Consider the following 66,355-nt stretch of genomic DNA (forward strand, 5'->3'; position numbering starts at 1 on the left):
TTGAAAAGTGATTCTATTGATTTAAGTGATGTTTCCTCCTGTTAATGAGCAGCTGGTAAAAAAAAAAAAACTCAATGTTTGAATGTAGAAACATCCTGGCAACATTAACTCAGAGAAATTACCTGATTTGTTTAAAATGTTAATTTAAAAAAATGAAATTAAACTTTTCCATGTGACTTTTAAAGACAGAGGCCAATGTGACCCCCAGATTAACTGAGTGTTACCCTGTCTCTATGTATGTATGAGGATCATGTGTATATATAATTCACCACATTATGGGGATATTTCATTCCTTCTGTATACAGGCGTGCTTGATGGCCCTGTCCAGGGCCTTATAGGACTCACCATATTAACTGGCTCGCAGCCTGCAGGGCTTACTACTGTTTGAAGGACAATAAATGTGAAGTTACACCAGATTTTTGTTCTTCCTTTTATTCTCAGTCAGTTTGTTTTAATACTGAGTGGTAAGGAGTGTTTTTTTTAGGTTGATAACATTTGAAGAAATATCATGGCAAGAGTACTTGACTTAATGGTTTTAAGATTTGGAATCACACTTTTGCTCATTTTTGTGCCTTATGCATCTCATCTAATGTTGTAGACCCAAATGGCACCTGCTTCACAGAATGACTCAGCTATCATCTATATGGGGATATAGTGGTATAGCTTTATTGCAGATCAACTTCTGTAAGTGCATGTACGTGTGTATACATGTCTTGCTATGGTTGGGACAAATTTGTGTTTGAAACCATCAGTGTGAGGTTATTGTGGCCAGTCGTGACAGCTTCAAAAGGTTTTTTGATGGACAGCTGCAGTGACTTAGGTCAGTGTCAGGATAAGTCTCTGCGACATGAATGAAACTAAAAGTAACGTCTTTTGTTCAGATTGAAACGTGAGGAATGAAGTACACGCATCGAGCGGCGGGCACATTCAAAAGTTCTCCAGGAATGTCCAAGTACTTTTAATATTATCCTCTACCGGCGCAATATTCCGTAATTGTGTCATCAGTTCTGCTCTTGTTTAACTTTCTGCATGATATAAATGTGGCGAGGGTCTGGGTGGATGCTCACACTAACAGATGTAAAATATGGTTTAGAAATTTACACAGTGCACAACAACGCCACCCTGGGAATTTCACCCAGGGAATTTTGGTTCCAACTACTGGACACACAGGTTCGCTCTATTCAGTTAGCATAAGACGTGGTTCGTGGTATAAAAATATATATTTTATTACAATTGGTTAAAATAAATAACAATCAAAGTCATTCACACAAAAGAAGGGGACTAGTCAGGAGCAGAGGCTTACCGGGTGGACAGATATTAGTGAACGGGGAGTGGTTCACCCAAAATAAATATAAATAAATCACCCACGCACACACACGTTGAAGTAACCAACACCAGGGAGCACAACACATCAAAGGAGGGGACACCACCAGTCACCGACACCGCCGCCACCACCACCGGCCTCCAACAACTGAAACAAGAATAAAATATTAGGGGAGTTGCAACTCAAAACAAAAAAAGAAATAAACCAGTAATGGGCAAGTTAAACCTAGGAAACAGATGTATAGCCAACAAAAGGAAACCTAAATGCCCAAATGATAACTGCCCAACAGAAATCAAAGCAAAACAATTCAAAGAAAATACACAATTCCAAATATTATTTAACACAAGAGAAACAAAGGAAATCTAATTAACTGATCAAAAGAAACCCAAAGAAATGAAACAAATTAATAACCTAAGTAATTAACCCAAATTCAACTTATACAACCCACACCTCACTCATACAATTAAATCGACTAAAAAAGGGAAATCCAGCTCAGTACAAGCAAGCCATGCAGAGGTACTGTGAGTAACCTGAAGGCTCCAGGTAGCCTGCGGCAAACAGTCTTATTTTGAAAAGCGACGGCTTTAAAGGTCCGTCGAAAGCTGCACACCGCCGAAACGCCACCCAAGCAACAAGTAAAACAGCAGCAAAGCAGGCAAGAACAGGAAGCAAGCTGGAAGTAGAGCCGAGACAAAGCAGCAGCCGTCCGATCTGTGGTTTCACCTAACCAGAATATATTATTAGCACTGTACAATTTAGACTGAAAATGATGCAGTTGCAACAGAGACAGGACATACCTTCAGCAGAAGTGGATGCGAGCACACACTCATACAGGAGGGAGGACGAGAGAGACAAATCCGGACATCAGCATTTCCTATGACCACACTAGCATTAGCTGTCGGCATACAAATACCATGATGCAGAGAGAGGACACTTACCACGCCAAACAGGAGCATGCAGGAGCATGCAGGAGCGACAGAGCAGCACACACAGCGGGACGCACGCAGTGGCAAAGAGGGAGCCGGCCTTTTACCGGAAGCAATGTGGAAAGCGGAAGAGCAGGGGAGAAGGCCGTCTTAAATACGAGCCCCTGCTCACTGATAGGCTATTAGGCAATCGAGGTGCGTTCAAGGTATATTACCTGCAAAGCGTAGACTATACTGCCACATAAATGTAGCCCTAGGTTGTTTTAATACACCCTTGCCTTATTGCAATAATAGTTTGAGATGGTAAAAGTACATATTGTGTTTCAAAATTAGTGTATTTTGATTGACATGTTGAGTTTAATATGAAGAATGAGTTTATCACTTTAAATAGATAGGTTGCAGAGTAACTACATGTGCTTCTGTGTTTACCTTGTGTGGAAGAGAGCACAACTTACCTTGTTTATTTTATTTTAAAGGTGATTGGCTGTTTGTTAAGTCATGTCATTTTGCTGTGTTGTGATTGGTCAAGGGGCGGGACAAATAGACAGAGGGGGCAGAGAGCGCGAAATGCTGGAGAGGAGAGATATGGCGGCGGGAAAAGAAGAGACGGGATGAAAACAGAGTTGTAAAAGTATAATAAGTTTTGGAGTTGTCGTAACAGTTGAGGCTGTAGAAAACAGAGTCTAAGACTGAGAGACATTATTTTATGTGAAGCGCCGGAGGAGAAAAGGTATTTCTCCTGCTAGCTGCAAGAGCTCGTCTTCAGGAAGAGCAGTAGGAGTCCACCCGCTGCTGTGTCGGTTTCCCGAGGGAGAAAGGACATTTTCTTCATGTCAGCGAAGGAGCGAGACGGTTTGATCTGCCTGGTTGGTGGATCCGGAGCCGGCAACATGCTAGCCTTCTGCTCGGCTACTGCCTCTGCTCATCATTCTCTTCCCGCCACCCCACAGATATTGTGACTCGAACTCCGCCATAAACTGTGAGTATTCGCCATTGTTTTTGTTCGGCTAGACTGAAGCGGCTCCCTGTTTTGGCCTCCACGATCCCGAGTTCATCCAGGCCTGCAACGTGGGGTTATTTTCTTTATTTGACATTTTTGCCGGCTTGTGTGAATGTGAGTGTGTGGGTCCATTAGTCTAGCATATTATATCTCACTGGTAAACAAAAGGTATTTCATTCAATTCATGTGTGTTATAGGTTGAATTAAAAGCAAAGGAAATATTTCATAATAGAGGTAGAAAAAGAGATAAAAAAGTCTTAAAAGAGTAAGTTCATTTAAACGTTGTGAGAGTATCTCCTCTGATAAGGTCTTTATTTTCCTTTTAGTTAATAAATGTATCTAATTTGTGAGAAGTTGTTTGTGATATTTGGTAGTTACAATTCATAATTTACTTTAAGAAGTCAAGATTAAAAAAGAGTTAGAGCGTTGAACATTGATAGTGTAACACACTGAAAGAACGGTTTAATTTAGAGTCACTGATTTTAAAGGGCTTAATTAATCAACACAAGGGGGGAATAAAAGTAATGAACACAGGGCCCTGCCTATGGGAAAGGTACAGAAAGGGTTACATAAAAATATGTTCAACTAAGCTTCAGTGCAGTCATCTGGATTTTAAAGTGTGTTTTGTCTGTATGCTAATAAGGCTGAGCTGCCTCTGTGACGGGATTAGTCGGAGCAGAGAGGAGGAGCCTCCAACTCCACAGCTTCTGCTATTGGTGCAGCGATGACCCTGTCAGTCCTCACCACAGCTGTTGACGTTTCAGCATCAGAGGAAGAGAGTTTAAGAGCCGGGCCGGCACATCATTAGTGGCGGCTGACATGATAGGCAACTCGCCTCTGTACCGTCTTTGTGAACATTTGTGTGTAATTTGTGATTTGGTCTTAGATGCTGTTGTTGATTGTTGGGGACTGGGCTAGGTTTAAAATTCTGATTGTGTGTCACACCCTTAGAAAAAGACTGTTGGACACATTAGGAACAGGGGCGCTGATTCTAGTGTTTTTGGGTTTGTTAGAATCGCATAGTTAGGCTCTGTGTTGGCTCCTCTTCCCCTACTTCAGTTATCCTCTTGCCTTGTTTGTATTTTTGTTTACTTATTTACCCTCCTGGTTACACAATAAATTAAATCAGTAAATTTGATTTACCAATAACCTGGTTTTATGTTGCTTCCCTTTTCCCCTAGCTGGGTCGTAACACAAAGCCTGCCAACATATGGTGACTGGGAAGATGGATGCCAGAAGCCAATGTGGTTGTTGTGAACTGACACCTGGCTCTATGAGCAGTCCGCGGTCAGTAAGTGAAATACTGTAAAATACTTCCTGGGCTGTTGTATCTTCTTTGCTTGCAAAAATCATCTGCCTGGTACTGGATGCGAGTCCCACAGCGTCTGAGGTTTTACTTTCTCAGCAAAGTGGTTCCACAAAGGGTTTATATCTTGATGCTTCATGTGAACAGTGCAACATCTACTGGCCTGAATGCAATATGGGCAAATACAAACGTTTGTACATCACAAATTGAATGTAAGTATAAGGGAAAGCATGATTGTATTTTATTTTCCAAGCATAGATGAGTGTAGTGAAGTTGTGTACTCTGTCCACCTCTGCTGTTTATACAGAGGTGTTTCTGTTATTTAACCTATTTTTGTTGATATAAATGGGTTGAACAAAATAATAGAAAATAATAGAAACTTTAAAGCCATGGCGAATGTCTTTATGTAGCAGTAGTTTTGTGTTGGCATCGGTTCTGAATGTTTCTGTCTCTTTGATTACTAATAATCAAATCAGCCTTGAAAAATCTGTTGATCCCTATTGCTGTTAGTCAATTTAGGCTAATTCTGTCCTTGATTAATTAATGTGTTATTCGGTTAATACAAAGCAATACACCATGAATGAATGAATCCAAGTTTATGTTAAGCTCTATGTGGTTCTATACAGTACATAATATATACAGTTCATCATACTATTTGCCTTTTTTTAAATCCTAAAAGGATTTTAGGTGCTATCTTCATCTCTAATGTGGCGTTCCTTAAATAGTTATGAAATAAGTACAATAAAGTAATTTGATAAACATGACCCACTCTGTCTCTTTCCAGTCTGCTGAGATCAACAACTGCCGGGCGAGATGCTGTGATGCATTGTGGGGTTTTTAGTATCAACAACCTCAGGCCGTCCTTCAGCCTTGCAGGTAGCACTCTTCCAAACACACATATTTACACCTGATGTAAACTGATTGATTTCCTCACTGGTGTTAAATATCTTTGGTTTGATCTGAAGTGAATGTGAACATTGATGTGTGGCCGTCACTGTACTAGAACCCTCCCCAAGAAGTATGGTGTGCAGTTACTGATCTCAACAGCATGGAAGTTATTAGTAAGAAGCATGTCTTAGGTGCATGATGCTAAAAGCATCTCACTCACATTTTTGGTTGGACCACAGCAACACTGACACTGACTGACTGACTGACTGACTGACTGACTGACTGACTGACTGATAGAGTTGAGTTTTACTGTTAAACCTGTGGTCAGCTGAAGACCATGTGACGTGAGTAATGAAGTTACACCATTGGTCTGTTGGCTTGTTTTTTGACTCCAGGTATTCACAGATCAGCGGTCTCTGTTTTCTCCTGTTCAGCTGAATGAAGTTTCATGTCGTCTAGTGCTTCATTTTTTCCAAGCAGCTGACTAGGGACTGAATGAGACTCTTTCACCTGGTGTAAAGCTCAAGTGTCTTTGCTAGTTTTGGACTGATGCAGTTGTTCATTTTTCCATCCAGTGCACACATTGTTTAAATAGCCAGTTATTTAATTGACCAACAGAAACCTGGTCTTCAGTATTATTGATAGTGTTTGATCATAATAAATTAGGAAAGATCTGTAAAATAACCGTTTTTCTCTGCAGAAATATTAAGGAAACTTTCCGTTAATTTATTGTTTTTACACTTTATTTGAATTAGGATATTTTACTTTAATTTCATGGTTTTTGTTTGGCAGCCGCTGCTTTCAGTCATTTGACTGTTTTTTTTACGATTGTTTTTAACAGTGTAGGTAAAAACATATGGTGTTTTAATGATATATTTTTATCATATATACAGTATATGACATATATAGTATGATATACTCATAATCCAAACACCCACTCTCCTCAGAGTGGGTGTGAGTGTCTGGGAGGCTGAATGAGGTCAAACTTCAGATTGCTTTATTGACATGACTGTATTAAATCACAGTGTCTTCAAATCAAGATGCTGAATGAAAGTATGATTCAGAACATAACAAAACAAATGGTTTACGTTTTACTATAAAATGAACACTAAATAAATATGCACAATGATGCACTATACATCTACAGTACACTGCAATACCACAAAGTATATAGCCTGCTATAATTCAAGAAAAACATATGTGCCACCAAACCATGAGTAAAATAAAATATTTATAAATAATAAGCTTGAACAATGTAATACAACAGTGATGGTGAAAATAAAATAAAAAATAAAAACGGATCTACTGTAACGATCAGTGAAAAAGTGGAAATATGAGACGTTGAAAGAAAATTCAAATGTTCATTCATAAAATGTAATGCAATGTAATCGTTGTTTTGGTCGCACTAATGAATGATCGTAATGATGTCATGATTTAATTTATTGGGGGGGGGGGTCTGCTTGGCCTCTATCATACTGTAGTTGACCCTCTTGGATATTGTAGGAATCTTTAAAAATGTGACCAGTGAACCTTCAGGTGTTAACATAACACAGGTGTGTAAACACAATGCTGAGTTTGCTGGAACATACAAATACATTTTGACCGTGCAGTTTCAAACACAGTCACTTAACTGGACAGAAGGAGTCAAGGTACAAGAGTCAGGATATACTGATGCTGGGGGGCAAATATAACAAAATAATAACTTAATTAAATTGATTTGGGGAACAGAAAGTATATAACAAAATGAAAGACGGCCAACATCATTAATGGGTGTAGTCAAAAGTGAATCACACATAATAATTATAATTGGCACAATCCTTCCACTGAACAAACCAGTCTCTATTTTTGGACACTCAGGAGAGACTGTCACTGTCGGTGCAGTGTTGAAGCTGTGCAGGAGAGGTAGCTGCGTTTGCTCGGCCAGTTTGGTTTTAGCGCATCAGGTAACGTCTATATAATATATACATATATATATATTATATATATATATATATATATACAGCAATTATGACAAAATTTCACACAAATGTTGAATATTATATATGACTGGATAAACCAGGATGTAACCTGAAACTATTCTGAATGGCGGAGGCACAAAGGCTGTAATTCTAGTTTTATAGTTACGTTTCATTGCTAATTACATAATAATTACATAATTACTACGACTAGTGGTCGTAGTAATTATGACAGGAGTGAAGGGAAAAGTGTCGGTGACGCAGTATAAAGAGAGTGGTGTATGGACTAACATGACACAGGAGAGCGTTGTTCGATTCCCACGCGAAACCAGCAGTTTATATTGTTCCTATTATCCATGACTGTACGTTGTTATTATTGTAACCATGACAACAAAGATTGTCTAATGTTGAGGAAGTACTTATTTTAACCTGAATCACCATGTTTTCCTAAACCTAACCGAGCCGTGACCGTTATTATTGTAACCATGGCGATGGTCAGTGCGCTGCTCTCTGTACAGTAACCGTGACAACCAAGGTCCAATCAAAATGACCCATACGGTTGTTAAGGTTGGAGGAGTTGTTGACTGAACCCATGTTTCCTCCTGTGATGTACCAATGGTGTGAGAGTCTGTGAGAGTCTCAAATAACAGAATCAGATCTGATCGGCGAGGCTGACCGGGGAAATGATCAGAGGGGCAGCGTTCAGGCCGCCGTGATGAAGACCGGGGCTGAAGAAAGGGCTGAGTTCCCCCGTGAAGCAGCAGCCAGTGAAGGAGTAGAGATGAACTGCAGCATCCACGTCATAAAAGGAGACCAGACCCTCTTCGTAACTCACAAACACCCCCACCCTCTGAGGTCCTGCCGTCAGACTGAGGCTGACAACGGGGCTGGCTAGAGTAAGGTACTCGTTTCTATTCCTCAAACCCAGAGCCCAGTAGCCATTCACAGGACTCAGTGGGATTATTCCCTTTCTGTTGACCGACCTTTTGGTCACTCCCAGAGTCCAGTCCGTCTTCCCTGCAACCTGAACCTCGTAGTAGAATCTTCCAGAGGAGAAACTCTGCCGTGCCAAGACATTTGCATAAAGAGAAAACCTCTCCTGGTTGTCGGGCAGGTCCCTCCTCACCTCGCCACACCTCACTTGTTTCCCATCGTCAGACAGGATGAGCCAGGGATTCGCCGTATGAGGTTCAAGAGTCACATCCGTTGCGTAATGCCGAACCCTATTCAGCCTGGCATTGTGAAGCAGCTTCTGCTTTCCCCTGCTGAGCATCTCCTCCAGCTCATCCACAGCTTTCACCACTGTCCCCTCGTACGACGGCGGGCGGACTCTGACCTCGGTCCAGTTCTTGGTGCAGGGAGCAGCGTTCATGGATGTGAAGCTCTGCAGGAGGAGGAGATGGTCTTGAGTGCGTGAGAGCTGCTGGACCTCAGCGGTTCTCGTCGTCAGCGCAGAGATTTCTTGTTCCAGTTCAGTGATGAGGCGGTCGGCCTGTTCCTCTGTTGACTTCTGCCTCTCCTCGATCCCTTCGATGAGCTGGTTCAGACGTCTCTCGGCAGTCTGCATCAGAGCGGTGAAGATCTGAACGCCGTCCACTATCTCTCGCTCTGCGTCTTCCTTGCTGTACGTTTTTAAGCGCTCAATCTGCCGGATCTTCAGCCGTCTCTCTTGGATCATGTGCTGGATCTCAGCCTCCGCCCGCTCCAGCTCAGCACTCTTTGCTTCATATTCGTCTTTCAGAGACACAATGTTGTGCGCCACGTGCTCTGAAACAGTGCAGAGGGAGCACACGCACGTCTGGTCCGTCTTGCAGAACAGCTCCAGTGGTTTTTTGTGCTTTGAACACACCCTGTCCTCTATGTTCACTATAGGATCCACCAGCGAGTGTCTCTTCAGCGGTCCAGCCGTCAGATGAGGATCCACGTGGACACCACAGTACGAGGCGAAACACGTCAAGCACGACTTCAGAGCCTTGAGTTTCGTTCCGCTGCAGATGTCACAGGGCACATCTCCCGGTTTGGCCACTTGTATCTCTGAGCCCCGGCTGCCTTTGTTTCCCGCCGACTGTCTGAACTCAGTGGCCATCTCAGATATGAAGGTGTTGACGGTCAGTTCGGGTCGCGTTTTAAAATGTTTTTTACACATGGGACACTGGCAGTGGATGCTGTTGACATTCCAGTGCTGTGTGATGCAGCTCTTGCAGAAGTTGTGTCCACATGGGATAGTGACCGGGAGAGTGAAAACATCCAGACAGATGCAGCAGAGAAATTGCTCCTCAGTTAGCAGACAGCTGGTGGCTGACATGGTGACACACTGAGGACAAAAATGAAAGTGAAACTCAAATCACTACATATCTTCAGCAGATACTCGATCCTTTCTACAATCATTAAAACAAGTAAACAGGAAGATCATGGGTGTACTTGATGAGCTAATGTGATCTTTATACTGCACTTCATGTAAATGTTATGTATACAGTCAATTAGTGTTTTTTAATGGTGGGTTTTTAAACAGGATAAATAGAAGTGACTGTACCTGTGTGAGCTGAAGAGAGGAGAAACTGACCCTGATGATGATCCTGAAAAAGTTTTATTAATCCTCAGACACAGAGACTCATGTCGGCTCCAGCACAGCTGTTGCTCTGAGCTGCTTTGAGTTATAAACAAGGAAATGAGTTTCTGAAGCGCTCCCTCTCCTCCCTCCAGAGCTGCCCGCCTCCTTCCAGTAAAGTGTGTGTGTGTGTGTGTGTGTGTGTGTGTGTCATTCAAAGTAGGTCTACCTGCTTTGTGATTACATAACATGGTTCTTGACGGGATAGTCCCGTCAACACAGGGCTGTCGATGGGCAGAAATACAGTTTCTCATATTCTAAGACACTTTTAGAAAACGTGACACATCCACAAAAAACTTTGTTGCCGTGGGCAAAACAAGCAAACGCATGCTTCAGATGATGATAAGAAAACCAGAAAGGACTGAACGTGCGTGCATTTGAAGTTTTGATCTATGCAGTTGCGATATGAGAACACAAGTCAGGTCTGGATTGAACTACTACGGAGCAGAAATGAGCCGTGGTCCCCTAAAGACTTCCTGTTTGAGGTGTCACTTCATTAAACTCAGATTTATTTGAGTTGTATGTAAGTTTTGCTATTGCTACATAGCTGATGTTAGCATTAGCAGCTGTTTACTCATCAGTCTAGAAGAAGAAACGTTGTGAGCTCAGCATCAAACTTCATCCCTTTACTTGCCAACATCTGTCTCCAGAGGTGGAAACAAACACCACTGTTCACTCTTGTCTCTTATCACTATTATTCTTTTCTTCTGCTGAAGTTAGCATGCTAACCAGCTAGCTCTGGCCAGACAATGGTTAAAGCTCTTGCAAAGCCTGGTAAGTAAACAGCTTTTAATGCTAAAGATCCTGGTTTAATACAGAAACAGTTCACAACCTAAACCACCATCTTTCCACTGAGCTGAAACAAAGAGCTGCTGTTGTCGAAAGTGAACCACAGGTGGAAATACAAACCCCAGCCTCTGATGTGAGAAGTCACAGTTCAGCCCAACGCAGAAGAAGAAACATAACTTCTAGAGACAGGACTGGACTTGATTATTTAATGTCGTGCTGTAGTAGGGCCCCCTCAGGGTTTGTGGCCACTGAGCAGTTGCCAGCCAATTATAAGATTTGTTACTGGTTATCTTTATAACTCACTTAAGAAAATGTTTTGGTTTGTAGTGTGAAATCTTACCTCGTCAAATCCAGATACAAGACTGAAAGAGAAAGTAAAGTGTTCACTACAGCTGTGAGTAATGGGGGAACTCAGGAAAGTACCTAATGGCCCAGACACAAGGAAGTAAAGAGCCCAGATCACTACATCAATGTGCCTGTCAGCCATGCTTCGCTTAGTCAGACATAACCTGACAGTTTTATATTATTTCACCTATATAAAAACATATGCACCAATAATGTGAGAACGCTAAGAGTGTCATAGATGGATTTTCTCTTTAAATCAACTGTAAACTTTTCAAAAAGCTATTTTCAGAGGTGGTTGAGCTCTGACACTTGTAAACAAATATGTCGGCCACATGGATGTGATAAAGACATTCAGAAATCTCACCTGGTTTGACTAAAGTGTGAGACTCCAGGTTGTGAACACTTTTCAGTTTGGAAAGTCAAAGACACGATGGATAAAATGTTGTGTAATATAAAGTGTATAAAGTGCAATCACGTTAAAATACTGGAATAATACAAAGTCATCTGTTTTTCACTTCAGGCCTGGATTGTGTTGAATAAAGAGGTCTTCGATTGTTTATTGAATTTATTATCTATGCCGTATTTCGGAACTTCTTCAAGTTTGGCAAAAACATTAACTAGGACTCAAGGATGAACTGATTAGATTTTGGTGTTCAGAGTTCAAAGGTCATGGTCGTGGTGACTGCAAAATGTGGATTTGGCCTTGTGAACACATTATCTCTGTAACGTTATGAAGTAACTTCTTTAACTTTGGTAAAAATGTTCACATGGACTCTTGGACACAGTGATTAGATTTTGGTGACCAAAGGTCAAAGGTGAATGTCATGGTGACCTCACAAAACATGATTGTGAAAACATGCCAGAACTCTTCAAGGGAATCCCTTCAAATTTGGCACACACGTTCACTTAAAGGATGAACTGATTAGATTTTAGTGTCTAAAGGTCAAAGGCCAAAGGTCAAGGTTGCGGTGATCTCAAAAAACCCTTTTTAGCCATTACCCAAGACACAGCGCACAGCAATTATGACAAAATTTCCCACAAATGGTTTATATTTTCTATGATTCTGATAAACAGGGATGTGACCTGGGGGTCAGCTGTAGGTGGATGACGGCTGTGGCTCATATCGTGACCCGTTTCAGAAAGACAAGAACAGCAAATCTAACGGTTTCTAAATGTGAATCCTCACGTTAACTTGAAAGGTTCAAATGGAAGAAAAAAGGATCATCTCCTCATCTGTAACTGTGTCAGAGCACGACTTCCAAAGACATAAAGAGCAGCTGATCCATCACGCCTGTCTTTAAACTGCTCAACGCTCCTTCCTCCATCGGTCTCTGAACAGAGTATGAGACATAACAGACCTGCTGTTGTTAAACCATTGCTAAATTATTCCAAAAGATTGATGATGATATGAAAACAAAACCAACAGCCTGTTCATTGCAATGCTTTTCAAAGTGGTGCGGTCATGTATTGAGCTGATTATTGAGCTGGTTTCTGATCTGCTTTTCCTAACGTCTCTCAGAACTGCTAAACACAGTTTTAGATCCATACCCAGCTTTCCCACACAAGACACACGATCTAAGACAGCTGTAAATCACCACACATAATCCAAATGTCAACAACTAGAACACTGTGATTATAGATATGATGAACACCAAGATCATTTACTGGAAACTGGAAGATCAAAGAATATTGGTCAAAAGGAATATTTGACGGTACTTTGGGTAGAAGAAGAAGAAGAGGCATGAAAGAAGGTAGAAAACGTTGTAGGGATGAAAGCAAAGCAGATTACTGTTGGTGGTTTGGGCTAATGTGAGGATTGAGACATCAACATGGATTAGTGTGGCGGAAACTGACAACCAACATGAGCGAGAGCGAGTTGAGAGATGTGGAGAAAAGAGAGGAGAGGGAGGAATTATAAAAAGGAGGAGAGATTTTAAAGTGGGAATAAGAGGTGAAAGAGTAGGAGGAGGCAGAGAGAGAGAGCGTTCACAGCATCTCTCTCTCTTTCTCTCTCTATACATATATATATATATATATATATATATATATATATATTGTGTATACATGGATATAAGCATATACGTACATACAAGCTGAGTCGTTTCCCCAGTTTAAAACACCACTCAAAATGTACTTGTATAAATCAGCTTTCCACTTTTGGTTTTATTTAATTTTTTCTGTTTTATTGATTTCATTGTTTTAACTCTTGTATTTATACTTGCCTTGTTCATTGACATGTTGCTTCTCTTCTCTGTGTCTGTTATTGCTTTGTTTTGTTTTTTATGATTGTACAGCACTTTGTAACTCTGTTAAGTGCTATATAAATAAACTTATTAGTAGGATACATACATACATATACACCTATATACATATACATATATATGTATTTAACAAATAAAAAGCTTAGATATTTCATGTTAGAGGGAGACCTGCTCCTACAGTTTAATGCACGACTTAAATCATCTCCTCAAACACGATCCGTCTGTTTCATTAACATTGTCGAGTATAATTAGTCAACTTCCTTTACTTAACTTGAATTTACTTACATAGTTATTTTGATTTATTCATCCTGTTGTACTTAATAGATTATATGTGTGTATGGATGTATTTTTTTCTTGATATCATTATTATATTTCTGTGACACGTTGGCAATAGTGTCCACCTGACATTCATGCCAGTAAATCACACTGAATTAAACTGAGAGAGAGAGAGAGGGAGAGAGTAGGAAGAAGCCAGCTCTCTGCCTTCACACTCTCTGAACAGCCGCTCGCTGATCGCTGCTGGCTGCTATAAACGCAGGATCACCTCTGTGGTTCAGACGCCCGGGTCTGTAGGGGACAGAGGGAACGACCGATGACAAGACCGGAGAGCGGTGACAACCTTGACACAACGAAGACATCACCACAAACATTTCAGAGGAACGTCCACACACACCGAGATAGGAAGGAGACAACTGCAAAGACTGTGTCAAAGACCAAGAGGAAGAAGAAGACGGTTGGATGTCAAAACCTGACGGTGGAAGAGAAATCTCCATCTTCAGCTGTGAGAGGAAGAAGAGACAGAAGAGAAGCAGACTAGAGGCAAGAGGGACAGAAAGGAGAGCAGCAGGAGGAGAGAGAGACAAAGAAGAAGAAGAAGTAGAAAGCAGTGCTAAAGGAAGAAGACAAGGGGGACAAGCAGAGGAGGGACCCAGACTAACCCTGGAGTATCTAAACAGCGCTCTGCTCAGCCCAGCAGGGAAGATGTCCAAGCCCTCCTCCCGTCTGGGTCGACCCGGTTCAGCGGGGTCTAAGAGCCCCAGTTTGAGGAAGGAGCTGCAGGGTAATCGCTCATGCATGCTGAGGATCGGGGAGAGGCTGATGAGGGCAGGCAGCGAGGGGAACCTGGTCCAGAGACCCGCTCCAGCCCAGAGCCAGAGCCACGCTTCCTCAGCTGGATTAGGGTCAAGATCGAACGGGCGGACGCAGGCTGCAGCCCTGGAGGAGAAACCCACAGGAAACACCTCCAGCAAAGGTACGGTGCCTCTCTCCAGCTCTGTGGGTAATCAAAGTTAATGCTGTTATACGACATTAGCCAAGCATCGCAACATAACACAGCAGAGCAGCAACAGAGACTGCGTCCTACGTGCTGCAGTCAGATCGGTCCCTCCAGCATTTGGCGGCTTTTTTTGGGGGGATTGTTGCAGCTAAAATACCTGACTTCACAGCTGCTTTTCTTAAAAATTGGGCTGTTTTCAGATGTTTTTAGATGTTTTTTTGTATAATTCATTAAAAAGGCGACTTGTAGCAGTGAGAACAAATCCAGCGCAGTGAACAATGAGTGAAAGGATGTTTTCTGTCTTTTCATCTTCACTAATTAATGATTTAGTTCACATTTAGCTCAGTACCAGCAGCTACTGGTATCTTTTAAGGTGGAATGTTTTTATTGAGTGTTTGGAAATCAATCAACACACCTTAAACTTTCAACATGAATTAGACCTTTTGTTTTTATCAGCTGTCTTCACGACAGACTCTTTAGTGATGATCGGATCTTCAAGCTCTTCAAATGTAGATAAACGTCAACGTGGGGGACTGGAATGATTGGTTCAACTCATGGGAAACCGATGATTTTTGATCAAATTTGTGGAAAAGTTGTGATTGATTGGACAAAAGTGCGCAGAGTTCACGGAGATTGGTTGAATTTGCATTAATTATTGCGACTTTCTGGAAGGACTGGAAGATGGAGCAGCTTGGTTCCAGCCTGCATCTGTTTTATCTCCATCTACCCCTAGGTTGTTGGTGATGTGCTGTATCAGTAGTGTCTTTAATCCCATTCAAAGAGCTTCCTGCAGTTTTGTGTTGAACCGTATAAAGAACAAGATGTTATTGTGTCAGTGAGTCAGAGCCGGCCAGAGTCAAGCCTTTATGGGGCCCGAAGCAGAATTTGAATTGATTTTTAAAAGAATGTTTTTATTATTTCAGTGATGATCATTTATATTCTGCAGTGTGTTGAAATACATATCTAAAATGTTGTATTTCAGCTCTGTAGCCCAGAGGAACATTACAGAAATTGGATAGTTACCAGTCTTTCTCTATATACTCTGTGATGTCTTTTTTTTTTACTTCATACTGCATACAGTTTTAACCTTCATTCTACCATAAATAAATAACTATTAGAACTAATGAACAGTTTCCAAGCCAAGTGCAGTAGCACTTATCTACTTTTTCCACTGCTTAGAGCCCAAATAATGTCATTATATGTGACAGTCTGGCAGACCGTTGTGGCGGCTATGGGAGCTAGAATGTTGGCAGTCCTACCTGCCACCAGGGGGCCCCCAAGAGAGCTTGAAATGCCCCACGAGATCCAAACTGCATTTTGTGAGGTCACCTCGACACTCACCTTTGACCCCCAAAATCTATTCACATCATTCCTTGAGTCCTAGTGAATGTCTGCGCCAAATTTGAGGAATTTCCGTCAAGGTGTTACTGAGATATCTGTGTCCACGTGAATGGGATGGATTTCAAAATAAAACAGGAAGCACTACAAAAAGTCCAAGGGGTGCAGATTGATACACACATATTGTTCTTTCTGCCAAGAGGGAACAAACTCCTGAAATCTCTTGGAACCAAAAGAAACAGACATGAACCGTTGGTCCAGTTAGCTCATAGTTAAAATCTGTTTGTCTTTTCTGCCTCACAGTGTTTTATTTCAGGTATATTTAACATACAAATGCTCAAATTGGGGAGATAAACATAATGAGACCTCAGACTAATGTGTTATAATTATGTATATACACCCTGTTTTAAACTGCAGTTGGAAAAGCACAGAGGGAGAGCTCATGTCTGTCCTCACTGTCCTGCATCAAGGCTGGATTAGTTCCTGTCATGCTGCCAGAGTTTATGCATGAACTGTCAGTGTCAGTGTGTCAGTCCAGCAGTGGGACTCTGCCTTCAACTCATCGACCTGCTCTGGTCAGAACTTAGTATATGACTGCATTGTACATATAGATGTATTCACATGGAGAGCCTAACAGACACTAGGCTACTACTTTTGTGTTTATATTAGCTTAAAGATAATTCTGTAGCCAGCAAGGGGGGTGGCACATCATCATATGTCGACAGGCCTAACCTCGCTAACCCTCCAAAACCTGGCTGGTAAATATTTAGTTTTTCATCCTCCTTTCTGTCGAAAGTTATAGTCGTCCTGCACTTTTTACACATCAGCCAGAACACTGTATATCATCTTTAGATGTCAGCTAGCGAGTTAAGCTAGCTAGCTAGCTAGCTAGCTTGCTGCTAACTGCTAACTCACCTCAACCTCATAAATTCTCTCTTTCATGGATGCCTGGACTCTTCACTAGGGTGACCAGATGTTTTTAACAGTTGTGATTAAGAGTAGTGCTCATTTTGGCCAACAGAGGGGGCTGGCTGCTAGCTATAGCAGCTTCAGAAGTGAAATTAAATTATCAAAATAGAGTTATTCAATCAGATTTTTCTTTTTTTGTCGTTGTTGTTGTTGATGTCTCTAGGCAGAGAAAAGGTTAGCTGGCTCACTCATAGGTTATACGTTAGGAGTTCATAAACCAGGCAGTAAACTAACAAGAACAAACATACTTCAACTTCACGACTGCTTCAAAGGTAGGGAGTTGTCAATTTATCAGTTGGCCTTCACAGTAATTTATTACAATACAACAGTTGCCGTGGTCAAAATACACGACTGTTTTATTTCATAGGTAGAAACATATATTGACCGCCGAACTGAAGAAGTCCCCAGTTTTCATTTCAGATATCTGGTCACTTTACCCTTGATTATCCCACTGACGCTGACCACGCTATTGGAGTTGTGGAAATTTAGACCCTTTTTAACGCTTAATGGTCCCTCACCAAAGAAAGAAGTAATGGTGAAAACATTTACAGGTTTTGTCGCCATTTTTATTTGGTTTCTAGTTCTGAACCATGGACCTGGAAATGGATTTTACTTCACGTGTGGCGTCAGACTTAACAAGCGGATAGGGATTGATTATGTCAGATATGTCCGCAGTGCATATGTCAGTGAGCAGGTAATAAGACATGTCAGTGCACTGTGACTATTAAAGAGCACATAGTCTAATGTCTGTTACACACAATCATGTAATAACCAATATCTCACTCTTTAACTCAAACATCACAGATTTCTGTTCATTAACACTGGCACATTACAAAATATAAATAAATAAATGAAGCTATTGATAAGTCAACACTCTGTACATGTCGCACTGAATGTACAGTTCTTTGTTTAGAGCTTACAAACCCAGACTCTGTTTGACTCCATGACTGCACAATATACGAGCATCATTTCCTTTCGGGGTCATGTGCTCTCTAACAAAGGAAACACGGAGATACACCCGAGCCGCTCAGGCTTCACCTCATTGTTATTCAGAGAAAATAATCCTGATCTTCTCGATGCCGTCAGATAATATATTTTTACAGACCAAAGACCAGCCTTCCGTTATATTCAAAGAGCCTACAGCCATGTGCGTGTGTGCGTGCGCGTGTGTGTGTGTGTGTGTGTGTGTGTGTGTGTGTGATTATTCTCTTTCAGAGGACATTTCTGAAACTCTTTATAATGAGGCTACATGACTAAGTCATATGTTAATGCATTACTGCATGTATGACTCAGAGTGAATTCATGCTTTTAAATTAAAACATGACATATCACGGACATGCAGTGAGTATCTTGCAGTTTTTTTACTAAGTCAAACAGAGGGTCCAAAAAGATTATTTAAAATAATTTTAAAAAATTAGGTTGGGTTGAAATAAGATAAATAAAAGTTTCACAACCCCTCCATCTCAGCTGCCTGAGGATGCAGATCAGTGCTACGAGCCCATTTCAGCGATGAAGATAAAAAGTTCTCCTGTCAAGTCAAAAAGTATCTGTGACCCAGTCAGCTGACACTCCTCTGTTCTGGGAGACGAGACCTCATTATTTTCATCCATGGCGTGTCTCAGTAATGAAAACTTGTCAGTGTTGTTTCAGTTGCTTGTTTACTGGTAGAAGTCGATGTCGAAGTTCACTTCACGTCCGAGATGGAGTCACATAACTGAAAAATGTGACGTTTCAACTTGATTTTTCTTTCTTTTCTTTTGAAGACATTTCTGGCCTGTCATCCAACCACATCTAAAGAGAAGTATTTCTACCCGTTCTGAATAAAACTAGAATCACTTCCTGCTGTGTGAAGTCTTGAGTAATGGCTTAAAAAAAGTGTGAGGTCACACTGACTTTGACCTTTGATCTTTGACCACCAAAATGTAATCAGTTCATCCATGAGTCAATTTTTTCCAAATTTAAAGAAGTTCCCTCAAGGCGTTACAGAGATATCGCGTTCACAAGGCCAAAACCGTGTTTTATGAGGTCACCAGGACCTTGACCTTTGACCTTTGACCCCCAGAATCTAATCAGTTCGTCCTTGAGTCTTAGTGAATGTTTTTGTCAAATTTGAAGAAGTTCTGTCAAGGCGTTACTCAGATATCGTTTCCACGAGAATGCGATGGACGGACGTACAAAATGAAAACAACAGTAGGCGGCAGTAACCAGCAAAACCACCAGCGAAGAAGAAAGAGAGAAGAAACAGTAATAATGTCTTCCTCACACGGTGGTGAACATGAGTCAAATAACGCGACAAGCACCAGAAAACCCACTCTTGATTTTTATTGTCTTCTATGAAAAGGAAAAAGGAGACGTTCAAAAGCATTCATGTGTTCACCAGAGGATGTGTTGCTGTGGGCGGGGCCACGGGAAAAAACGTGTTTTAGACACTTTTAAAAACACCCACTGAAACAATCCAAACTTTCTTATTAGTTGAAAAAATGTAGTGCCAAAGTTGCTGTTTTTACAGGAAGATAAACCACAAATATTCAACATGCCTAAAACATGTTTTTTTCTCGTGGCTCCGCCCACAGCAACACGCTCATCATGATCTACTGTATTTAATGTACCGACTGTATATGACTACCTCTCACAACCCCACGTCAAAACACCAGAACTGCCCCTTTAAAGTCTTGACTGGGAAATGTAACGCTTCACCTCCCGTGGAACTGAATCCCAGTGATGTGACTGTGTGAATTTCTGTGATTTGTACACGTCCCTGTATCCAGCGAGATCTCCTCTGGTCTGTGGTCACAGCCTTTTTCTGTCCTGTCATACATTCTGGAGTCCAGCCGTATTGTCCCGTCTAGTCCCCGTGGATTACAGCCCTCTGCTGATTAGTTACATTCCCTCTCGTATCATCACATTCCCCTCGTTCACTATAAAGTGAAGCTAATCTCCCTGCTTCAAAAGCTGGAGGGAGGAGGACGGGAGGAAGGGAGAGAGGGAGAGTCAGAGAGGGAGGGAGAGAAGGCAAACGGTGTGATGTGCTTTTACAGACGCGCCACATTCAGAGAGTGATCATCTCCAGCTCCTGAGACGAGCGGCCGGTCAGTGTGCGCCGTCGTCTCTGCAGAAAAACAAGACCAGGTCTAAACCCGGTGTCTGTCTGGACCGCCTGTGGTCAAATCCTGATTTTATAACCACGACGTCGTCACCAAACACATTAATGAAAGTCAAAGACTGAGCTGTGACTTCAGCTGGATTTACTGAAACATGATCAGAGAGAAAGAAAGTTAGAAGAGACACAATATCTTTCTTTTTTAAAGTTGTTTTTGCTTTGGTCACAGTCAGAGAGAGAAGCAGCAAAGCGCCACAGGACGGACTCGAATCTGGACTAAACCCAAAACACCGGGGCCTGAGACAGACTCTCTTTCTTATTCAGTCTCTCACACCGAGCACAGATCCACAACAGTTTAGTCGTTATTTGCTGCAGCTCCAGAACGTGACAGACTTTTATTAGAGGCAGGTCTTTATGTCTGACTCCCTCTGTTTGAAATGTAGAGTCGGTCACAGCCGTTAGTACGAAGCCTCGTTACCGACGACTTCTCTCAGCTGTGGAGAGACACTCGTCCTTCAGGTTGATTTGGAGTCACTGCTGTGATTAGAATATTTTCTGTCTCATCATGAAGTATCTTTGGGGAGTTTTTTGGATGATTTTTGGTGGTTACTTTTTGTTTGTCGGCTTTAAGTGCTGTGTAAATGTTTGAGGGTTTGTTTTCGCTCCTCTGTGGGAACAGGTCCTGTTCACACTCACACAGCTGTGTCACAGCTGGAAGCTGCTCAGTGCGACTCAAGCAGCTCCACCGGAGCGTTTGCGGGTGAAGCTCCTCGCTCACAGGCAAGAATGACTAACTTCTCTGCCTCTCTCTTTCCATTCTTTACCTTACTTACCCCAGTAGGCTCTAACTTTCTGTTTCTGCTCCTCTGAGTTGGTGATGTGTTTAGACAGCAGCAGTGTGATTTCATCTCAGATGTCTTTCCATCCATCCAGTCCCCGCTCCTATCCGCTCCTATTCCCAACCCCTGCAGCGTCTTCTGCATCCCTACACACCGCTCTCATCATGCTTCTATATTCTTTTTCCATTCTTTTGTCTTACAGTCAGAATCGGCTGCAGTGCGCCTCGCTGAGCACTCAGAGCCCTGGGAAACAGCAGCTCGCTCTGCAAACATCTACACAGTATATTTTTGATCATCCAGGCTACATGCGGACCTACGTGTCTCTGCCAATAAGACTCATCACACAGTTTGCACTGCTTATTTTTGACCAAGCCCACAGTGTGACTATTTCTGCTTTAATACAAATAATATAACGGTGTGAGCGAACGAGGAGAGAGGTGACTTCACTTTGAAACGCAGGTCTGTGGTCGTGTGAGGTGACAGATTTAAAGGTACAACCAGAGAATGAGGCTGGACAGGTTCGTCCACAACATGTAGTTTGACGTCCACGTTAATACGTCAAATTCGCACATTTTGAGACGACAAAAAAAGGCAGTTTTAAACACGACAATATTGAATGTCTTAAAGAGTTTGGACCATCAATGCTCCTGTGCTGTTGGTTGGCATCAACATACCCTCTTTTTGACGGCGGGACTACGTTGGGCTGAATGTATGCCTGCGTTGTGGTCATGTGGGCTCTTGCGAGTCGGTACGTTTAGGCTACATAGTTATGGTACAGAATTAGTTAAAACTCCTAAAAAATCACTGAAACTTGTGAAAGAGAAGCTGAGACACTTCATGAATCTGAGCGGGTTTGAGTCACAGTGGTAGCACCCAAATTGAAATGCCTTAATATGCTAAAAACTGTCGAGTTAACACAGTATTTTTTGCTAATTTGTTTGTAATATGTTAATGATATGTTATTTTGTACCACTCTGCCTACCACAGTTTTCCTTTTCCTCCCCCGTCACTTCCCATATCAGGAAAGTTTGTCATCAAGTACTGGTTATATCATCTTTGCTTTGATGATGTCTGAGTATTAACCACCAAATTAATAATTAATAATGTCAATATTCCTGACCTCAGTTCACTCCAGGTCAATGTTTAGCATGAGCGTGATTGTGTGCGCGTTCACATCCATCATGCTCAGTATTCAGTGCTAACTCTGTTCTTTGCAAGGCAAAGGGTTAATTTCAGCCTCCTTGTCTCTTCTCTTCTCCCCATGTTTGTGTTCATTAATTCACTGTGACGTTACTAGAGATTAAAAAGCATTTTATTGAATCTGAATCCTTCGGAATATTTTCCAGTCGTTTGTTTGGTGGAGAACAAAGAGACGAGAGCGGGAACAAAACTCACTTTCATTGTCTAAGATAAAACGTATAACAATATATAACTAGTTTCTTCTGATAATGTTAATAACACAGTTGATAATCTGATTATTGTGACAAATTACCGACTAGCTCGACACTGACACTAATTGAAACTAATTAACTATTGTAAAACCACAGTTTGTTACTGTGCTGAAGGGGTGAAGGGCTTTCAACACATATAATGTCCCCTCTCTGTGACATCCATTAACCCTGTCCTCACTCATCTCTCCTCTTGCTCCTCACTGTGGGGGCTGTGCTGCAGCTGCAGGAGCTACAGAAGTAAAGACGAGATTTTATCCTGGTTTCATAACTGTGACGTCGTCTGACAAAAATCACCAAACACATACATGAAAGACAAAGACTGAGCTGTGATTTCAGCTGGATTTACTGTAACATGATCAGAGAGGAAGTTAGAAGAGACACAATGTCTTTCTTATTCAGTCTCTCACACCGAGCACAGATCCACTACAGTTTAGTCTTTATTTATTTCAGCTCCAGAACGTCACAGACTTTTATTAGAGGCAGGTTTTTATGTCTAACTCCCTCTTTTTGATATGTGTTAATATAAACTCTTCCTGTAAATTTTTCAAATTAAAAGCCCTCTAGCGTTTCACTGGGCAGAAACCGTTTATTTCTGTGCTGCAGTAAGAGTATCGTCTCATTTCCTGTTGCTGGTGTTTCTGTTGTTTACGTGCTACATTCAGATCTGCTAGCTTCTTTAGCAGTTAGTGATGACATCTCTCTCTCCCTCCCTCTCTCCTGCTCTCTCTGCTCGGTGTGTCTCATGTTCAGTTATTCCTCTGCCTCCTTTAGTAATAATGACACATGTAATGAAAGTAGTTTATTTGCTGTAATGGAGGCGAGGCTCAGTGTATTGGAAGCGCTCCTCCTCTTCCCTGCAGTTCACAAGCAGCCGGGAAACCAGAGCGGATCTGTAGACTGCCTGTAAGAACAGGTGTAGCCCTGAGCCCCCGGTCGGCATCAACACATGATCCAGACCTGAACCAGGTTTATAACCAGTCTGTTTGAAAAAAGTCTCAGCTGTGAACAACCCCTGACAGAACCTGTTTGATCCAGACACTCCAACTGACCAGTGGTGGAAATATGATCACTCAGTCACTCAGTCAGTCACTCAGTCAGGGACATTACAGATTATAGGGCTGGCCCAGTTGTTGTGTTCCAGCCAAAAAAGGAGGCTGCAGGGTAGGAAAGGATGGACAGGAAGTCCCAACCGATCATCAAACCTCAGCTTCAGGGGCAGCTATGTGGATTTCATCCCGGCCACTGCAGACACATAAAAGAAGCATAATAGAAGTAGTGTGACAAATCTCTGACGTTATGCTCCGACTAATTAGAGAGAATCACATATAATTCCAAATATGAATGCTCTCAGAGAAACGGCCGCACAGCTGAGACGCCCAGGACGTTTATACACATGGAGGAGAGCATCATTATCAGTGTAAAGTAACATTCATCAGTGTGACATGGCCTACTTTCTTCTTTCAAGTTCATTTTTGTCCGATAGCTCTCTCTTTTTTACCATGGCTCTGTCATGCCATTCTGAACATTATCATGGAGGACACACTGTCATAGAAACAAGCCGCATGCCAGATTTAATCCACACTCCAGTTGGACGGATTGTTAAAGTGGAAACAAAGGTTTTCCCAGGATACTGTGCTCTGATGACAAGGGATTCACATCCACTCGTTCTGATCCTGTTTTGTCACTAGGCAACAAATAATGTTGTGTGAGGTCACTATGCCCTTGACCCTTTGACCCCCAAAATCTAATCAGTTGATCCTTGAGTCCAAGTGAATGTTCTGTCAAGGCGTTACTGAGATATAGTGTCTATAGTATAGTGTCCGAGACGGACCATCGGAAAACAAAACGTTGCCGCTGTGGAGGAAAAATAAACTATGTATTTCTGAAGTGGTTATGAAGGTAACTACAGTAAAAGTAGGAACCAATGGGACTGGGGTAATTAGAAAATACTGAGAGACAACCAAGGTGGCAAAATGAAACTTCTGGCCCAACATATCCCCGGGTCCTCGGCCTGAGTCTGGACATTTTCTGTGTGCGTGCCAGAATTGGTCCAGATGTGGAAGTGGCATCTGACGATCGAGCTGTATATGGACCAGATTCGGGCCGTGGAAGCGGGCGTATACTGGGCCAGAACAAAACAAGTATGTGGCCCAACCGTGGGCCGGATTTAATTTGCTACCTGAGAAACTGTTGGTCATTTCATGAGATTTATCATTTTTATTTAACATTTCTAGCTAATAGCAGCGTAGCATCGGAGCATGAACTGAGGAAATCTGAAATATCTCAGATTAAAGTCTAAAATATTGACACCTTTTTTTTTCACTACAAACTCTAATGAATGAATTAATGAATTAGTTCACTAACTACCTGGTTTATTGACTGACTGGATGACTGACTGAGTGGACGGCTGACTGACTGTCCACGTTGTGAACCAAATATTCACACAGTGCTGCCCAGCACAGTGAAGAGCTGAGATTTACCTCCAGGCCTCCACTGAACTAGATCAATCAGATCTGCTTTGTCAAGGAGAGAGGGGTGGGAGGGAGGGGGTGCATAGTGAGAGAGAGAGAGAGAGAGAGAGTGAGAGAGAGAGAGACAGAGAGAGAGTGAGAGAGAGAGACAGAGACAGAGAGAGAGAGTGAGAGAAGAGACAGAGAGAGAGAGAGAGAGAGGGGAGAGAGAGAGAGAGAGAGAGAGAGAGAGAGAGGGAGAGAGAGAGAGAGAGAAAGAGAGAGAGAGAGAGAGGGTTGGTGGTGGAGAAAAGAAAAAAGAGAGAAGAAGAAGGAATAATGACAGTGAAGAAATAGAAACTCGTTATCCTTTGTCACCTTCATCTCTCCTCCTCTTCCTCTTCCACAGTCATTAACCAGAGACATTAACACAAAGTATGACATCCTTATTCACACCAATAATACTTACATTTTATATTATATAATATATGTTTATCTCATGTGAGTGTCACAGTAACAGTTGTGTTGCCTCTCCTTGACACTGTCAGTGGCGTCAGTGGATGAGAGGAAGTCACATGCTTTTCTTCTCAGGCCAAAGCTGAAGTCTCATCTCTGATGTTTTCATGTTAACCTGCAAATAATTAAGAAACATTTAAAAAGTTATGTCTTGCACTGATTCTAGATCAGCTGTTGATCTGGGACATTGACCAACATCACAGAGACAGACTGAGTCTAAACTCATCTGTTGCACAAAACAGTTCAATTCTTGACAGCCGTAAGACGAACTGTGGTACAATGAATTCTGGGTAAATTAAGACTTTTTCAAAATTTCAAAATTTGCCAACTGAGGAAACGCATCCAACCTCTCAGCTCCGTTACCACAGAACAATAAAAAGACAAATAAGATTTTGGCCTCTAAAAAAACTCTTTCCCTTCTCTTTGCTCTCTCCATAACAATGTTAGCAAATAAAATCATGTCTTGTGCGGTCACCATGCCCCTTGACCTTTGACCCCCAAAATATAATCAGTTTGTCCTTGAGTCCAAGTGAACGTGTGTGCCAAATATGAAGGGAATCCCTTGAGGAGTTCTTCAGATATTGTGTTTACAAGGCCAAAATCATGTTTTTTGAGGTCAACATGACCTTCACCTTTGACCTATGACCTTTAGCCACCAAAATCTAATCAGTGTGTCCATGAGTCCAGGTGAATGTTTTTACCAAATTTGAAGAAGTTCCTTCAAAGTGTTACAGAGATATTTCAATCACAAGGACAAACCTGCGTGTTGTGAGGTCACCACGCCCATGACCTTTGACCTTTGACCACCCAAATCTACGCAGTTAGTCCTTGAGTCCGAGTGAATGTTTGTGAAAAATTTGAAGACGTTCTGTCAAGGCGTTATTGAGATATTGTGTCCACAACAATAGGACAGACGGACAACCTGAAAACAATATGCTCTCGCTGGCGCCGGTGCGGAGACATGACGACTGATCTGGATCTGGATCTGGATCTGGATCTGGCTCTGGATCTGGCTCTGGATCTGGATCTGGATCTGGATCTGGATCTGGAGGATTGGTGGGAACACTGATATCAGTGGTATGAAAGAAGACGCTGTGCGGCTCTGTGTTTCTTCTTCGGTCTGAGGTTCAGCTGAGGATGCGTTGCGGCTGCAGTGTCAACATGCGGACGAGATCTCACCGTCTGACCTTTGCAGCAAACGACTGAATGTGACAACGTGCTCATGAGAAGTCTGAGAAAATGAACCGAGGCGGCGCCGGAGGTTCTCTTTACGAAAGGTCACTGCTGCCCACCGGTGCGAGCAGTCGCAGTTTTACTAAGAAGTTTGTGTCCCGACGAAATGTTTCCAGATGCCGATAATGCGAAGTGAACCACAGTGATCCATCAGTGGTGATCCAGGCTCCTCTGTTGTTGCAGTGCAAGTCAAAGTAATACTCATTTATATTTATATATTTCACAGCTGTTATGATCTGCCTTCAAGTGACTTCCTGTTTTATTTTGAAACCACTTTCCTTAGGTGCCTTAGGTGTCCTCTGTGATTACCTGTTAATGTGTTGCACCTGTGTCTTTTACCTGTTGTGTGTATCTAGTGCGTGTGTTCCCCTTCGCTCTGGTTTTGTTTCTGTTGCCTTTAACCAGAGGTCTGATCGCCAGACTCTTTCCCGCCTGTTCTGCTACTCACAGTTTGTTCTTCCGTCTGTCCACCTGTTTTTCTTCCATTAAAGTACCTTCACTGCACCTGCCTGTCCAGGTGTGTGTCACCATCAAACTAAAACAGAAACTTGTTCGACTCAGTAGATGCTTTTGTCCCTGTGAGGATCCTGTAGGAGTGATGACTCAGTTTTTCCAGTGATCTGATTGGTCAGTAGTTTGGCTGTTGACAGGTTTTTGATCTGCTCCTCTGTTACCTCGGTAACTTCAGATCTGCTTCATCATACAGAGCCTCTGGTTGAGTGACACCTTACACATAATTATCTGATCAATTGCTCACCTGAAATTTCAATTTCAAACATTTTTATTTTAACAAATGAGAACCAGTTTTAATCTAATATCAGCTCATCATCCAGCATCAAACCCACGTGTTTCATATCACAAACACACACTGAGTCGGAGTCATGTCTGCACTGAGAGAAATGCTACTGCCTCAATACTTAATGCCACTAAACTGAAGCCTCATTAAGAACAGAGTGTGGTGAGGGCGTTGAACAGCCATGTCTCCAGCCTGACTTACTGTCTCAGGTTGGGCGGCACTGAACGGATTAAGTTTATACGCTGCCAGCTTATGTCGTGGGCTGCGAGTCGCTGGTGAGTCGAGGCTGTGGGAATGTTTAACGCAGGAAAACACAGCTGTGGTACAGTCCCAGCAACTTTCAAATGAAGCTATGTGTTAGCATTAACCTAAGCAGGAAATATGGTTGACAGAGAAAACCCTGTTTTGTGAGGTCACAGTGACCTTGACCTTTGACCCCCCCCCCAAAATCTAATCAGTTCATCCTTGGGTCCAAGGGAACGTTTGTGCCAAATTTGAAGGAGTTCCTTCAAGGTGTTGCAGAGATATCGTGTCCATGAGAATGAGACGGACGGACAATGGAACAGGTATTGTGTCCTCAGCAGTGTGATGTCATCGACGTGACGGCTGAACGTTACATTCGTGTTCTGTCAATAAAATCAGACCTTCCGGCTCAATTAAAAACCAGTCAAAGTGTCCTCGTTCCAGACAGCAGAGCTCCAGGACAGCTCCAAATGTCAGGACGATGAAGACGTGTGTGAGAGGACACATGTATGTCCGTGCACTGCAAAAACATTATTCCACTGAAAGTTTCTAAACTTCAACAAAGTGAGAAAACTTTCTCTTAAAAAAGGTTTTTCACGCTTATTATTCTTTTTAATTCACATCGACTCCATTCACTTTAGCGTGGCCTTGTGAACGCGATATCTCCGTAACGCCTCGAAGGAACTTCTTCAAATTTGGCACAAACATTCAATTGGACTCAAGGACAAAATGATTTGATTTTGGTGGCTAAAGGTCAAAGGTCAAGGTCACAGTGACATCAAAAAAACACTTTTTAGCCAAAACAAAATTTCACACAAATGTTTAATGTTTTTCTATGACTCTGGATAAACAGGGATTTCATCCGAAACTAGTCAGAGTTCTGGAGGCGGACAACCACGAGGCGGTGATTGTAGTTTTACAGTGTACGTGTGTGTGTGTATTAGAGCCTGCAGTCATGTAAATGCCACGCAGCTCTGCACGGCATCGGTCACAGCAGCCGGAGCAGAAGCTGATCACTGGCATTTAGACTGTGCTACTGATTATGTCCAGCTTCAGATTCAGGATGTACAGTGCCGTCAGCTCTTTCTCTTGATTTGTGAAAGACAGATGAAACCTGGTCCGAGCGTCCAGCTCTAGAAGAGTCCTGGTTGTTCCAGACTTCTTCATGTCAGAACGATAAAGTGACGTTTTAATAACATTCAAGATTGATTGATTTTCAAGGAATCAGCAGCTTTGAAAATAAATCTTTTCCCTAACAAAATAATCAATAATAATAACTATTTTTTTCTGAAAAAATCTAGTTTAAAGCACAGCTTCAGTGCATTACACATCTTTTGAACTTCCCTCCAAAAGGCTGACACAACATAATACCTGAACAGATAAACTGCTGACTCAGATTTAAACAAAAACAATATATCTTTTTTTATTCCACACATTCTCGTCAAAACCTGGTGCCTGCTTTTCCCACATTTCAACTTGCTCGATTCACTTGACTGTTCATCATCCTGTGTCATGTGACACACGCATACATACACACAGATACACACAAACACATCGCAGAGAGGATGCTTTTAAAATGAAAGGATTCACTACTTCCTGTCATTATATTGTGATGAATAAAGAGACTCTCTGGTCAGTTCCACCTCCAGAGCTGATGTGCAGTTTGAACTGAAGAGAGGAAAAATATATTCTTCAGTATAAGAAGCTGAAATTTCATCCTGTCACATGTTCTCCTGTCCTATATTCTTCTTTCTTCCTCCTCTTTCTCTCTGTACTCTCATCTTATTTCCTCTCTCCTTTCCTCTCTTGTCCACTCAGATCCAGGAAACTCCCTGTCCAGAGTCTCCTCTTCTTCTTCTGCTGGGGACAGCAGCACTAAGCATCTGCTGCAGAAGAAACAACACACCAGCAGCAGCCTGCTCTGTAACCCACACGTCTCCTCCTACGGTCCAGCTCCACGCTCTCCCAGCACTTTACCTCGAAGCTACGCCGCCGCTACTGGTGCCAGCAGCAGGGACAGCCAGCTGGACAGCCTGATGATGCAGCACTCGGAGGTGGAGAGAAAGAAGGAGGTGTTTCTGGACCACCTCAGGCAGAAGTATCCTCACCATGCTGCCATTATCATGGGACACCAGGACCACATGATGGAACAGGTGAGATTTGAAGCTGTGCTTTGTGCATCAGCTGCTAGTGTTGAACAAAAACACTGTGGAGCAGGGTGGTGCTGATCTCGGTTGACTTTCTCTCCACAAATAAAGATGTAACATCAGATCCAAAGCATGTAATGGCACCTAACAATACTGCACTGCTAAAGGAGAAAGCACTGCTCTCAGAGATGCATGTTTAAGTAAAGATTTTTAAGAAGTTTTCCCTCCGACTGAATAACGTGTCTCTAGATGCTAGTGAAAGTTATTCACAGGGTGCAGACTCCCCCCAATAGGCATCTTTAAAGGATAGTGAGTTTCTATATTTTGTTATTATCAATAAATCCCATTATCTTGAACTTCTACTGCTGCATCATTGACAGCATCATCAACAACTACATCTCACTATGGTTTGGCCACTGACCACCAGGCTCTCCAGATGTCACTCTAATAATAATAATAATAATAAAAATAATAATAATAACTTTATATATATACACCACTTTTCATACAAGAGATGTAGCTCAAAGGTGCTTTACAATAAATAAAAAAAACAATCAAATGGTACAATAAAATGAGGATGGATTGAAGGACAATGAAAATAGACAATAGAAAGACAATAATAATAATAATACATTTTATTTGTATAGCACATTTCATACAAGAAATGCAGCACAAATTGCTTTACAAAAAGGAATGACATGTACCAAGTGCTTCACATGAAAAGAAAAGACATAAAATGAACATAAAACATTTTTTAATGTTTTTCATTTTAGATCAAATTTGATCTAAAATGAAAAACATTAAAAACATGAATGTAAAATGAGATTAATAACTGATAACTGAATAACAGCAGAAGAAAAGTAAACTGGGGAACAAACAAACGCAGAAACTTTTCGTACCTGTGACGGTTTCGGAAAAAACGGACGAACAGAAAACGGGGCGTGGAGGGAAAAACCAGAGGTGCGCACATCTGTCTGCTTTAATGCACTGCGCACATACGGGCATTTCGGCCGAAAGCCGCCAGCTTTACTTTAAATATGGAAGACAAAAAGCAGGAAGGTCGCAGTTGTCCCATGCCTGGCTCTGAGAACAGTCCACGGTCCAAACACTCTGAAACTCCCACCAGGCTTTATACGCTGTCTGCACGAAGAAATCAACTGCCCCGGTACCGGAGGTAAGTCCGACAGAGTCGGAGGCTTTGAATTTACCTTCTCAGCAAAGTGGTTCGAGTGTTGTTTGGCCGCTGTGGGACACCGTAGTCTGAGGTGTGTTTCCGTACGGAACGCCATCTTTGTTTAATGTTTTCTTGTCTCATGGTACAAGATAAGCAGTGCTAACAGCAGCCTGCATCATCTTACAATAACTTCATTTAAACCACACTTCCAGTCTTTCTGTTAAAACTGTGTGTAAACAACATGTTACTTAACAGTTCGCCATGGCTCTGAGACGTGAGTGGTTGTATTTCCTGTTGTTCGTAATATTAGCTAGCCGGCTAGCTTTCTGTGCTTCACCGCAGCGGTTGATCAGTGGAAACAGTGTGGGATGTCTGAGCTGCTTGGTTACAGGTAGGCATGTTATTCATCTGCTAGTTACTTTAGCTCAGCAGTTAGTGATGGCTTACTCTTTCATCCCCGAGCGCAGTGTAGCCGCTTACAGCAGGTCTGGGCTGGACAGGTAACAGGTGTGTTTACAGTGTCTGTGCTCTGAAAGACGTGACAGCAGGAAAGGGGTGAAAATTAGCGGGTTCACCCGGGTGTTTATGGAGTTTATTTCCTATCTTTATTCAAGAGCGTGGTATATCAATTTGAGGGCATGATTTATTGATTTCACGTTTAGATGGCTGTTAGCATTAGCAAGCTGCTAGCTGCCATTCTGCATTCATGAATGAATTAAATAATAATAATAATAATAATAAATAAGAAAATGTAAAAAAATAAGTGCCTGAATACTTTTCAAATGCATTGTATGTCTAAATGATTGATCTGTCAAACACACATTTCTTCTTACTCTTTCCTAACAGGTGCTTCCCACCAGGAAGTTTCTCTAAGATGAGGTGTAATGTATACTACCTACACTTATATTCAAGCACGATAACTCGTTTTGGCTGAAAAATTGTAAGATGTCATTAAATGCACATTTACAGTGACCTGCATGATCAGTTTAATTGATTCTTTATGAATCAACATCTTTTCTAAATTATAACACTGAGTCCAATGTCCCAACATTAACAATGTTATTATCAACGTTAATATTTATCTTTATTTTAAGTCGTCTCTGATTGGATATCTTTAATTTAGTTTTACTTTGTTATAGTACATGAACCTTGGAACCTTTCTTTCACTTATTTAGTATATATTGTGCATTATGACATATTCCTTACTATTACCACCTGTAAGAGATGAGTTGGCTGTTCCAGTGACTGTACAGGACAAATGAAGATAACTGAGTGTAGCCTACATGTAGAAAATACCAATTATGCTGTAAACAGCAAATGGACTGAATGATTACAATAAACTCAATGGTAAAGAAATGACAGCAGGTATCTCTTTACAGGTTGTATGGGTATGAAATGTGGTCTATTTACAATGAGTCTTCAGTATGGGATGTCAGAACCCTTCTTTCATTCAGTCTGCAACATGACTGATTACTGTCACCCTGGCAACGGGTTCCGGTTTAGTAGTTGACGTTAGCGTAGCCTGCTTATTAACAATGAACAATAAAATTGTAATATGTCATTTCTTAACAAAACAAATATCAACACCAAAAGCCAAACTATCAGAGACTTTAACCAGGTTCTGTCATTTAATTTCTTACAACCGTTAACGTAGCGCACGTGACTTGTCGCCGATTATTTGATGAAATACAACCGCTTTAAAGAAGACTGCGTGCTCTTACTTTGAAAAGCGGAAATGGCGGCGTCAGCAGGCGATCACTTTTTTCCGATTCAAGTTCATTTTCGTTCATACCGGCAGGTTTGTCTCAAAACTCTGTGTAAAAGGTAAATCCACAAGCGAAGAGGAAAGATTGATCCAAAAATGTTTGTTTGAAAGATGTAAATATTAGGAAGATATTCACTAATGCTTTTGATTTATTTGTAAATTAATTATTCTGTATTCACAGATATATTTTTATTTTGAAATTTGTTTTTAGATCCGTTATATATTTGCAAGATATTTTAGTGAGTTTTTAAATGTATGTTTTGTATTTGTGGAGGGTGTTTTATATTTACAGATCACACATAAATAATATTGAGAAAAAATCTACCTCCATACTCATCCCTCTTTCTCTTCACCTGCACAAGGTTTCACATCTCATTTCCCCTTCTCTCCTTCATTCTCTTCCTCCCTTTCTCTGTCCTGCACTTTCCATATTTCTGTACTATAAACATGTACATGTTTACACACCAGCATCACATATACAGTGGTTATATTAAAATATATTATAATCTAATCTAATATCCTAATGGGGGGGGGGGGGGTGTCGTGACTCACTGTAATAATGATATGTGTGGTGTCATAAAGTTGTCAGCTTGGACTGCTCTGCTCGTCAGACAGGTAAATCCAGCATTATTTACTTAGGTGGAGTTTTGTTGTAACAGCAGCAGACAGACGCAGACACAGACACAGACACCTGTGGGTTTTCACCTGCACCTGAGAAACTCGCTACAGTCACAGACACAGACCGAGATAACGACTTTGAGACCGGGTTGAAGTGCAACTGAAGCATCGGAGCTTCATTTTACCTGTAAAAGTAAAACACTGAGTAGCGGGTCCAGCTGAAAACCTCCTCCCTCCAAGGTAAGAACCTGAACCTGGTTCGATATAACTTTAACCAAAACTGACTGAAAGTTATTTATTATTATTATTATTTATTTATTTTATCACTAGTTGAATTTAAGTCGTTCAGAAACTAACCAGCAACCAACCCACGCCTGGTTCCGTCTGCACCGGACCAACGAGCTGCTCTGTCAACACCTCGTTCTGAGGCGTGTGGCGCCAAACTCCATCCAAATTCTGTCCGTTTTTAGGTTGTCATCGTTGGTGACGGTTATCCTCAGCAGACACGGTAAAACTAGAGGCAACAGACGACGTGTCAGGGTCCAGTCCTCCGTCCGGCGCCAGTTTCATCCACCAAACACCTTTACTTCAATCAGATTTCTCTCTGTAGTTGAGGAGTTAGCACCATGGAGGTGAACCGTGAGCTACATGTAAAACGTGATGTTTAACGGAAGTAACCTGGGACCATTGGTGGACAGTAATGACGTATATTGACTTGAGTAATGTACTTAAGTATCTGTACTTTACTGGAGTATTATCTTTTACTCCACTACACTTTAAAAGACACATAGCCTATTGTACTTTTCACTCCACTACAGTTCTATGAAGTGCTCTTATTTTGAAGCAGCCTTTTAGTCTGTGGAATGAAAGTTTTTATTTTGAAAATGTGATAGACCATACACAACCAACTCCTTCACGGTCAGTCATGTTGTGCTTGCTGCGTTTGAATTTTTTGAACAGTTCAGTTTGAACCTAGCAAGTTCATATGGAAGCCTGTTTCCCGCCAGTGAAAGAAAATAAATATCCCAAAGATCAAAAATATGAGATAAAAGTCATAATTATGACTTTTTATCTCATAATTATGACTTTCATCTCATATTTTAGATAAAAAGTCGAAATTATGAGATAAAAGTCATAACTATGAAATAAGAAAGTCATAATTATGAGACAGAAGTCATAATTGTGAGATAAGAAAGTCGAAATTATGAGATAAAAAGTAATTATTGTGAGATAAATGTCTTAATTATGAGATAAGAAAGTCGAAATGTCGCAAAACTATGAACTTTGGGTAATTCCCTCAGGCGAAGTCTGCAGAAACGTGGACTTACAGAAAGTGTGCATAATAGAGGGTCTGTGAGGGGGGACACTGGGATTGGGCCCTTGACTGGAGTCCACCTGTAGTGAACTGAGCTGATTGCACTGATTTTAGAAAGACTTGACACCTGTGCATATCAGATCTCTCGGTTCACCTGACCATGAAGTCCAGTGACCTCTCTGTAGACCGCACGTGTAATGATTATACTTCTACCTGCTGAACTGCAGGTGTAAGACTAAGTCTCGCGCCGCTGGTCTGACTCATGTTTAGTGGCTCCAGCTCTGGTCCACGTGACGCCGCTGAAAACCATCATTAGTCCTGCTTTGAGATTACAGTGATCCGTCACCGTCCCTCAGGTCTGTAATTAACAGTCCTCAGAACCTCCGTTGTCTTTTTAAGGCGGGAACAAACAGCGTCAGAAACACTTAACACTCGAACGTACAACCGTGTGTGTGTGTGTGTGTGTGTGTGTGTGTATGTCTGTCTGTGCAGGCAGTATTTTGTTTGTCACTTGTAACGTAATAGATGGATTTGACGTGTCATCACACCCACTATGATGGAAGCTCCGCCCTCACCACAGGTACATCATCGCATGGCGTACAAATGTTCCCTTGTACTCAAGGAAGAGCTGATTAGTTTTTTGTGGTTAAAGGTCAAAGGTCAGTGTGGCGTCACAAAACACTTTAGCCATTACGCATGACTTTTTTTTCACACAAGTGGTTCATATTTTATATGACTCATATCCACTGGCTGAAAGTATAAAATAAAAGGAGAACAACGAACAAACTCGAATAAATAGTCAGTGATTTCACCTGATAAAGAGACAGGTGTGCTGAGCTGTGGACCTGCTCTGACTGTAGGATGGAAATCCATGAAGTGTTTCTCTGACGCCTGAAAGCAGCGGAGGAAGTTTCTCTCTGAAAGACTACAGTCTGCTCTTTTCTTCTTTGTCATTTCATCCAGGTGAGGAGTCTGCAGCCCTCTGAGAGCCCCCTCTGTGCAGGTGAGCTGGGCCTGGTGGAGCAGCAGGACCCTCTAGCTTCAGAGACCATGTCCGAAGGAGAGGTGCTGCCCCCCGCAGTCCCCTTTTCAAGGGGCTGTAAAGCCAGAGCAAGTCTACCTGTGGGTCGCTCGAGTGGTCAGACCAGAGAGAGGCCGCTTGGTAGGTAGACACACACACACACACACACACACACACACACACACTTACACACACACACACAAATTTTAGAATTAATTAAATAGAACTTAGGAACTGAGCAAGAGATCAGAATAAATTATATTCAGACATAAGTCTATAGTTTCTTGTCATGTTTAGTGCTTCACACAACAGGAGGGGGATTTAGTGAAATGACATTTATGTTTAGACTCTGTCTTTGGATTCAAAGACAATAAATCTATATTTATTGATTTGGGCTTCAGTTGATCAGACAAGGATTTCCATCAGTTCTGGATCGAGTCACAAACATAAAACAGTTTCTGTTGTTTCTACATTTACCTTGTTTCTGCGGAGGTGAAACTACAACGGTGCATCGCTGCACCAAGGAATTGTGGGACGGTATTTTCTCCTTTTCTTTCCTAAAGGAAGCTCCAGTGTTTCCTAAGTTAAAGGAGATAAGACCGGAAGCACTGAAGCTCCTTGCCTCATCAGTTAGAGAAGTGGAGCAGCTCTGATAATGGCCGCCGCTCAGATACTTGAGTTTGAACCTTCCTATGTGATGTCAGTATCATCACACTGTCCACTGTGTTCAGGTGTGTTGTACCTGCAGTATGGGGAGGAGACCAAGCAGGTGAGGATGCCGGCTGACATCAGCAGTCAGGACGCCCTGTGGGCGCTGTTCGTCACCGCCTTCCCCCATCAGCTCACCATGAAGATGCTGCAGTCTCCCAACATGGCCATCTACATCAAAGACACCAGCCGCAACGTCTACTACGACCTGGACGACATCAGGTGAGCGTCTCGATGAAGGAATCAGCAGTTCATCTGATGTATGCTGACGTGTGTCCTCACAGATCCCTGTGTTTGCTTCTAGAAACATCACACCCCACTGCTGTCTGAAGGTTTATCATAAAGACCCAGCACAGGTGTTCATCCGCCACACCAGATCTGCCAGCACGGAGGGGAGGGTGAGTCCTCACCTTTCATGTCCTCACCCTTTAAGTCTTCACTTTTTAGCCATAACTCGAGACTCCACACAGAAATTATGACAAAATTTCACACAAATAGTTAATATTTTATATAACAGGGATAAACAGGGATATGACCTGAAACTAGTCCCAGTGGCGGAGGGATACAACCACCAGGCGGTGATTCTAGATTCTATGTGACAGAGAATCAAAACAAGAAATCTTCAAACTTTCTTTTCCATGTTTTCTTACAAGATAAAAAATAACGAGCTGAGCCACAAACACTTGAACGCAACAGCTCAGAGTCTTTTTGACTCTGGATAAACAGGGATGTAACCTGAAACTAGTCCCAGTGGCGGAGGGATACAACCAAGTGAAGGTGATTGTAGTTTTCATGTGTTTTTGTACAGATTAAACAAACGAGACACGAATTGTTAATCAGTGAGTTTTAAAGATGCTGGGAGGTGGACTTTGTCACCACTGGACAGGCTAACTGTTTCCTCCTGCTTCCAGTCTTTATGCTAAGCTAAGCTAATATCCCGCATGAACACGGACATGACCCATCTGAACAGCTCACTCTGGGAGAAAAAAGTAGACCCTTGTGTTTTCCAGCTTGTTGACCTGCTCCTCACTAAAGTGTGAGGTTTGATGTGCAGATGATTTACATGCTATCCGGAGGGTGAGTCTGGGACGGACCAGCGGTCGGTTAACATTCAGCAGATGGTGTTAACACGCAGTGTGTTGTATCACAGAGGAGTTTCCCCCTGAGCTGAGCTCCGCACATGACCCTGAGACAAGACACTGTGTGACTGTGCAGGAGTGATACGAGGAGACACAGGTTCAACAAGGCCACAGTAAACATGTTGTACCCCCCCCCCATAAATGATGCAGTCCCCTCTGGGCCATTCAGCAACAAATATGTCATCTTGTTTTGACCCATAATTATAACACCCCCCCCCACCCCACACCCCCGAGCGCACCAGAGTCATGCTGGAGACGTGGCAGCACCGTGTGGAGATGCATCGCTTCCCCCAGTCTGAGAATCCAGATAACATCCACTGTGTTTTCTGGGGTGTTACAGCCACTGTGGGCCGATCACATTCAGCTACATGAGACATGACAGATCGGTCCCTCTGGGATTTCACAGGCGTTTTTTTGGGGGTTCTTGCAGCTAAAATACCTGCAGCTTTGCTGCAGCTTTTCTTAAAAATTGTGATGCACGTTGCGATGTTTTTAGATGCAGGAGAAACAAGCGATCAGGCTCCTCTGCTCTGTCTCGGTCACAGGTCGAGCTGCTCTTTATAATAACCTCGTCACTTTATGAGTTTATAACGTAGAGCCACGATTTCTGTCTATGAAGCAGTTTCATCAGAGGCTACCGGCAGCTGCCGCCATCTTTTAAGGTGGAATGTTTTCTTTAGTGTTACTTGATACATGATTGACGTTTGGAAATCAATCAATACACCTTAAATATCAACATGACTTGGACCATGTGTTTTTATCAGCTCTCTTCATGACAGACTCTTCAGTGATGATCGGATCTTCAAGCTCTTCAAATGTAGATAAACATCAACGTGATCATGTGACTGTAGATATTTTATTTCCTCTGGAGAATAAAAGGAGTGGAGCGTCGTTCCATCTGCCTCCTCAGCACAAATCCAGATCCATCAGACAGATAGATAGACAGATAGATAGATAGATAGATAGATAGATAGATAGATAGATAGATAGATAGATAGATACTTTATTTATCCCCCAGGGGAAATTCATAACCAGGTCTTCAGCTGTTCGGTGTTGGTGAGACTCATGTTTTTGTTCTTGGAGACAGGAAGTGGAACCTGACGTGTCTTCTGCTGTTGTTCACTTTTTCAAAATTCATGGGGCTGAGTGCTATGATGGCGTGTGTGTGTGTGTGTGTGTGTGTGTGTGTGTGTGTGTGTGTGTGTGTGTGTGTTTGCGTGCTGAGTCTGGAAGCTGAAGTGAAAGCCAGTCGGCGCTGAGTCACAGTTGGAAGATCTTGTTGTTGTGAATGTGCGTCGACTCGATTTGTGCTGCAACAGTGATTTGATTGACAGCCCGCTCTCCTGGTGGAACTGGTCTGGACGTTAAACTGCAGGCTTTATTTCATGTGGGACCGTCAGGCTCCTGCTTTATGTGTTATGGCATGTCGGCTCCGTGCAGGTTTACAGATCTCCGCCCTTTTTGAAATAAAGAGATTCAGTTGGTGTGACCCACTCAGTCACAGAGGTTCCTGTGCACCTCTCATCCACACAGCTGCAGGACTGTTCATGCTGAGGTAAGTCACAAACAGCTCCGACTCATCAGGTTACACAGTCTGGTTAGATCTGGTGTCTGTGTGGTGAACCTCCAGGGATTGAAAGTGATTGGTGCTCTCTTCATCAGACTGATTTAAACCTTTTCATTCTCTGCTGTGTCTTTGTTTTATGGTTGAATTCAGGCCCAAAAAGTTGTTTTCTTTTCTGTTTGAAAAGAAAAAGAGAAGATAAAACTTTGAACTCACCACAGCTTTGTTGTCTGTAGTTCAACTGAGTGGTGCAGCTGATGAGCTTGTATATGAAGGTTATTCCGCATTTTAAACTAAAGCATGAAACTTTCTCCCGTGTTTCTATAAACCTGGAAGATTATTTTCAGAGGTGGAGACATGTGACCTCTGAGACAGGGCGGAGCCTCCCGGAGTAATGAGTGTGGTGCAGACCAAATGATTAGACTGTTCGCTAATGTGCTAGCTAGTCATGTAACTCCATAGACACACAGCAGAAGCTACAGCTACCTTACACAGCAGGAAATAAACGTCTTTATGCAGTTTTGTCAAAGATACACATGATGTTGGAGAAAAACTAGACAAATGCAACGCCGAGGTCAATGACCTTGCGGTTTGTAGATTATATACTGAGACTTTCATGCTTTAGTCATAAAATACACCATTGGTTTGCACTACTTGCCCCACCTGGAGGAATCACAGAGGGATGAAGCTGAGAGCTGCAGCTCAGTAGAAAGATGGAGGAATTTGTGCGGTGTGAAAGAAAAAGAAGACAACTCTGACTGTTTGGCCGAACGTCGTGACGATGTTTGTTCTCCAGTCAAGTGTTAGAGGACAGGCTGCGCTGCAGAGGGACATTTAAGACGAAGCTGCTGAACTTCTGTTTGCTGATTGGTCTGTGATGACGGTGCAGCGCTCTGTGCTTCTGCATCAGTTCATATCATCATCACAAACTGTGACTGACTCACTGAAAGCAGTGCTCTCTCTCTCTCCCTCTCCCCCCGTCACTGTCCTCCACTCAGCAGACACTCTGCAGTCCAGTTTATACCGAGCGGAAAACTCAGATCGAATCATTATTACATTTATGCAAATGTATTAAAAAGTAAAAAGTTGAAATATCACATTGACATAAATATTCAGACACTTTATTGTGACACTGCAGGTTAGACATTAAGACATACATCTTTACCAAATGTCAAGCTATACAGACTAACGGTGTGTGTGTGTGTGTGTGTGTGTGGGGGGGGTGTTACTTATAGCGCCACCCTCAGGACGAGTTGAATCATATTTCTTGTGAAGCATTCTCATGTTATTTCCAGTCATGGTGCAAAGTTTCGTGTCTCTGGCTCGTTTCCGCTCATGACAGTTTGAGCCGAAGCCAACAGATGATGATGATAATAATAACAATGACAATATTAATGATAATAACTCCTTAGAACCTTAATAATAGTAATAATAAAGAACAATAAGGTTCTACCTCTCCCGGGTTAGAACCCTAATAACCTTTGCGTCTGCACGAGCAGGTAAGGACCAACACGAGCCGAGGGAAGCGTCAGGGCAGTTGTGAGGCGTCCGCAGCAGCAGTGTGCAGAGTGACACTGGCTGTTCCTGGGTCAGTGTGGCGGTCGGAGCCTGGAGCCACTGAGCTGTGGTGTTCACAGGTGAACGGGAGGAAAACAGGCAGCAGAGCAGTCAGCCGTGTTTTCAGTCAGGTTAAAACCAACCTGTTTGTGGAGAGCGCACATGCTGACTCACCGGCTTCAGGAGAGCATGTTGATGCTTGAAGTTCTTCCCAGCTTTAACACACACACACACACACACACATTCCTTTAAAGCTACCATAGTAAAAGTAGAGTTAAAGTTACCACTGTAACTGACTCAAAGTTTCCATGGTAACACGCACACCTGCACGCCTGCCATCTCATGCACACCTGGCTTTTATTCACACACTGATAACTGTTTTGAATGAAGTCCTTTCAGAGGAGGAACACTAACTGCATGGAAACATTCACTCACCTGCTGCTGCTGGAAACGACGGACAGGAAGTATTTTAAATATTCACACAAAAATGTGTGAAAAATAAAGTTTTTTTGAATCGTATCAACAGACTGCTCGTTCTGTGTCATCTCTGGACTGACTTAATGTGTACAGCTGAGTATTATTAGATATTATAGTCATACAGGGTGATGAAGGTTTCTCCCTCACAGTTTTCTCATGTTTTCACAGATCTCCAAAGAGGTGTTGTATGGCAGTCACAGTCCGGTCCACACCCTGTCGTCGTCCAGCCGCAGCACCCTGCACAGCCTGCAGGGCTCCATGTCTCCCCCCATGGTCCGCTCCGTGCCCTCCTCTCCCTCCAGGATGGCGTACGGGAGCTCACGAGGGGGGACGGGCGCGGTGGATCCGGGCAATGCCACATTACCGCGGGAACGCCTGTCAGGGGTGGGGCGGTCGAGCAGCGTCTGCACCAGCAGCAGTGTCATCCTGGAGAGGAGAGACGTCAAGCCTGGTGAGGTACCTGCAGGGTCCTCGGCTGATTGATCAACGATCGATTATTTCAAGATTGTTAAAAATGTTTGGATGTTTTTTTCATGACGGAAGGAAAGAACTTTTTTCTTAAAGGGTTTGACACAGTGTTCAATACAGGAGATTTCACCTGCTTCACCTGCTTCACCTGTCCTGATGTAAAACATGAGCAAACATACCGTAGAAACTGACTCAGAGTAAAGTTACCATGGTAACTGACTCTGACTGAGTGAGTTAAACCTACTTTTCTCTGGATTTAAATGGTTCCTAACCTGTGTGTGTGTGTGTGTGTGTGTGTGTGTGTGTGTGTGTGTGTGTGTGTGTGTGTGTGTGTGTGTGTGTGTGTTAGATGAGGATGTGGGCAGCAGTAAGAGCATGGCCCTGGTGGTGCGAGGTGAAGGAGGACCCCATTACCCAGACTCCTACTGCTCCTCCCTGCAGGACGGAGGAGGAGGTCGCCTCAGCTTCGCCTCCTCCCAGTGCAGTGCTCCTCCCTCTGTCACTGCAGACATGGTTGATGCAGGGGTACCAGGGATCCCAGGGGTGCTGCACCAGTACCGGGCCTCCGTTAAACCGCTGATGGGGTACGGAGAGAGCACGGAGCACCCGACCCACTCCCTCCACAGGTATACACATCTGGGAAAACATGGCACTGATTTCTTGGAGAGGAAAGGAAGTGGTGAGAGAAAACAACAGTAATTAGAATCACCTCCTCGTGGTCGTATCCCTCCACCACTGAGACTAGTTCCAGGTTACATCCCTGTTTATCCAGAGTCATAGAAAATATGAACCACTGGTGTGAAATTTTGTCATAATTGCTGTTTGAAGTCTTGAGTTATGGCTTAAAAGAGTTTTGAGAGATCACACTGACCTTGACCTTTGACTTTTGACCACCAAAATGTGATCAGTTCGTCCTTGACTCCCAGTTGACATTTGTGCCAAATTTGAAGAAAATCCCTTGAGGAGTTCTCGAGATATCGTGTTCACATCGCGTGCCAAAATCATGTTTTGTGAGGTCCCTGTGACCGTGACCTTTGACCTTAAGCTACGAAAATCTAATCAGCTCGTCCTTGAGTCCAAGTGAATGTTTGTGCCAAATTTGGCAAAGTTCCGTCGAGGCCTTACTGAGATATTGTGTCCATGAGAACAAGACGGACGGCTGGAAAACCCAAAATCAATATGGCAATATAAAAACCAATCGATGACAGCAGTAAATAGTGAATATTGATTATTGCTGTTATATGAAGACAGTGTTTGTTTACCCAGGCGTGGATGAATCCATTGTTCCATCTTCTTTTCCGTCCTCCAGACAGAAGAGTAGGAAGTACGGAGAAAGCCAGCTGCCTTCCCTGGGAACCAAAACCCCGCCCTCTTCCCCTCACAGAGTCAGTGAGGTCAGGATGATTGACGGACAGGTCGCCGGAGGAGTGGGCCTGGTGTCGGCGGAGAGGATGTCACCGATTCGCCGGTCCCTGCGGCGGGACAGTAATGGAGCCACTGTGGAGATTATAAACAGAAGCAGAGGAAGCGGCTCGTCGTCCTCCACCTCGTCTGTGTTCGTGGACAGCCCTCTGGGACAGCCAGAGCGGTTGTTTCAGGGTCACGTGACCGCCAGCAACACCCAGAGGTGAGCTGAGAGCCACTCTAACTGTAACAATGGGTTTAATCTATGAAGAGAAAAGGTCAGCTGATTGTTCCAGGAGGAGGAGGTCAGACCTGTCCTCAGTCCAAACTGCTAAACACCTGAATCACAGACAAAGCTACAAGCTACGTTTTCATTCTGGTGTCCGAGGTATTCAACCTCTGTGGGGTCATTATCAAGGTCACTGATGTCAGTTGGTTCGTTAGTGCTCCTGGTTGTTATAATGACTGTTAATGTCAGTTGAGTCACCTGAGGCCAGTTGTCAACAACAGTCGTTTTTTTGGTTAAAGTTAAAGTTACCACAGTAACTGACTCAGAGTTACCACGGTAGTGAAAATTGAAGCTGCAGCATCGTGAACCTTTGAAGACTTTCAGCAGGTGGCGGACCTGAAGACACAACTTCACCATAATCCAGTCTGGACGACACAATTAGAGACTCGGTATCTGGCGTAGAGAGAACATAAGGTATTTTGAATAAAGACGGTCTCTTTGATGTCTCGGTGATCAAATGTGACACCCAGACAATGAGAAATCACAGTCATTCATATGATCATTTGAGAAGAGTCACCAGCTGCTTCAGGAAGATACAGCTGAGTATCATCAGCGTAACAGTGGAAATTAATTTCATGACACATATAATAAACACAATTTGACCAAGAGATGAAATATAAAGAGAAAAAAGTAGAGGACCAAGAACAGAGCCCTGTGGTACTCCTCCATATTTCACATTAGAAATATCTCACATATTATCATGTCTGATGAATCGCATACAGAGCAGCTGAAGAGCTCAGTACGTATTTGACAACATCACTTTAATGGTTAGTAAATGTCATGTGATAGATACGTGTGTGTGTGTGTGTGTGTGTGTGTGTGTGTGTGTGTGTTTCAGTGAGCGAATGAAAGCCATGGAGGAGCAGATAGCCAGTCTAGCAGGGCTGGTGCACCACGCTCTGTCTATGGGACCAGATGTTCCAGGAGTCAAGGACGCTATCAGGTCTGAACATCTGTATTTAACCCCCCAACAATGCAACAACCAATATGCTCATTAGATTTATCCACTATATGTCCTGCTCAGTCATGTATCACTCTGATGGAGGAGAAATGATTCTGTTAATAACATGGCATTAGCTGTGTGTGCTGTATTAACCTTGACTGGATGACTGTTTGTCTTCTCAGTGAGAGTGCTGGACGTAAACTCCTCAACAACAGACCAGGTGACGTTCATGTTTCACACCATCACACAAACACAAACGTCTCATGTGCCGAACATGAGGATAATCTTATATATAAAAAAAAAAATCACCTTTCTTTCATCTTCAGTGTCGTCTGAGCCTCAGAACTCCACCGCTTTGATTGACAGCTTCAGCCCCGCCCCTCTGGCTCTTCAGGCCCCTCCCTCTGACGGCGGGCTGCAGCAGAGCTTGGTGTTAGCAAAGAGAAGTGTGTGTGAGCTGCGACTGCAACTCAGCCAACTCAGACAACTACAGGTACAGAGCTGTGTAATAATAATGATGATGATGATGATGATGATGATGATTTAAGGTGTTTAGTTGCATCAGCACAACAGAAATAATTATTTACATCAAATAGATTGACACCAGTCTTAAACACACAGTCTGTAACTTCTGTCTCTAGGGGTCTGTTGATCAAAACAATAACAAAAGACGACATTTGTTGATGTCTGTGGGATCATGGGAGTTGTTGTCTCCTCCCGGTTTGGGTTCCTTCAGTGGTTCAGGAGATTCTAACTGTTAAAAACACTAAAAAAAGCAGTTTGACATTTAAAGTCAGAGTCTGAGCGACGCTGTACGGAGGACAGAGACTCAGGGAAGAGTCGGAGCTGAGACTGATGCTAACTGACTGTTTCTCTGATAACTAATGAACCAGACTCTCAGCAGGTTTTCACCAGCAGCTGAATGATCCACAGAGGTTTCCTCCTCTCCACAACAAACACACCAGGGGGTTAAAACCAGCAGAAACACTGACTAAAGCTTCAGCTTGTTTCTCTGATAACTTCAGATCCAGACGTCTGACGACTAAAATCATCTGGTTCAAATAAACGAGCTGAAAACCACAGAGGTGTAAAAAGTGTCTGTGGCTTAAAACTAGATAGAAGTCAGGGTTGAGTTTCTGTCAGACAAACACACTGACACGTGATCATAGAGGATATGATGTCATCAACAGGCGACCAAACACCATAAAATGTATTTTTCTTTTCACTCTGTTGAAAATATCAATGATTCAATTAAATTATCATCACTAATATTTTCAGTCAGTTACAGCAGCTCTCTGACACAATCATAAATGTACATGCAGGGACCTGATTCATTATTATTTTTTATTTCACACAGTTTATTAAACCTCCTGTTTTTATTACACGTGGTTTCAGTATTTGTTGTTATTACTTTTTATTGAGTAAATAAACATTTGAGTGGATGAAACGTTACCAAAAGCTTCAGGACTTGTTCTTCAGAGGTCGTGACAGAGGTGAGCTGGTGTTGTAGAAATCAGGTACAGTGTCGTTGACTCACGATTTTGACTCCATGTGTTCCAGCTGTTGAACCAGGAGAGCGTGAGTTCGATGCTGAGGATGGCGGGTCAGGAGCTGGTGGGGTTGATGTGTGATCGGCTGGCTCAGTCCGAGGAGGCGGCGCACGGACGGAGAGCTGAGCTGGACGAGGAGAGGATCCACTACCTGGCCACTGAGGACAGAATACTCTCCCAGCTCAGGTAAGAGCCTGAATGTGCTCAGGTGTGGCACAGTCTGTATCTATATGAAGAGAGAAGAAGAAGAAGAAGAGGAGCGGCCACTCTCTTACAAGTTGTTTTGATGAATGATAAAAACAGTGTGAACAGCAGAACATCAGCCTGGTGACATTTAGACGTCAGCTGTGTCTCCTCGTTGAGGTTGAAGCACAGATTGGACTTTCATTAGTGGCTATGATTTATGAAGTGGTGATTTGGCCTTTTCAACATTCACACACTCGCTCTGACATCAGGCTTCGAGTGATGTCACCGCGGCTGAGGTCAAATCATTGGTGCCATGTACGACACAGCACGGCAGCGTCTTTGGGCAAGAGAGAGACACGGCGAGGAAACATATTGTTAAAAATAGAGCCGGCGGACGGGACGTGATGTGATGTGCCGTGACGCGGTCTCCAGAAACATCAGAACTCGTTCTCATGTGAACACGCCGCACGCCGACTCTGTTCAGAGGCCGAGCGTTTATCACGAGGAGGAGTCTGAGATACAACCGTCCAACAGACTGTCACGTCTCTGTCTCCAGTCTGTCAGAAGAAAATATTATTCTGAGCTTCTCTCATCATATTCTAAGATAAACGAGTATCAGAAGAACCAGCTGCTGGACTGACAGTTAACGGATATGATGATCGTCAAGCTCAGGTCTTCTAATACAGGATGTTAATCCTGATCAGGTTTATCGTGTCACCTCTGAACTCTGGACCATGAGAGTGAAGTTGACTCTCAGCTCGGTGGATGATTTACAGTGGCTCATTGCGTGTCTCCCATAATCCTGCAGAGAGCTGCACGTCTAATTATTCTGTATGTGCATGAATGTTAATAACTGACCCACATACAAGACGATGTTTGAAGTAGAATCACCGTCTCGTGGTCGTATCCCTCCGCCAGTCGGACTAGTTTCAGGTTACATCCCTGTTTATCCAGAGTCATAGAAAATATTAAACATTTGCTCCATAATTTATGGCTAAAACTTGTTTTGTGAGGTCACTGTGAGCTTGACCTTTGACCTCTGACCACTAAAGTCTCATCAGTTCATCTTTGAGTCCAAGTGGACATTTGTGCCTAATTGGAAGAAGTTCCGTCAAGGCGTTTCTGAGATATCGTGTCCATGAGAGTGGGACGGACGACCTGAAAACAATATGGCCTCCAGCTCTGACTCATGCGGCGCGGAGGAATAAAAATCACCATAAATCATTTCTGACTGTGTAAATATACTGAATGAATCCTGAACCACAGACCTGGTTCCTGTTCCCGTCCTCTCCGCTCTCCCACGCCGTCTCGGGGGCGGGACCTGTGTCCGCCTGCTGCTGTGAGTAAACTGATGGATGACAGGTCTCCTTCCGGCTCTGAACCAACATGAATTATTATAACGATTAAAGCACAACAACAACTTACAGTCATATGAACATCCACCCTCCTATTATCTAATTATGATTCTCTAACAATCATCTGTTGCTGGGAGGCGGCTGCGGCTCAGGAGGCGGAGCAGCTGGGTGAATGTGGCGTGTTTATTTATTTATCTCAGTGTTGATTCAAACTAAACTAAAGTCCAATGTTAAAACTCAGCCTTAACATCTGGTGTTTCCAGTACTCAGATCAGTTTATTAATGTAAATACTGCGTTACAAGTTACAGTCTTTTAGATCACGTGATGATGATATTATTGAACCATTATTACAGATTATTACGTGTAAACAGCTTTTTCTTGTTGCAGCGAATCGAGGTGAAACTCAATTTATAGAAACAGCTCCTTTAAAGAACCTGAGTGAACGCACCCACATACTTTACACACTTTAATGTTTTTAAAGAGTTTCTGTGAAGCTGCAGACAAACGTGACGACTTCAGGAGGACTGAGCGTGTGAACTCTGACCCCTGGAGGCAGATTATCTACATGGATGTTTAATTGAGATAAAGATAATGAATGATTTCAGGGTCGATTGTCATTAAAGATGTTAGAGCATCACAGACGTACAGCTGTTGGTCTGATGACCTCTGCTGCCCCCTGCTGTCTACAGTCATTTATCACATGCTGTACTTCCTGTTGTGTCCCACCGAGCCGCTGACACCGCTCATGTGTTCCTCGCCTCTCAGTGAACTGGAGGACTACGTGGACCGTCTGCAGAGGAGCTCCGCCTCCGATCCCGGCCAGCTGTCAATCACTTTGAGAGACGTGGAGGAGGGGGCGGTGAGCCTGAGGCGGGTCGGGGAAGCTCTGGCCGTCCTGAAAGGTGGGTGGAGAATCAGAGCACAGATTAAAACATGTGATCAGATGACCGGATCAATACGTTCAGATATAAAGGCCTCGGCTTCTTTAGGGCTTATTGATTATTCTACAGATAAAGAGGCAGATACTAACTGCGACTGATGCTAAATATTAACAATAATTAACTTCTACACCTGTAGGCAGAGCAACAGAGACACGCTGCAGTTTAACATGTTCTATAATACTTTTATCATACATCGTCATTATCAGCATGTTGTTCCCCTCCCCTCCCTACGGTGGCCCAGAGAGCTCAATGCACTGCAACTTCAGAGAACATCAGTTCATCAATTTGACACATGAGCTGCAAATACTCACAACACAACAGGAAGTGTTTCCAGGGGACACTGAAGAGTGACGAACCCGACTGGGACGAACTTGTTGTTCAATTCTTGTGACTTTTGAAGTCAAGAGCATTAAAGTAGATCCGTGCAGGTGCGTCCCAGCCGGGTTCATCGCTTTCTTTTTGCCTTATTCCGATGTCCGTCAAAGGTCGTCACCGTAAAACTGACGATTCCTGAATGTGTTTGTGTTTCCTCTGTTTGCACGTGTTTCCTCGCGCTGCAGTGTGTGTTGACCTTTCAGGGCCACCGTACTTTATGTTTAAACACATTTACTCAAAGACATTTAACTGTGATCACCAGGTGATGCTCAGGCCGTCTTTCCTTACTTCCCTCCAGGTGAGTTTCCAGAGCTGCAGGTGAGGATGCGCTCCGTGCTGAGGGTGGAGGTGGAGGCGGTGCGCTTCCTGAAGGAGGAGCCTCACAAGATGGACTCCATGTTGAAGAGGGTCAAAGCCTTGACGGAGACGCTCAGCTCTCTGCGCAGGTACTGAAGGACTTCACCACAACACGTGTGTGTGTGTGTGTGTGTGTGTGTGTGTGTGCGTGCTCATCCCTGTCCTGTGATCAACAGGTGTGTGTCAGAGTCAACCCCCCCAGGTCGACCTGCCCAGGTGGAGCCTCTAAAGGTCCTGGAAACAGAGCAGGGACCCCCCAGGACTCAGAGCCCTCAGAGCTCCCCCAAACCGCAGCCTCGGTCCTCTGTCAGACCCCCTCTTCAAACCCCCCCCCTCTCTGGGACTGAGGTCAGTGTGGGGGGGTCAGCCTCCCCCGTCATGACCCGCAGGATGACGAGCACAGTGGCCACAGTGATCCAACCCCCCCACCACCACCCCAGCCCCCCACTGACGCCCACCCACGGACGAGACTCCCCCACCGTCGCCAAGGTACCGACGAAGGTGGTGATGTGAGCGTGTGTGTGTGTGTGTGTGTGCGTGTGTGTGCGTGTGTGCGTGCGCTGGACAGAGTGTGTAACAGGTGTTGTGTTGTGAAGGTGAGTCCTCGCAGCAGAGAGGGAAGCCCCGCCCTGCACAGGAGGCTGCCCCCCCCGCAGTCCGATGGACTCTGTAGTCCAGCAGGTGGAGCGCCAACACAGGAGACCCACACTGACCAGACCCCCGCCACACACACACAGACACACACCCAGGTCAGTGCTGAACACACACTCAGCACTATGTCAACACTGAGCACACATTGATCTTGAAATTGATAAAATATAAAATCTGTGAATCTCGAACACGTGAATATTCATTTAGAAGGTTTATTAAGCGTCACTTTATTTTGAAAGGATGTGTCACAGTGGTGGCAGTTAGAAGCCTCATCGTGTCGTGGATCGAGTGCTGGGTTAATCTGTGGATCTTTTAGAGCGGCAAAAACACGTGTTGACTTCAGGTTTTCGCTCTGCTATGAGACAGTACAGAGAAATGTGGGCTCACTATTTGGCAAGCAGCAGGTCACTGTTGCACTTCTTATCTAATGTGTTATAGCAGTTAATAATCGATTTATAAAGTGTTGACAAGCTAATTAATGAACTTACAGTTATAAACCATTCATAAATCCTTTATAAGGGGGGTCTTATTGTGAAGTGGTACGGTGTCAGGTGACTCCTTGAGGGCTTTTAATTTGAAAGGTACATACGGCTGGTTCAGTTCAGCTCTGAACTAGACACAGTGAAGATGTTTCTCACCTGTGTGCTGAAGGATGATCACAGGTGAGACCTGTCCTTGTTTCTCCACAGACCAGCAGAACAGATGCAGACGAGCGGCCCCCCAGCTGTGACTCCAGTCGGCCTCCCAACACCAACGCAGATTTAGACCAGGTCCTCCAGGAGGCCCAGGCCAGCCTGATGAAGTCCATCCCTGATCTGGATGTGTCCGATACCAGAGAGGGTGTCAGTGAACCTCCCCCAGGACAGAACCTACCTCTGGACCCGGCACAGCAAGGTGGACCTGTAGCCCCCCCCACCCCCACTGAAAACACATCGGGCCACGTGCAACAACATTTCTAACCCTCACACTTGACCTCTGACCCTTTCGGTCAGGGGTTGTCTGTGAACGTGTCTCTAGTCAAACTGCAGTGATGCGTCGTAACCAGCTGTTTTCAGCAGCTGTACACGTCCGACAACATCTGGACAGAAGGTTCTTACACGAGGCCCGATGTTCCCACAGCATCACATGAATCTGGAAACACATACAGTGAACGCAAAGACATAACACCTTCCTGTGAAAACCATGTATCTCCAAAGTGGAAACAGTTCATTTAAGCTTTTTAAAAGGGTTTCTTCATTGTGCGTGTGAGGAGGAGGAAGAGGAGGAGGAGGAGGAGGAGGAAGAGGAAGAGGAAGAGGAGGAGGAGGAGGATGAGGATGTTTCTCAGCCTGTTAAACATAATTTTCTCCTTCACAGTCCTCACAATCACTTGGAGATACAAGGTTTTTACTGGACATTAACAATGTGAGATTTAAAGTGATTAATATCTGTGTGTGTGTGTGTGTGTGTGTGTGTGTGTGTTGCAGCCTCAGTGGAGCAGCTGAGTGATCAGGTGGACTCCACAGACACAGGTGATGTTAATGTTTCCGTAGCGACAGTCAGGCTTTTATGTCTCGTCCTCGTGATCGTGATTTCTCAGAAACACTTTGAGGGAATTTCTTCAGATTTGGCACGAAAAACATTTAAAAAATAAGATATTGATGAAACACTCTGATGTTTGGATGTGTTTAGCTCCACCAGATGTGGAGCCTCCTCCGTCAGCTGCTCCAGTAGCTGCTGAATCAGCTGCTCCAGTAGCTGCTGAATCAGCTCCTCCATCAGCTCCTCCATCAGCTGTTTCCAGCGGTCGGCCACAGGTGGAGAAACCCCGGCGCTCCAGCGTGGACAAAGAGATGAGGCAGAGTCCAGACAGGAGCCGCAGGTCTTCTCCTCCTCCTCCTCCTCCTCCACGAAGGTCAGTTGACCTCTGAGGATCAGACTCAGTAAATCACCGTTAACTCATGATGAGGATTCAGGATTCAGTTTGTGGTCTCTCCAGGTTCCACGCCGTCAGCTCAGGTGTCACCACAGGGAGGTCAGGAGAGGTCATCTTCACCACCAGGAGAGAGCCGGCTGGAGCACAGGTACATGTCTAGGTATAAATCCAGACCTGCATGTGGTCTGTAACAGAACTATAATGTGAAATCTTTTATAGAGTCTGAACTGCGTGTGTGATTCCACTGTAAACTACAGAGCAGAGTTGGAACGACGCTCCACTACTTTTATTCTCCAGCTGACATAAAATATCTACAGTCACATGATCACGTTTATTTATCTACGTTTGAAGAGCTTGAAGATGCGATCATCACTGAAGAGTCTGTCATGAAGAGAGCTGAGAAAAACACATGGTCACAGTCATGTTGACATTTAAGGTGTATTGATTGATTTCCAAACGTCAATCATGTATCAAGTAACACTGAAGAAAACATTCCACCTTAAAAGATGGCGGCAGCTGCCGGTAGCGTCTGAGCGGCTCAGTGAATTAAATGGTTAATTAGTGAAAAGACAGAAAACATCCTTTCATCCATCGTTCACTTGTAATGAAACTGACTAAACAGAAATCTGGGAAATGAATGAAGACAGCGACAAGTTTTATTTGCTCCTGCAGTTTCATTGCAAAAACAAAAAAAAAAAAACATCTAAAAAGCTGCTGCAAAATCAGATATTTTAGCTGCAACAATCCCAAAACAAGCTGCCAGATCCTGGAGGGACTGTATAAGATCTAATGTAACTGTTCTTATTGTTCAAGAAAATAAACAGGTCACAGCTGAATCACTCGTCTTTATTATGTGCTCAGTCATAAACAGCGTAAACATGTCGTACATGGCGTCCTCAGGATTAGCAGTTAGCTTCACAGATAACGTCTATCGAGTTATAAAGCTTGTGTTTGAGACAGCAGCGTTAGCTTAGCATTAGCATCCGGACTGAAGACTGAGGGGTTGTTGCGTATCTTTATGGTTTTCACTTGCACCACATTTAATATCCAGAGCTGAAACATTATGATCAATAACATTGATAGATATTTGTCTGTGGCTCTTCTTAAGAAACAACATGTCTCATGTGTTTCAGGAGGAGAAACAGGACAAAGAGCCTCCTCCGGTTCCTCAGCCCAAACCCCCAAGACAGCCACCAGAGGTCAAACCCAAACCCCAGATGTGTGCTCCTGCACCTCTGGCTGGCTCCACTTCCACCCCTGCTCCAACCTCAGCACACAGGGAGGAGGAGGAGGAGGAGGAGGAGGAGGAGGAGGAGGAAGAGGAGGGAGGAGAGGAGGGGGAAGAGGAGGGGGAAGAGGAGGAGGAAGAGGAGGAGGACAACAGATTCATCAAAGAGCTGCAGGTACGTTTAATAATCAGCTCTTTCTTTAAACTGAAGCAGAGAAACCACCAGGATGTGACAGGACTCCAGATGTGATAGACAGGACTCCAGATGTGATAGGACTCCAGGTGTGACAGGACTCCAGATGTGATAGATTAGACTCCAGATGTTACAGGACTCTAAATGAATTTACTCCCATGAACACATTGAAGTGTTAGTTAACGCTGTTAACGTCCACTGCTTCCTTGTACCTCTGACCCCTCCCCCATCTTTGTGACCTTGACCCTGACCATGGACCCTCCCGCTTCTCACCCAGGTCTTTCAGAAATGTTCAGTGAGGGGTGTAGGGAGCAGAGGGGGGGTAGATCCCTCAGCCTCTCAGCTCCAGAGCAAAGAGACGCAGTCTGAGGTAAAACGAAAAGACTAACAGCACTAATGATTAACGACTCCGTATCCACAGCAGGTCAATCTTTAAACGTCTGCTGATGTGAAAACCTCACTGGTTCTATTAACTGTTCACATTCATGTTTAAATTTTACACAATATGTGTTTGACTTAATAATAAATATTAAATTAAATGATATATCACAGTTAACGTTCATGAATCCAGTGAGACGTTTGATGTTGACTAACTACCTCTCTGCTGCTCTGTCTCTCTCTGATAATCATTTACTGCTTTCATTGACGTGTGTTTTCCAAACTACAACACTAAACTGTTACAGAGGAAAACAGTTAGCATTGTGGTGTGTGTGGTGCAGTGAGACTGATCTTACCTTTCTGTGACCTCAAGCTTCTCTTCTTTCAAACACAGCAGCCATTGATTACCAGACAAACTCTCGGTTTTCCTCCAGGATCTGTCTCTTGTATCGCCTTTCTTGTTTCTTTGGTTCTGTGGACTGTCCTCTACCTCTGTCCTCTTCTCTGAGACTGAGACAGACCTGCAGCTGGTCAGGATGTTCTCCACGAGAACGTCCTGTGACAGGTTGTTGTTCCCAGTCTCCAGGACACAATCCTGGGGGACCCCTGCATCAGGATGACGGTCTCAGTTGTGGTTTTTCCAGCTCGTATTGAGTGTCTGTCTGTGAGGAGGTCTAATAACCAGTTGCACCGTGTTGTGTTGACACCCAGTAGGTTCTTGCCCAGGTTCCTTAATCAACATACATTAATCTGTATGTTAACTCAGGTGAAGCTACCTTTTATGTGCCTCTGCACCGACGACCGTCAGAGCCGGAGGCATATTGTTTTGGGGTTGTCCCTCTGTCTGTCCCATTATTGTGGACGTCAGTAGAGCCTTGACGAAACTTCTTCAAATTTGGCACAAACATTCACTAGGATGCAAGGAAGGACTGATTAGATTTTGGTGGTCAAAGGTCAAGGTTACAGTGAAATAAAACTGACATCTATACAATGACTCGGACATGAAGAGAACATGACATGAGGCGTTGCTGTAACACAACTGAGTAGTTAATGTAAACACAGGGAGACAGATCAAGTAAACTAAATTTCTAAGCTATAGCCAATAGATTCTACAGTCAACTCATGGATGATGGTAGCTGTGGTTATAAATACATATATAATATACATATACATACATATTGTGTATGTATATAAATTAATTTTGAGTAATAATGGAATATAAAAGACTAAATAATATAATTTCCAGACGATCACATGTTTAATCTTCCCTTCTCTAATTATAGGTGACTACAGAACTGTCAAAAAAGAATAAATTGCCAGGTGGAACTAAGCATTTGAAAGGAAAGCTGAGGAAATCTTCAGCATCACAAGTGGCCAATCAAAAGCCTCCTGAGTTAGCAACATGTGACCACCAGTCATTCAGACCAGCAGCTGGACTGGAAGAGCAAGGTGGAGGCGGGAAAGACCGGGTCAGTCTCTATCAGAGGAGGGGAGCAGGGCAGAAGGTGGTCCACCAAGGGTCTTCCTTAAACCGTACAACAGCAGAGAAGGTGGAGCTGCCTCCACCTGTTGCTTTACAAGATGCTCAGTTAACACTTAACAGGGAGCTAGGTGGGAAGATGTGCTCCCCAACCACAGCAGAAAATAAAGTCAAGGTCACAACAATTGTTACTCTACAGAAAGTAAAGAGTGGAGGGTCTGAGCCCCCAGGTCCTGAGAAGACTCATGGAAAAGTTGTGAAAGAGGTTCCAGCTGACAAGAAGTCAAACATGATGGTTATTGTAACTTTACAAAAAGAAAACTCTCCAGAGGATTGTTCGTCCCTGAGCTCGGATCAGGAGCGTTTCCCTTTTCCTCCGTCCCCAAAACCTCCCCCCCTCCCCTCCAGCCCGACTCTCAGCCACAGCAACAAGCAGCAGAACCAGGAAACAGCAGTGCAGGGAACCAGGGACCGGTCGCAGTACACAGAAGAAGGAGGTAGTCTGAGCCCCGATCGATGGGACGACGAAGGACCTCCTCCTCCGCCACCTCCAAACAGTGACATCAGCCTCAGGATGTCCAAGACCAGAGTCAGGGCACAGTCCAAAGAGGAAGACTTAGTCCAGATGAACGGTTTTGACACACAGACTGGAGAATCCACTCGCCTGGCACATGAGGACCAAAGTTTCGAGGACAGTAACGACAAGAGACCTATCATCGTCATCTTGGATGAGCCCATGGACATTCAGTCAGCCTACAAACGTCTGTCCACCATCTTTGAATCTGAGGAAGATCTCGATGGGATCCTCACTCCAGAGAGCGTAGTGGATGAAGAGCAGACGAGGCACGAGGAAGAGGAGCAGGGCCTGAGAAAACTCTGCATCGCCGAGATAAAGCACCAAAGACCAGATACTGACTCCGCTTTTGAAAACCAGGACCTGGGTAAAGCAGACTCGCCCAGAAAGACAGAGACCAAGAAGAAATTCAAATTCAAGTTCCCCAAAAACAAACTAGCTGCAATTACCCAAGCCCTTCGAACAGGGACGAAGACAGGAAAGAAGACTCTGGATGTTGTTGTGTATGAGGAGGAGGAGGAGGAGATGGCATCAGACAGCAGGCTGGTGAAGGAGACCAAGAACCAGACCAGGGAATCCAGGAGCTGTGAGATCAGCAGGACCAAACATTTGAACTCGTGTGAAGGCAACAGCTGTGACAGAGACCTCAAGGTGTCCTCTCCCAGACTCTCCACATCACACAGCCGGGTGGAGGAGCTCTGCAAGACTACATTACACTCTGTCGGCAATCTAGAAGAGTCCATCAAACAGCTGGAGATCAGTGTGGGCAGTATAAGTAACCCCTCTTCCCCCCCCTCCATTCAGTCTGCTCCTCCTCAGTCCCCTGGTGCTGCCTCTGATGACAGGGCCCAGATTAAAGGCAAAGTCAAACGAGAAAGGGAGAGAAGCCCGTCCAAGAGGCCGGCCCCTCAGATCCTCAAGGGCCCAAATCCTCCTCAGAGCAAGAGGGCCAAACCACAGCCAGCACACGACACGGGGAAAACCTCCTCCAAGAAACAGGTCCGGAGTTCCTCTCCCTGCAGAGCTCGCTTGCTTCAGTGGTGCTGGTCTGGGGCTGGTCTGGGGCTGGTCTGGTGCTGGTCTGGGGCTGGTCTGGGGCTGGTCTGGTGGTGGTCTGGTGCTGGTCTCGTGCTGGTCTGGTGCTGGTCTGGGGCTGGTCTGGTGCTGGTCTGGTGATGGGCTCTTTACTCTGCCTGTCTGACTTTGCTCTCACATCTTCTGCTCTACGAGTCTGTCCTTCACAGCCTCACTTTACATCCTCATGATTCTTCTGAGGAAGGACAAAAACTGCCTGAAGTTCTGATGAACTGCCACAAAGATCAACGTACTTTTTATAGTAATTTCTGGAAACCTGAGGCTAGTTGTGGTATATATGGTTATATGGACTGTCTCTGCAGTCCGTGCTCATTTACCACCATGGACCAACTGTAGGAACGTTTAGCTTTAGGCTCCGTGTAGTTAGCGCTTAATGAATTTTTGCTCAAGGCGTTTCCTGATTACCATTTAGAAATCGGGAAACGGCAAATGGAAATCGGGAATTTGAAATACCCGTGTGGGAATCATCTTTCTCAATTCAGATTTGGAGACGGACGTAAACAAAACGTCTTTGCAGGAATATGTGGGTTTTAGTGAAGAACACAGAATAAACAGGACGTCTTGTGGTGATATCGCCGCTGCATTATGCACCCAGAGAATTAAAAGTGGCTGATATACGCCGCCAGTGGTGGAGCAGCTTATGCTGATCTCTAGTGATATGCCACTCGTGTTCCCAACGGCTGGTGCCGCTTGACATTGGTTGGCCACCGTCAGACTGTAATCGCCCTGCCTCGCTTATATAAGTTTGTCTCGTCTGTTCTGTTGTTGTTCTGTTGTGCGATGCTTTTGAAATGACAGTAAAATAATTTCTTATTCTGATGCTGGAGGGAAACATTTTCAACTTGAGTACAATGTTCGATGTCATCTTTGATTTAGTTTGTGTCTCCTTCACCGTCCCATCCAGTCTGGACTAACTAAACTCTTGTTTCTGCAGACATCCAGCAACATCTCCAGCTCATCTGCTCTGAGATCCCACACCAGGTCCCGCCACTCATCCTCCTCACCTGAGAAGTCACCTAAGGCTCAGAAACAGGCCACGCAGAAGCAGCCCAGCCAGGTAAATGAACTCTGAGGAGACCGGAGATCAGACTGAGAGGGAATCAGTGCAATGCTTCAGTGTAATGCTAATGTAAAACTAACAAACACCTGCTCTAAGAGAAACATTAACTAACATCCTCTGAAGCTTCAGGGTGACGCTGCTCATGATGAAGGTGGATACAAATGGAAATTTGGATCGACTCACTGAACATTATAAGATAATCATGTTCACTTTGGTCCATTTTCTTTTTCCCCGAAACAAAAGAGCTTCAGTCGGGCTTCGTTCATTCACAGTAAATTCACATCTTATTTACTTAAAGTAGAAAACCATTCTGCTGAAATTACTTCTAAACGTTTGAATTAATTTATTTTAACTACATGAGCTGTAAGACCTATAAATAGATAGATGAGAGGGAAGTAGATAGACCTCCAGCTGTCTGTACATCAGTAGCATGAAAACGACATATATCATCGTTAATAATAATTGTTTTGGTGATTTTACTGTGTTTACAGTGAGTTTTAAATGTGTCCGTGTATCTGTCTTTAATCTGTGAAGATGTGAGTCTTCCTCTGTTTGTTTGTAGCTGTGTTCACCTTCCTCTTCACCTTGGCACACCTCTTCAAGATACACTCCCTGATGTTGTTTTAATTCTCTTTAACGCTGCTGATGTTCAGAACCTCCGCACAGTTGACATGAGGCTGTGGATCAGGGAGTGGATCTTGACCTGCTGTAACCTGCATGTTCACTGTGTCCAGCTGTTCTTCATCTGGCAGTGAGATGTGGAAATATTATTTGGGTGTCAAAAGCTCTCAAAGCCATTTACAGATGTTGGTAATCCAGCTGTTTATGCTAATATCTATGAGATGAAGGAGTATGTCTTCGTCTCAGTGCAGCATGTATGTTGTGGCTGGAGCTTGTTTCAATACAGTCTAAAATCATTGATGACAATAGAACATGTTTTCCACTACTGGGGCCCGCCCTGTTTCAGGTTCCCCCAGTGTCAATTTATCTTAGTCTCAGGTTCCCTCAGTTTTAGGTTCCCTCAGTGTCAATTCATCTCCGTGTCAGGTTCCCTCAGTGTCAGATTCCCTCAGTTTCAGGTTCCCTCAGTGTCAGGTTTCCTCACAGGTTCCCTCAGTGTCAGGTTCCCTCAGTTTCAGGTTTCCTAAATGTCAGGTTTCCTAAATATCAGGTTCCTTCACAGGTTCCCTCAGTGTCAGGTTTCCTCACAGGTTCCCTCAGTTTCAGGTTCCCTCACTGTCAGGTTCCCTCAGTTTCATTTTTCCTCACAGGTTCCCTCAGTTTCAGGTTTCCTCAATGTCAGGTTCCCTCGCAGGTTCCCTCAGTTGCAGGTTTCCTCACAAGGTTCCCTCAGTTTCAGGTTCCCTCAGTTTCAGGTTCCCTCAGTGTCAAGTCCCCTCAGTGTTAGGTTCCCTTAGTGTCAGGTTCCCTCAGTGTCAAGTTCCCTCAGTGTCAGGTTCCCTCAGTGTCAGGTTCCCTCAGTGTCAGGTTCCCTCAGTGTCAGGTTCCCCTCAGTTTCAGGTTCCCTCAGTTTCAGGCTCCCTCAGTTTCAGGTTCCTTCAGTTTCAGGTTCCCTCAGTGTCAAGTTGAGTGACTGTTTCTTCTCTTACCTTGACAAGACTGGCCACAGCCATAGAGGTACCAGGTGTGAGTGTTGTTGTCTTATCGTGTGTGCTGTGTGTTGTTGTCTTGTCATGTGGGCTGTGTGTTGTTGTCTTGTCATGTGTGCTGTGTGTTGTTGTCTTGTCATGTGTGCTGTGTGTTGTTGTCTTGTCATGTGTGCTGTGTGTTGTTTTTGTTGACTTGTCGTATGGTGTCTGTTTGCAGGCTGTCAGCAGAAGCAGTAGAGCAGCCGGGGATAGTAACCGTTGTGTCGTTGCTTTGCGTCCCTCTAAGATCCCAGCCTTGTACCATAGCTCTGGGAAACATCCGTCTGCCTCTCTGTCCACTGCTCACTGCTCAGACACCTCCTCCTCCTCCTCCTGCTCCTCCTCCTCCTCCTCCTCAGGGAAACACTCAGTTCTGTCTTCTCCTTCAAATGTCTCCAAGTCTCCTTCCGGCTGGTCTTCTCCTTCCTCGGCCCAGCGCTCCAGGCGACAGGCTTCCTTGTGTCCTCTCTCCTCCTCCTCGTTGGTGAAGAGCTCCTCCTCCCTTTCTCTGTCAGACTCCCCTCCTCCCTCCCCCTCTCCGCCCCCTCCTTCATTTTCTTCCTCCCCTCCTCTTCACAAGTCTTTAATCCCGTCTCTGAATCTGAGTCGTCTCCTCCCTTCGTCTAGCCACGTGTTGTCGCCATCCCACGCTAACACCAGCTCCGCCCACCACGGGCTTCGCAGCAGCAGCAACCGCCAGCAACACCTCGTCCTCGCATCCACCTCCACCTCCAGCACCACCTCCACCTCCCAACACAGCTACTACTCTTCATCCTCCTACTCTTCATCCTCACCCTCCTCCTCCTCCACCTCCTCCTCCCTGTCTCCCACCTCGTCCTCCTCCTCTCCTCCCTCCCCGTCCTCCTCCCTCCTCCCCACCATGGTGAGTCACGGGACGAGGAGTGTTCGAGTGTCAGAGTCCGACCCCGGTTCTCCATGCCCCGGCAGGAAGTGCACAGGAAGCCAAGGCGGCCGACTCGTGAGGACGGCGGCAGCAGCGGCGGCGGTGGAGGCAGCCTCGAGGGACTTGGCGTGATGGTTTGATCTGAGTTTTAAAAACATGTAAGTGCAGAGAGAGATGACGGCGTGTACCCAGCTGAACACTGAACTCTTCCTACAGCAATACTGTGTGATGTTTACCTTCGTTTGGATAATGTGGTCAAAAATGAAACTTCTAAAAACCTGAAAATAAAAGACAAGTCCAAGCCCCACTGGTACCATACACTGTGTGTCCAGACCGTCGCCATGCCGACCCATACACCAGCATGGTTGATATTACTGAAACAGATATTTGTGTATCAGCCAGTGACAAACAAACACCAAAGACACGTTTGAGGTCATTTAAAACTAGTTAATCTTTGAACTGTGAACGATCCACTCAGGACAAATCTGTAACGACAGCCAGTCTTTTTATTACGACTGTTACTCTTTAAAATTTATATTCAGGTTTTATCTTTCTGAAAAATTCAATCTGTCAGAATATTGAGGATAAAATAAGTGCAGCAGGCCGTGTGCTCCAGCAGGGCGGGCTGTGACACTGTGATGATGCTGAGTCTGACACCTGACCAGGTAACGATGAAGGATCCTGGACTCGACCTCCACAGGTACAGGATCTGGTCCAGGATCAGGTCTCGTGGATTCAGTTGATGTGAATTCAGTTCACGATAACATCAGGTGTCAGTTTTTTATTTATTTTTTTTACACCTGTCTCAGGTTAAAGGTGGGCAGAGCTCCGCAAGGAATCATGGGAGCTCATCAGGTGATAGAGGAGAGTGTCAATCATGCACAGTCACCTGAGAGGAGCTCACCTGTGTGAGGGGACACAGGTGTGTTGGGCAACCCTACTCCTAACAGAAAACCTTCATGTCGTGTGTTTATGTTGAAAAATCAGCTGATTGATCGGCTTCAGATATCCAGTATTGATCAGACTATAGTCACACAGCACACACCAGCAGCAGGTATCCAGGCTTCCACACCTTGACCTCGTATGTCACAGTCCCACCTTTAACCAGAGCAAGAATCTGGTCTAATAAAACATGTTATTAATATTATTACTATTTTTTTTAATTATTGTATTTTTGATGAACCTGCTTGCTTCTACTTTTTTCCCGACGTTTGAACCTGTAGTTTTCTTCTTCCAGCCTGTTGAGTGTCACCTGCTGGAGCCAGGTGCAGCTGTGTCAGACAATCAGTGTGTGTGATGTCACAGGTCATATGACTACAGAATATTATGGATTAGAGTAAAATGTGAACACAGTAGAAACAGAGTTTATTTTTCTCTTATCAGTCCTGCACGGTGCAGCAGAGGATTATGGGTGTGTGTGTGTGTGTGTGTTTGTGTGTGTGTGTGTGTGTGTGTGTGTGTGTGTGTGTGTGTGTGTGTGTGTGTGTGTGTGTGTGTGTGTGTGTGTGTGTGTGTGTGTGTGTGTGTGTGGGGTTGAATACTGCTGAACAAAGAATATATTTCTCTACAACAGGTGGTGATTATCAATATGCAGAGTTTATACAGAGACCTGTGTGTTCTGTAAATCTGGTACAGTTGTTATGTATAGAAATGATATATTAGACGTGTAGCTTCTTTTAACAGAGCTGTCGTTGTGTTTCTACTGTGTCTGTCTGTGGTGAGGCGTGTGAGGCGGCAGCATCCAGAGTAAAGGTGCAATCCACCATGTGTGAAACGTGCTGCTCAGTCAGTCAAGACTAGAAAAGCTCTGAATAGATGAGGTCCATTTATCCATTCCATTTAAATGTAATAAATGAAACCAGCTCACACTGATGAGTGAAGGTGAAACCAGAGGAAAAAAATACGTACTGATTTATTACAAACAGGGAAATGAAAATTAAAGATAAGAAACTGTGTCAGCCACAGGAATAAAGATGTAGATCAGAGTCGGGACGAAGCAGATAAACACAGATCGGACTGGTCTTTTCTCTCTGAGCTGTATCGCTCTCTGCGCCCGTCACCACCTGACGACACAGTCGAACCCTTACTGTTGTTGTTGTTGTTGTTGTTGTTTCATGAACCTGTGCATGTTTCAACAGTTTGTGTGTCAGACTGAAGAGTGGAGTTTACACTGCTGTAAATAAGTGTGTGTTCTGGTTGTGTGGACTGTTGGCTCTCATTGACTAATAAAGGGCTTCCACAGTGTTGACAACATCAGCTGCTTTATTCTACGGTGCAGTGCTGAGCTGTGTCAGCAGAGGGCAGCACACACACAGTGAAAACACACCAACTCCAAGACTGAACCACTGGAATATAAATATGAAATATATCAGTGGAACTGGCCTGGAGAGGGATCCGTCAGAGTCCAGTGTGTGAACCAGTCCTGAATCACAGGTGGAAACTGGTTTATGTGTGACCCTGTTATAAATAAATAAACAGCAACAAATAAAACCAGAATAAACAAAGAGCCAATCACAAGCAAGTCTACAGCTGATCATCTCGATCAGCCTAGTCCACTACACTGCTCCAGAGACCTCAAGGACGATCGCTCACCCCCCCTAAAGTGGTCTGATCCAGTGTAGCTGCCTTAGCTTGCCCATGTCCTTACCAATATGTGAGTGACCTGGTTCACATTACGTCTCCAAGACAACCGATTAAGGCTTGCTAGCATTTGATTGGCTTGAAAGGGCGTGGGCTATCTGAAGGTCCACGTCATGTGGGAATATCACAGTGGTACCTGACGTCACCAGAAAAACGTCAACTGATGTTATTGAACCATGTTAGCTAGTGTTAACTAGCAAGCTAACCCTGGGTTCTGTCTACTGTGGGCTAACAGTCAGGTTGCTAACAGGAGTAAACATAAAATGGTGGATATATCAAAGTATGAGTTTAATTTGTGTCAAAAAATCCCATGAAGATGTCACCATGAATACTATGACTATGTTTTATGCCTTACTTAAGCAATGTCACACAAGAGGGAGTGATGAACTCGGTCAGCCTCGAGTGTGATATTCCTGTTATACAACAGTTGTACAAGCGCCATATTAGTTAAAAATACAACAACAGATTATGATTTATTTGTTTATTTAACCATTTATTTGGCTACAACAACACAAATAGTTCTGCAAATGGACTGGTACTGGACTGTTGCTAAGCAACACATAAACATTTTCCTGACCTGCATAGTGCACACTAGCTTTCTACTTGGTCTACACGTTACCTCAGGCGTTTCTGAAGTATCCAGGCTTCTTCCCTTCATCCTCTCCTGACGACCAGACATCATTTAATTCAAATGTTATTTCTGTAAATATTTTCATTTTTGCAAAGTTTGTTATGATCTAAGATAGACAATGACCATTAATGTGACGCTAATTAACAGTTAAGTGGAGTGATACGTGGAGTTAAAAGTCCCTATGCTGTTATACTCTATATCAGCCTCATGGAATGACTCTCGCCCAATCAAAGTACTTGGTCGGAACTAACTGTTGTATGATATACTCTGACATTTTTATGGGTTGGAATGGTGATGCAGTGGTTAGAACTGTGGCCTCACACAAAGATGGTTCTGGGTTCGAACCCCGGTTTGGGTCTTTTCAGTGTGGAGTTTGCATATTGTCCCTTTGCCTGTGTGGGTTCTCCCAAGGTACTCTTCCTCCCGTAATCCAAAAACATGAACATTAGGTTAAGTGGCTACTCTAAGTGACTTTTTAATGCCTTACTATACTATATGTTATGTTTATGTGCCAGGAAAACCAGATATAAAAATACAAGGGATTTTATTGGGGACAAAGCAATGGTGATGGTGAATGTGGAGCGGAAGTGAGTCTGGGGAATCCAGCTGTCTGGGGAGTAAACACACTCTGGAAACATGAGGGAAGGTTGGACCTCACAGGTCCAAAAAGGACCAAAAGCAGGTGGATGGTGTGGTGTGGAAACGGGAGTGTGACAGGATCAGCAGCCCACAAAGTAAGTCTTCTGGAGTACAAGAGAAAAAAGAGTACAGACAAAATACAGAGAAGATCATTGAATCACAATATAACTCTGTTGTCACAAACTAATTAGAGTGGCTGAGAGTAAATACTTCACTTTTTCATTTTTATAACTTTTTATGCCTTAATATATAGTTACATTTTAGATCTAACTATACTGTGATGGTTGTATTTATACACACACACAAATGTATATATATATATATAACTGACGTTTTTATGACTTTTTATGCCTTACTATACTATGACGTTTTTATGCCTTGCTATACTATGACGTTTTTATGCCTTGCTATACTATGACGTTTTTATGCCTTGCTATACTATGACGTTTTTATGCCTTGCTATACTATGACGTTTTTATGCCTTGCTATACTATGACGTTTTTATGCCTTGCTATACTATGACGTTTTTATGCCTTGCTATACTATGACGTTTTTATGCCTTGCTATACTATGACGTTTTTATGCCTTGCTATACTATGACGTTTTTATGCCTTGCTATACTATGACGTTTTTATGCCTTGCTATACTATGACGTTTTTATGCCTTGCTATACTATGACGTTTTTATGCCTTGCTATACTATGACGTTTTTATGCCTTGCTATACTATGACGTTTTTATGCCTTGCTATACTATGACGTTTTTATGCCTTGCTATACTATGACGTTTTTATGCCTTGCTATACTATGACGTTTTTATGCCTTGCTATACTATGACGTTTTTATGCCTTGCTATACTATGACGTTTTTATGCCTTGCTATACTATGACGTTTTTATGCCTTGCTATACTATGACGTTTTTATGCCTTGCTATACTATGACGTTTTTATGCCTTGCTATACTATGACGTTTTTATGCCTTGCTATACTATGACGTTTTTATGCCTTGCTATACTATGACGTTTTTATGCCTTGCTATACTATGACGTTTTTATGCCTTGCTATACTATGACGTTTTTATGCCTTGCTATACTATGACGTTTTTATGCCTTGCTATACTATGACGTTTTTATGCCTTGCTATACTATGACGTTTTTATGCCTTGCTATACTATGACGTTTTTATGCCTTGCTATACTATGACGTTTTTATGCCTTGCTATACTATGACGTTTTTATGCCTTGCTATACTATGACGTTTTTATGCCTTGCTATACTATGACGTTTTTATGCCTTGCTATACTATGACGTTTTTATGCCTTGCTATACTATGACGTTTTTATGCCTTGCTATACTATGACGTTTTTATGCCTTGCTATACTATGACGTTTTTATGCCTTGCTATACTATGACGTTTTTATGCCTTGCTATACTATGACGTTTTTATGCCTTGCTATACTATGACGTTTTTATGCCTTGCTATACTATGACGTTTTTATGCCTTGCTATACTATGACGTTTTTATGCCTTGCTATACTATGACGTTTTTATGCCTTGCTATACTATGACGTTTTTATGCCTTGCTATACTATGACGTTTTTATGCCTTGCTATACTATGACGTTTTTATGCCTTGCTATACTATGACGTTTTTATGCCTTGCTATACTATGACGTTTTTATGCCTTGCTATACTATGACGTTTTTATGCCTTGCTATACTATGACGTTTTTATGCCTTGCTATACTATGACGTTTTTATGCCTTGCTATACTATGACGTTTTTATGCCTTGCTATACTATGACGTTTTTATGCCTTGCTATACTATGACGTTTTTATGCCTTGCTATACTATGACGTTTTTATGCCTTGCTATACTATGACGTTTTTATGCCTTGCTATACTATGACGTTTTTATGCCTTTTTATCCCTTCCTATACTATGACATTTTTGTGCCTTACTATACTATGACGTTTTTATGACTTTGATGCCTCACTATGCTATGACGTTTTTTGCCTTACTATACTATGACGTTTTTATGACTTTTTATCCCTTCCTATACTATGACGTTTTTATGACTTTTTATGCCTTACTATACTATGACGTTTTTATTGCTTTTTATCCCTTACTATACTATGACGTTTTTATGACTTTTTATGCCTTACTATACTATGACGTTTTTATGCCTTGCTATACTATGACGTTTTTATGACTTTTTTTGCCTTACTATACTATGACGTTTTTATGACTTTTTATGCCTTACTATACTATGACGTTTTTATTGCTTTTTATCCCTTACTATACTATGACTTTTTTATGACTTTTTATGCCTTACTATACTATGACGTTTTTATGACTTT

At 43.4% G+C, this 66,355-nt stretch overlaps 2 protein-coding genes across 2 annotated transcripts; one reads left to right on the plus strand and one right to left on the minus strand.

The window, feature by feature from the left end:
* Window positions 1-7,824: 7,824 nt before the first annotated feature.
* On the minus strand, window positions 7,825-10,033 carry LOC111233274 (E3 ubiquitin-protein ligase TRIM39-like). The gene is made up of 2 exons (XM_022761050.1): window positions 9,933-10,033; window positions 7,825-9,713 (listed from the first exon to the last, which is right to left on the minus strand). The coding sequence occupies exon 2, from the start codon at window positions 9,702-9,704 to the stop codon at window positions 8,052-8,054; it is 1,653 nt and encodes a 550-aa protein (XP_022616771.1). The 5' UTR covers window positions 9,705-9,713; window positions 9,933-10,033; the 3' UTR covers window positions 7,825-8,051.
* Window positions 10,034-14,383: 4,350 nt separating this feature from the next.
* Window positions 14,384-56,562, plus strand: LOC111233253 (sickle tail protein-like). Its single transcript, XM_022761025.1, has 21 exons — window positions 14,384-14,654; window positions 29,432-29,766; window positions 35,596-35,794; window positions 36,385-36,583; window positions 36,666-36,759; window positions 40,564-40,701; window positions 41,267-41,554; window positions 42,008-42,192; window positions 42,876-43,193; window positions 44,098-44,202; window positions 44,385-44,422; window positions 44,529-44,695; window positions 45,763-45,938; window positions 48,060-48,196; window positions 48,909-49,056; window positions 49,144-49,456; window positions 50,308-50,512; window positions 51,290-51,512; window positions 51,597-51,681; window positions 52,667-52,804; window positions 54,616-56,562. The coding sequence occupies exons 1-21, from the start codon at window positions 14,384-14,386 to the stop codon at window positions 56,560-56,562; spliced, it is 5,709 nt and encodes a 1,902-aa protein (XP_022616746.1).
* The last annotated feature ends 9,793 nt before the right edge of the window (window positions 56,563-66,355 follow it).

This window comes from Seriola dumerili, unplaced genomic scaffold (genome assembly GCF_002260705.1).
Source record: "Seriola dumerili isolate Sdu_G_001 unplaced genomic scaffold, Sdu_1.0 BDQW01000383.1, whole genome shotgun sequence".
Classification (NCBI taxonomy): domain Eukaryota; kingdom Metazoa; phylum Chordata; class Actinopteri; order Carangiformes; family Carangidae; genus Seriola; species Seriola dumerili.

Coding starts and splice junctions, on each gene's coding strand:
- LOC111233274 (XM_022761050.1), bottom strand. CDS start 9,704: ATGTCAGCCACCAGCTGTCTGCTAACTGAGGAGCAATTTCTCTGCTGC.
- LOC111233253 (XM_022761025.1), top strand. CDS start 14,384: ATGTCCAAGCCCTCCTCCCGTCTGGGTCGACCCGGTTCAGCGGGGTCT. Junction 29,767..35,595: donor AGGACCACATGATGGAACAG/GTGAGATTTGAA, acceptor CATTTCATCCAG/GTGAGGAGTCTGCAGCCCTC. Junction 51,513..51,596: donor CCTCCTCCTCCTCCACGAAG/GTCAGTTGACCT, acceptor TGGTCTCTCCAG/GTTCCACGCCGTCAGCTCAG.